Source organism: Stegostoma tigrinum, chromosome 41 (genome assembly GCF_030684315.1).
Source record: "Stegostoma tigrinum isolate sSteTig4 chromosome 41, sSteTig4.hap1, whole genome shotgun sequence".
Taxonomy (NCBI): domain Eukaryota; kingdom Metazoa; phylum Chordata; class Chondrichthyes; order Orectolobiformes; family Stegostomatidae; genus Stegostoma; species Stegostoma tigrinum.
In genome coordinates, this window is record NC_081394.1 from 10,279,693 (window position 1) to 10,350,983 (window position 71,291).

At 50.9% G+C, this 71,291-nt stretch overlaps 1 protein-coding gene across 1 annotated transcript; it reads right to left on the minus strand.

Annotated features, from left to right (window-relative positions):
- Window positions 1-23,707: 23,707 nt before the first annotated feature.
- Window positions 23,708-47,340, minus strand: LOC125448428 (guanylate-binding protein 1-like). The gene is made up of 12 exons (XM_059641416.1): window positions 47,164-47,340; window positions 46,472-46,703; window positions 44,106-44,233; window positions 43,451-43,560; window positions 39,544-39,731; window positions 35,014-35,256; window positions 33,701-33,981; window positions 29,921-30,133; window positions 28,065-28,247; window positions 27,912-28,017; window positions 27,644-27,856; window positions 23,708-24,282 (listed from the first exon to the last, which is right to left on the minus strand). Exons 2-12 carry the CDS (start codon window positions 46,647-46,649, stop codon window positions 23,876-23,878), a joined length of 2,250 nt encoding a protein of 749 aa, XP_059497399.1. The 5' UTR covers window positions 46,650-46,703; window positions 47,164-47,340; the 3' UTR covers window positions 23,708-23,875.
- Window positions 47,341-71,291: the final 23,951 nt, after the last annotated feature.

The window sequence follows — 71,291 nt, forward strand, 5'->3', positions numbered from 1 at the left end:
GAGTGGGTGGGATATTAAAGGGAGCGGGGAGTGAGGGGGATTAGAGTGGGTGGGATATGAAAGGGAGCGGGGAGTGAGGGGGTTAGATTGGGTGGGATATTAAAGGGAACGGGGAGTGAGGGGGATTAGAGTGGGTGTGATATTAAAGGGAACGGGCAGTGAGGGGGATTAGAGCGAGTGGGATATTTAATGGAACGGGGAGTGAGGGGGATTAGACTGGGTGGGATATTAAAGGGAACGGGGTGTGAGGGGTATTTGACTGGGTGTGATATTAAAGGGAGCGGGGAGTGAGGGGTGTGGGAGTGGGTGGGATATTAAAGGGAACGGGGTGTGACGGGGAATAGAGTGGGTGGGATATTAAAGGGAGCGGGGAGTGAGGGGGCTTGGAGTGGGTGGGATATTAAAGGGAACGGGGAGTGTGGGGGAATAGAGTGGGTGGGATATTAAAGGGAGCGGGGAGTGAGGGGGATTAGAGTGGGTGGGATATTAAAGGGAGCGGGGTGTGAGAGGGATTCGAGTGGGTGGGATATTAAAGGGAGCGGTGAGAGAGGAGGATTAGAGTGGGTGTGATATTAAAGGGAGCGGTGAGTGAGGAGGATTAGATTGAGTGTGATATTAAAGGGAACTGGGAGTGAGGGGGATTAGAGTGGGTGGGATATTAAAGGGAACGGGGAGTGAGGGGGATTAGAGTGGGTGAGATATTAAAGGGAGCGGTGAGTGAGGGGGATTAGAGTGGGAGGGATATTAAAGGGAACTGGGAGTGAGGGGGATTAGAGTGAGTGTGATATTAAAGGGAACGGGCAGTGAGGGGGATTAGAGCGAGTGGGATATTTAATGGAACGGGGAGTGAGGGGGATTAGACTGGGTGGGATATTAAAGGGAACGGGGTGTGAGGGGGATTTGACTGGGTGTGATATTAAAGGGAGCGGGGAATGAGGGGTGTGGGAGTGGGTGGGATATTAAAGGGAACGGGGAGTGACGGGGAATAGAGTGGGTGGGATATTAAAGGGAGCGGGGAGTGAGGGGGCTTGGATTGGGTGGGATATTAAAGGGAACGGGGAGTGTGGGGGAATAGAGTGGTTGGGATATTAAAGGGAGCGGGGAGTGAGGGGGATTAGAGTGGGAGGGATATTAAAGGGAGCGGGGTGTGAGGGGGATTAGAGTGGGTGGGATATTAAAGGGAACGGGGAGTGTGGGGGATTAGGCTGGGTGGGATATTAAAGGGAGCGGGCAGTGAGGGGGATTAGAGTGGGTGGGATATTAAAGGGAGCGGGGAGTGAGGGGGATTAGAGTGGGTGGGATATTAAAGGGAACGGGGAGTGAGGGGGATTAGAGTGGGTGCGATATTAATGGGAAAGGGGAGTGAGGGGGATTAGGTTGGGTGTGACAGTAAAGGGAGCGGGGAGTGAGGGGGATTAGAGTGGGTTGTATATTAAAGGGAACGGGGAGTGAGGGGAATTAGAGTGGGTGTGATATTAAAGGGAAGGGGAGCGAGAGGGATTAGAGCGGGTGTGATATTAAAGGGAGCGGGGAGTGAGAGGGATTCGAGTGGGTGGGATATTAAAGGGAGCGGTGAGAGAGGAGGATTAGAGTGGGTGTGATATTAAAGGGAACGGTGAGTGAGGAGGATTAGAGTGAGTGTGATATTAAAGGGAGCGGTGAGTGAGGAGGATTAGATTGAGTGTGATATTAAAGGGAACTGGGAGTGAGGGGGATTAGAGTGGGTGGGATATTAAAGGGAGCGGGGAGTGAGGGGGATTAGAGTGGGTGGGGTATTAAAGGGAGCGGTGAGTGAGGGGGATTAGAGTGGGTGGGATATTAAAGGGAGCGGTGAGTGAGGGGATTAGAGTGGGTGTGATATTAAAGGGAGCGGGGTGTGAGGGGGATTAGAGTGGGAGGGATATTAAAGGGACCGGGGTGTGAGGGGGATTAGAGTGGGTGGGATATTAAAGGGAACGGGGAGTGAGGGGGAATAGAATGGGTGGGATATTAAAGGGAGCGGGCAGTGAGGGGGCTTAGAGTGGGTGGGATATTAAAGGGAGCGGTGAGTCAGGGGATTAGAATGGGTGTGATATTAAAGGGAGCGGGGTGTGAGGGGGATTAGAGTGGGTGGGATATTAAAGGGAGCGGGGAGTGAGGGGGATTAGAGTGGGTGGGATATTAAAGGGAACGGGGAGTGAGGGGGATTAGAGTGGGTGCGATATTAATGGGAAGGGGGAGTGAGGGGGATTAGGTTGGGTGTGACAGTAAAGGGAGCGGGGAGTGAGGGGGATTAGAGTGGGTGGGATATTAAAGGGAACGGGGAGTGAGGGGGAATAGAATGGGTGGGATATTAAAGGGAGCGGGCAGTGAGGGGGCTTAGAGTGGGTGGGATATTAAAGGGTGCGGTGAGTGAGGGGATTAGAATGGGTGTGATATTAAAGGGAGCGGGGTGTGAGGGGGATTAGAGTGGGTGGGATATTAAAGGGAGCGGGGAGTGAGTGGAATTAGAGTGGGTGTGATATTAAAGGGAGCGGGGAGTGAGCAGGATTAGAGTGGGTGGGATATTAAAGGGAACGGGGCGTGAGGGGGATCAGAGTGGGTGGGATATTAAAGGGAGCGGGGAGTGAGGGGGATTAGAGTGGGTGGGATATTAAAGGGAGCGGGGAGTGAGGGGGTTAGATTGGGTGGGATATTAAAGGGAACGGGGAGTGAGGGGGATTAGAGTGAGTGTGATATTAAAGGGAACGGGCAGTGAGGGGGATTAGAGCGAGTGGGATATTTAATGGAACGGGGAGTGAGGGGGATTAGACTGGGTGGGATATTAAAGGGAACGGGGTGTGAGGGGGATTTGACTGGGTGTGATATTAAAGGGAGCGGTGAGTGAGGGGATTAGAATGGGTGTGATATTAAAGGGAGCTGGGTGTGAGGGGGATTAGAGTGGGTAGGATATTAAAAGGAGCGGGGAGTGAGTGGAATTAGAGTGGGTGTGATATTAAAGGGAGCGGGGAGTGAGCAGGATTAGAGTGGGTGGGATATTAAAGGGAACGGGGCGTGAGGGGGATCAGAGTGGGTGGGATATTAAAGGGAGCGGGGAGTGAGGGGGATTAGAGTGGGAGGGATATTAAAGGGAGCGGGGTGTGAGGGGGTTAGATTGGGTGGGATATTAAAGGGAACGGGGAGTGAGGGGGATTAGAGTGAGTGTGATATTAAAGGGAACGGGCAGTGAGGGGGATTAGAGCGAGTGGGATATTTAATGGAACGGGGAGTGAGGGGGATTAGACTGCGTGGGATATTAAAGGGAACGGGGTGTGAGGGGTATTTGACTGGGTGTGATATTAAAGGGAGCGGGGAGTGAGGGGTGTGGGAGTGGGTGGGATATTAAAGGGAACGGGGAGTGACGGGGAATAGAGTGGGTGGGATATTAAAGGGAGCGGAGAGTGAGGGGGCTTGGAGTGGGTGGGATATTAAAGGGAACGGGGAGTGTGGGGGAATAGAGTGGTTGGGATATTAAAGGGAGCGGGGAGTGAGGGGGATTAGAGTGGGAGGGATATTAAAGGGAGCGGGGTGTGAGGGGGATTAGAGTGGGTGGGATATTAAAGGGAACGGGGAGTGTGGGGGATTAGGCTGGGTGGGATATTAAAGGGAGCGGGGAGTGAGGGGGATTAGAGTGGGTGGGGTATTAAAGGGAGCGGTGAGTGAGGGGGATTAGAGTGGGTGGGATATTAAAGGGAGCGGTGAGTGAGGGGATTAGAGTGGGTGTGATATTAAAGGGAGCGGGGTGTGAGGGGGATTAGAGTGGGAGGGATATTAAAGGGACCGGGGTGTGAGGGGGATTAGAGTGGGTGGGATATTAAAGGGAACGGGGAGTGAGGGGGAATAGAATGGGTGGGATATTAAAGGCAGCGGGCGTGAGGGGGCTTAGAGTGGGTGGGATATTAAAGGGAGCGGTGAGTGAGGGGATTAGAATGGGTGTGATATTAAAGGGAGCGGGGTGTGAGGGGGATTAGAGTGGGTGGGATATTAAAGGGAGCGGGGAGTGAGGGGGATTAGAGTGGGTGGGATATTAAAGGGAACGGGGAGTGAGGGGGATTAGAGTGGGTGCGATATTAATGGGAAGGGGGAGTGAGGGGGATTAGGTTGGGTGTGACAGTAAAGGGAGCGGGGAGTGAGGGGGATTAGAGTGGGTGGGATATTAAAGGGAACGGGGAGTGAGGGGGAATAGAATGGGTGGGATATTAAAGGGAGCGGGCAGTGAGGGGCCTTAGAGTGGGTGGGATATTAAAGGGAGCGGTGAGTGAGGGGATTAGAATGGGTGTGATATTAAAGGGAGCGGGGTGTGAGGGGGATTAGAGTGGGTGGGATATTAAAGGGAGCGGGGAGTGAGTGGAATTAGAGTGGGTGTGATATTAAAGGTAGCGGGGAGTGAGCAGGATTAGAGTGGGTGGGATATTAAAGGGAACGGGGCGTGAGGGGGATCAGAGTGGGTGGGATATTAAAGGGAGCGGGGAGTGAGGGGGATTAGAGTGGGTGGGATATTAAAGGGAGCGGGGAGTGAGGGGGTTAGATTGGGTGGGATATTAAAGGGAACGGGGAGTGAGGGGGATTAGAGTGAGTGTGATATTAAAGGGAACGGGCAGTGAGGGGGATTAGAGCGAGTGGGATATTTAATGGAACGGGGAGTGAGGGGGATTAGACTGGGTGGGATATTAAAGGGAACGGGGTGTGAGGGGGATTTGACTGGGTGTGATATTAAAGGGAGCGGTGAGTGAGGGGATTAGAATGGGTGTGATATTAAAGGGAGCTGGGTGTGAGGGGGATTAGAGTGGGTAGGATATTAAAAGGAGCGGGGAGTGAGTGGAATTAGAGTGGGTGTGATATTAAAGGGAGCGGGGAGTGAGCAGGATTAGAGTGGGTGGGATATTAAAGGGAACGGGGCGTGAGGGGGATCAGAGTGGGTGGGATATTAAAGGGAGCGGGGAGTGAGGGGGATTAGAGTGGGAGGGATATTAAAGGGAGCGGGGTGTGAGGGGGTTAGATTGGGTGGGATATTAAAGGGAACGGGGAGTGAGGGGGATTAGAGTGAGTGTGATATTAAAGGGAACGGGCAGTGAGGGGGATTAGAGCGAGTGGGATATTTAATGGAACGGGGAGTGAGGGGGATTAGACTGGGTGGGATATTAAAGGGAACGGGGTGTGAGGGGGATTTGACTGGGTGGGATATTAAAGGGAGCGGGGAGTGAGGGGTGTGGGAGTGGGTGGGATATTAAAGGGAACGGGGAGTGACGGGGAATAGAGTGGGTGGGATATTAAAGGGAGCGGAGAGTGAGGGGGCTTGGAGTGGGTGGGATATTAAAGGGAACGGGGAGTGTGGGGGAATAGAGTGGTTGGGATATTAAAGGGAGCGGGGAGTGAGGGGGATTAGAGTGGGAGGGATATTAAAGGGAGCGGGGTGTGAGGGGGATTAGAGTGGGTGGGATATTAAAGGGAACGGGGAGTGTGGGGGATTAGGCTGGGTGGGATATTAAAGGGAGCGGGCAGTGAGGGGGATTAGAGTGGGTGGGATATTAAAGGGAGCGGGGAGTGAGGGGGATTAGAGTGGGTGGGATATTAAAGGGAACGGGGAGTGAGGGGGATTAGAGTGGGTGCGATATTAATGGGAAGGGGGAGTGAGGGGGATTAGGTTGGGTGTGACAGTAAAGTGAGCGGGGAGTGAGGGGGATTAGAGTGGGTTGTATATTAAAGGGAACGGGGAGTGAGGGGAATTAGAGTGGGTGTGATATTAAAGGGAAGGGGAGCGAGAGGGATTAGAGCGGGTGTGATATTAAAGGGAGCGGGGAGTGAGAGGGATTCGAGTGGGTGGGATATTAAAGGGAGCGGTGAGAGAGGAGGATTAGAGTGGGTGTGATATTAAAGGGAGCGGTGAGTGAGGAGGATTAGAGTGAGTGTGATATTAAAGGGAGCGGTGAGTGAGGAGGATTAGATTGAGTGTGATATTAAAGGGAACTGGGAGTGATGGGGATTAGAGTGGGTGGGATATTAAAGGGAGCGGGGAGTGAGGGGGATTAGAGTGGGTGGGATATTAAAGGGAGCGGTGAGTGAGGGGATTAGAGTGGGTGTGATATTAAAGGGAGCGGGGTGTGAGGGGGATTAGAGTGGGAGGGATATTAAAGGGACCGGGGTGTGAGGGGGATTAGAGTGGGTGGCATATTAAAGGGAACGGGGAGTGAGGGGGAATAGAATGGGTGGGATATTAAAGGGAGCGGGCAGTGAGGGGGCTTAGAGTGGGTGGGATATTAAAGGGAGCGGTGAGTGAGGGGATTAGAATGGGTGTGATATTAAAGGGAGCGGGGTGTGAGGGGGATTAGAGTGGGTGGGATATTAAAGGGAGCGCGGAGTGAGTGGAATTAGAGTGGGTGTGATATTAAAGGGAGCGGGGAGTGAGCAGGATTAGAGTGGGTGGGATATTAAAGGGAACGGGGCGTGAGGGGGATCAGAGTGGGTGGGATATTAAAGGGAGCGGGGAGTGAGGGGGATTAGAGTGGGTGGGATATTAAAGGGAGCGGGGAGTGAGGGGGTTAGATTGGGTGGGATATTAAAGGGAACGGGGAGTGAGGGGGATTAGAGTGGGTGTGATATTAAAGGGAACGGGCAGTGAGGGGGATTAGAGCGGGTGGGATATTTAATGGAACGGGGAGTGAGGGGGATTAGACTGGGTGGGATATTAAAGGGAACGGGGTGTGAGGGGGATTTGACTGGGTGTGATATTAAAGGGAGCGGGGAGTGAGGGGTGTGGGAGTGGGTGGGATATTAAAGGGAACGGGGAGTGACGGGGAATAGAGTGGGTGGGATATTAAAGGGAGCGGGGAGTGAGGGGGCTTGGAGTGGGTGGGATATTAAAGGGAACGGGGAGTGTGGGGGAATAGAGTGGGTGGGATATTAAAGGGAGCGGGGAGTGAGGGGGATTAGAGTGGGAGGGATATTAAAGGGACCGGGGTGTGAGGGGGATTAGAGTGGGTGGGATATTAAAGGGAACGGGGAGTGACGGGGAATAGAATGGGTGGGATATTAAAGGGAGCGGGCAGTGAGGGGGCTTAGAGTGGGTGGGATATTAAAGGGAGCGGTGAGTGAGGGGATTAGAATGGGTGTGATATTAAAGGGAGCGGGGTGTGAGGGGGATTAGAGTGGGTGGGATATTAAAGGGAGCGGGGAGTGAGTGGAATTAGAGTGGGTGTGATATTAAAGGGAGCGGGGAGTGAGCAGGATTAGAGTGGGTGGGATATTAAAGGGAGCGGTGAGTGAGGGGATTAGAATGGGTGTGATATTAAAGGGAGCGGGATGTGAGGGGGATTAGAGTGGGTGGGATATTAAAGGGAGCGGGGAGTGAGGGGGATTAGAGTGGGTGGGATAATAAAGGGCGCGGGGAGTGAGGGGGTTAGATTGGGTGGGATATTAAAGGGAACGGGGAGTGAGGGGGATTAGAGTGGGTGTGATATTAAAGGGAACGGGCTGTGAGGGGGATTAGAGCGGGTGGGATATTAAAGGGAACGGGCAGTGAGGGGGATTAGAGCGGGTGGGATATTTAATGGAACGGGGAGTGAGGGGGATTAGACTGGGTGGGATATTAAAGGGAACGGGGTGTGAGGGGGATTTGACTGGGTGTGATATTAAAGGGAGCGGGGAGTGAGGGGTGTGGGAGTGGGTGGGATATTAAAGGGAACGGGGAGTGACTGGGATTAGAGTGGGTGGGATATTTAAGGGTGCGGGGAGTGAGGGGGCTTGGAGTGGGTCGGATATTAAAGGGAACGGGGAGTGTGGGGGATTAGAGTGGGTGGGATATTAAAGGGAGCGGGGAGTGAGGGGGATTAGAGTGGGTGTGATAGTAAAGGGAGCGGGGAGTGAGGGGGATTAGAGTGGGTGGGATATTAAAGGGAGCGGGGAGTGAGGGGGATTAGAGCGTGTGGGATAGTAAGGGGCGCGGGGAGTGAGGGGGATTAGTGTGTGTGGGATATTGAAGGGAGCGGGGAGTGAGCTGGAATAGAGTGGGTGGGATATTAAAGGGAGCGGGGAGTGAGCTGGAATAGAGTGGGTGGGATATTAAAGGGAACGGAGAGTGAGAGGGATTAGAGTGGTGGGACATTAAAGGGAGCAGGGAGTGAGGGGGATTAGACTGTGTGGGATATTAAAGGGATCGGCGAGTGAGGGGGATTAGAGTGGGTGGGATATTAAAGGGAGCGGGGAGTGAGGTGGATTAGAGTGGGTGGGATATTAAAGGGAACAGGAAGTGAGGGGGATTAGAGTGGGTGGGATATTGAAGCGAGCCGGGAGTGAGGGGGATTAGAGTGGGTGGGATATTAAAGGGAAGGGGGTGTGAGGGGGATTAGAGTGGGTAGGACATTAAAGGGAGCGGGGAGTGAGGGCGATTAGAGTGGGTGTGATATTAATGGGAGCGGGGAGTGAGGGGGATTAGAGTGGGTGGGATATTAAAGGCAGCGGGGAGTGAGGGGGATTAGATTGGGTGGGATATCAAAGTGAGCGGGTAGTCAGGGGGATTAGTGTGGGAGGGATATTAAAGGGAGCGGGGAGTGAGGGGGTTTAGAGTGGGTGGGATATTAAAGTGAACGGGCCGTGAGGGGGATTAGTGTGGGTGGGATATTAAAGGGAGCGGGGAGTGAGGGGGTTAGATTGGGTGGGATATTAAAGGGAACGGGGAGTGAGGGGGATTCGAGTGGGTGGGATATTAAAGGGAGTGGGGAGTGAGGGGGATTAGAGTGGGTGGGATATTAAAGGGAACAAGGAGTGAGGGGGATTAGAGTGGGTGGGATATTAAAGGGAGCGGGGAGTGAGGGGGAGTAGAGTGGGTGTGATATTAATGGAGCGGGGAGTGAGGTGGATTAGAGTGGGTTTGATATTAAAGGGAACGGGGAGTGTGGGGGATTAGAGTGGGTGGGATATTAAAGGGAACGGGGAGTGAGGGGGATTAGAGTGGGTGGGATATGAAAGTGAACGGGGAGTGAGGGGGATTAGAGTGGGTGGGATATTAAAGTGAACGGGGAAGGGGGGATTAGAGTGGGTGGGATAGTAAAGGGAGCCGTGAGTGAGGGGGATTAGAGTGGGTGGGATATTAAAGGGAACGGGGAAGTGGGGATTAGAGTGTGTGGGATATTAAAGGGAGCGGGGAGTGAGGGGGATTAGAGTGGGTGTGATATTAAAGGGAGCGGGGAGTGAGGGGGATTAGAGTGGGTGTGATATTAAAGGGAGCGGGGAGTGAGGGGGATTAGAGTGTGTGTGATATTAAAGGGAGCGGGGAGTGAGGGGGATAAAAGTGGGTGGAATATTAAAGTGATTGGGGAGTGACGGGGTTTAGTGTGGGTGGGATATTAAAGGGAACGGGGAGTGAGGGGGATTAGAGTGCGTGGGATATTAAAGGGAACGGGGAGTGTGGGGGATTAGACTGGGTGGGATATTAAAGGGAGCGGGGAGTGACGGGGATTAGAGTGGGTGGGATATTAAAGGGAGCGGTGAGTGAGGGGATTAGAGTGGGTGTGATATTAAAGGGAGCGGAGTGTGAGGGGGATTAGAGTGGGAGGGATATTAAATGGAGCCGGGTGTGAGGGGGATTAGAGTGGGTGGGATATTAAAGGGAACGGGGAGTGAGGGGGAATAGAATGGGTGGGATATTAAAGGGAGCGGGCAGTGAGGGGGCTTAGAGTGGGAGGGATATTAAAGGGAGCGGTGAGTGAGGGGATTAGAATGGGTGTGATATTAAAGGGAGCGGGGTGTGAGGGGGATTAGAGTGGGTGGGATATTAAAGGGAGCGGGGAGTGAGTGGAATTAGAGTGGGTGTGATATTAAAGGGAGCGGGGAGTGAGCAGGATTAGAGTGGGTGGGATATTAAAGGGAATGGGGCGTGAGGGGGATCAGAGTGGGTGGGATATTAAAGGGAGCGGGGAGTGAGGGGGATTAGAGTGGGTGGGATATGAAAGGGAGCGGGGAGTGAGGGGGTTAGATTGGGTGGGATATTAAAGGGAACGGGGAGTGAGGGGGATTAGAGTGGGTGTGATATTAAAGGGAACGGGCAGTGAGGGGGATTAGAGCGAGTGGGATATTTAATGGAACGGGGAGTGAGGGGGATTAGACTGGGTGGGATATTAAAGGGAACGGGGTGTGAGGGGGATTTGACTGGGTGGGATATTAAAGGGAGCGGGGAGTGAGGGGTGTGGGAGTGGGTGGGATATTAAAGGGAACGGGGAGTGACGGGGAATAGAGTGGGTGGGATATTAAAGGGAGCGGGGAGTGAGGGGGCTTGGAGTGGGTGGGATATTAAAGGGAACGGGGAGTGTGGGGGAATAGAGTGGGTGGGATATTAAAGGGAGCGGGGAGTGAGGGGGATTAGAGTGGGTGGGATATTAAAGGGAGCGGGGAGTGAGGGGGATTAGAGTGGGTGGGATATTAAAGGGAACGGGGAGTGAGGGGGATTAGAGTGGGTGGGATATGAAAGGGAACGGGGAGTGAGGGGGATTAGAGTGGGTGGGATATTAAAGTGAACGGGGAAGGGGGGATTACAGTGGGTGGGATAGTAAAGGGAGCCGTGAGTGAGGGGGATTAGAGTGGGTGGGATATTAAAGGGAACGGGGAAGTGGGGATTAGAGTGGGTGGGATATTAAAGGGAACGGGGAAGTGGGGATTAGAGTGAGTGGGATATTAAAGGGAACGGGGAAGTGGGGATTAGAGTGTGTGGGATATTAAAGGGAGCGGGGAGTGAGGGGGATTTGAGTGGTTGTGATATTAAAGGGAGCGGGGAGTGAGGGGGATCAGAGTGGGTGGGATATTAAATTTGCAGATATTGGTCGGAACAGTGATGAGACTGAGTGAGAAGTTAGGAAACTGGGATCGGAAAGCTCTTATCATGTTCCACAGAGTGGGATAACTTTGTGATTAAATCCAACTTAATTGTTTGAAGGCAGCCTGCAGACTTTCCCTGCTCTGGGCTGTACATAACTATCACTCAGGAAGGAAGACCTTCTTGAAGGGACCCAGATTTTGGGTCATCGATGATAGCATCTGAAACCCACAGGTCATAAGGGATAGAAACAGTTCATTCCTTACCTCCTGCGATACAAGTACAGGCGAGTACGATGGTGAAGAACAACTTCATGTTTTACCCTGCTGAGACCGAGCGTCTGGATTGATGGTGATCTGCTGTCTCCGCTCACAATCCACCTTTCTGTTTCTAAATCAGGAAACAGCACCAGAGGCATCAACAGCAAACCCGCCCACTGCAGCCACATGATACAGGCTACTCCCCTGCACTGTGTTTTGTCGGGTCAGGGACAGATGTGTGTGAGACATGTTTCAAGTATTGTGTGAACATTCCTGCCCGACCACAACACAAAGGACATGAGGCTCAATGTTTCTGTGTGGTCATTCTCCGCCTTTCCCTGAAACTGGGTGGCTGTGGCTTTCAAACACCTCAGAGGGGGCAGCACACAAAGGGCTTGGAATTCACCCACTCATACAGTACCAGGGACATGTTTGGCCACAGAAGGAGTCCATTCAGCCTGCTATGCCCGCTCTAGCTCGTGAACCGAGCATCATTACCCCGTGCCAATCTCCTGCTTTCTCCCAACGGCCTTGGCCATTAGTTTATTTTTAATCCTGAGTGCCATCCAATGCCCCTCTTCAATCGAACCTGCTTCCATCACATTTCCATATGGGACTTTCCCAGATCCTCCAGGGAAAAGCCCCCAGCCTATCTAGCTTCTCTCTTTCTAACCCTCCGGTCCTGGCAACATCCTGGTAAATCTTTTCTGACCCCTTTCAAGGTTAACAGCATCTTTCCTCTCGCAGGGAGACCAGGATGGCGTACAGTGTGCCTGCCAAAAGTGGCCTCACCAATGCCCAGTACAGCGGCAACATGGCCCTCCCGACTCCTGCACTCAACGCACCGACTGATAAAGGCAAGAATACCAAACACCTCCTTCGCCGCCCTGTCTCCCTGTGACTGCACTTTCAGGGAGTTCAGAGCCTGCACTCCCAGGGCTCTTCGTTTGGCAACACTCCCCAGGCCCTGAGCATTAAGTGTATCAGTCCTGCAGTGATTTGCCTTCCCAGATGCGGACTTTTCGTTTATGTAAAATAAACTCACACCAGCCACACCTTGATAGTGCAGCCTCCTTCCTTCTCAGCTGTATCCTCTTTGTTCCTTGTTACATTTACATGTCTGTTTGCTTTTCTGCCATTAACCCCTTACATTTGCCAGCAGGGCAATCCTTATCTTTTATGGCCGTAAATCAAGCGGTTCATCAAACAGGTGTCAAAGCAGTTCGGACAATGTAGTCTCAAAATCCCTCCTTTCCAAGACCAGCCTTGTTTCTTTCTGTGTCAATATGTCTCTGTTCTTTCACAAGTTATTCTAGGCAAAGTCATTGTTTCTGCTTGCTGTGTGCTCATTGCTCCATTCCAGGAACAGTTATTAAAATTCTTGAGGTTATAATCTCACATACGACACCTAATCTTTGCTTCCTACTTTATATCTATCACCTCACGTTATTAATTGTTATACAGTCATCGAGATACAGACTGAAACAGCATGTAAACAGGCCCTTTGGCCCAACTTATCTGTACTGACCAGTTGTCTGAAACTAATCTAGTCCCATTTGCCAGCTTTTGGCCCATATTCCTCTAAACGCTTCCTACTCAAATGACCATCCAGATGCTTTTTAAATGTTGTCATTGTACCGGCCTCCACCATCTCCTGTGGCAGCTCATTCCGTACACACACCACCCTCTGTGTGAAAAAGTTGCCCCTCACTTCCTTTTTAAACCCTTCCCCTCTCACTTTCAACCTATGCCCCTCTGGTTTTGGGCTCCCCCCACTGCCCAGGGATAAGACCTTGTCCATTCACCCAACCCATGCCCTTCATGGCTTTATAAATCTGTATAAGGTCACCCCTCAGCCTCCGACACTCCAGGGGAACATGCCCCAGCTTATTCTGCCCCTCCCTACAGCTCAAACCCTCCAGTCCCAACGACATCCTGGTAAACATTTTCTGCACCCCCTCAAGATCAACGGCATCGTCCCTGTAGCAGTTATCGCCAATATCTGTCTGGGCAATGGTGGAGGGGTCAGAAATGCTGGCAGTGCCTGTATCCTATGAATGAATGAGTTAAAGCCTTCTTTAGCAAAGGAGAAAAGTTCCAAGTTCATCAATCTGTCCTCATCCCGGAGGTTCTCATTCCTGGAACCTTCCTTCTAACCTGCTTCTGCCCTGTCTCCAACGTGTTCACATCTTTCCTGCAATGTGGCATTCTCAAAGGTACATAGTGTTCCAGCTGATGGCTGACGGGTGCCTTTTACAAGTTCAGCCTCACCTCCTCGCTCTGGTACGCTCTGCCCCTGTTGGGAAATCTGAGGAGACTCTCTGTGCATGCTGCCATTCTCAATGACGCACACTCATTTTAAAAAATCCTCTTGTGAGATTTGGGTGTCGCTGGCTGTGCCCAGCATTTATTGCCCTGTCCCTAGTTGCCCCCTGAGAAGGTGGGGGAGCTGAGGCTCCTTCCTGATCCGCTGCAGCCCACTTGCTGTAGGGTGACCTACAATGTCCCTTTGGGACGGAATTCCAGGATTTTGACCCAGTGGCACTGAAGGAGCGGGGATATATTTCCAAGTCAGGATGGCAAGTGGCTTGGAGGGGACCTCGCAATGGGGCTTGGTGTTCCCATGTATCCCTTGTCCTTCTGGTGGGTTCGAATGTCTCAGCGAGCAAACTGACATCCAGAACCTCAACCTGAGCTACAAATCTTCTCAAAACTCGCTAGTTTCTGTGTCTGTTTGTTGAGGAGTGTGGGTCTCTCTTGTGTAGTGTGGGTGTGTGAATACCGCTGTTTAGCTGTGGGGATGTTGTGTGGATGACTGAATGCTAAGCTGTCCCATACAGGGGATAATTACTGAATACAACTCCATTTGTGTGTTGTATATGTACAGGAGCTGACACTCAGTCAGTTCATCACCAAAGTGAAACCAAGAAATGGAATATCATTGGCGTTGAATTGAAAACCTCAGATAATTATAAACGCCCAAGAGATGGATTAGGATAGAAACAGCAAAGGTGGCGATAGACATACGTGAAGCACAAATGAGAAACAGAGGTGGGGCATTGGGGGTGGAGTTAGGGTTCGTGTCAAGGTGGGAATTAGTGCGAGGGTTGGGGTTCGGCATAGAGCTAGGGTTAGATTCAGTGTTAGGGTTAGGGCTGAGATTAGGCATAGCAGTCGGGTAAATATTGGGGTTAGGATGAGGGTGCGTTTTAGGGTTAGGGCTCTGGGTCAGTTTAAGCTTTAGGTTAGTGTTAGGGATGAGCATAGGTTTAAGGTTAAGGTTAGAATTCATGTTAGTGTTAGGGTTAGGGCTATGATTGGTTTTAGATTTATTTATTTGTTTGTCCAAGTATAGGAATACATAACTACAGTGAAAATGCAGAAAGTCACCATTCACTGGTGCCCACTTGGTTACAAAATACAGAACTAAAAGATTTTAACAGAGCCAAAAATTAGTCAAGAAAAAAATCATTCCAGATCTTAGATTCTCAAGTCCCATCTCCACAATGGTGCCTTCGCTCGAGGAGCTTCCTAAGGTAGGGGTTGGTTTGGGCTAGTGTTAGGATTGGGGTTAGGTTTGGGTTATGGTAGATGCTAGGGCCAGGGTTCGGCTTAGGGTTGGGTTGGAGTTAGCTCGAGTAGTTAGGGTAAAGACAGGGTTCGTTAGGCTTAATGTTATGGTTTGGGTTAGGTTTAGGGCTATGATTGAGGTTAGAGCCAGAGTTGGGGTTAGGGTTAGCAGTTGGACTCTGGTTAGGTTTAGGGTTTGGGTTAGGCTAGAGTTAGCATTTGGGTTAAGGTTAGGGTAAGGGTTGGAGTTAGGGTTAGGGGTTGCGTTAGGGGTTGGATTATGTTTTGGTTTGGGGTTTGGGCTAGGTCAGAGTTCGCACACGGGTTAGGGTTAGGGTTAGGGTTTGGATTAGGGTTCGGGTTTCGGTTAGGGTTAGGGTTGGGATTTGGGTTGGGGTTTGTATTAGGGTGACGGTTAGGGTTGAGGTTTGGGTTGGGGTTTGGATTAGGGTTAGGGTTTGGATTGGGGTTAGGGTTTGGATTAGGGTTAGGGTTTTGGTTAGGGTTAGGGTTAGTGTTAGGGTTTGGGTTAGGGTTTGGGTTAGGGTTAGGGTTAGGGTTAGGGTTTGGATTAGGGTTTGGGTTTCGGCTAGGGTTAGGGTTGGGATTTGGGTTGGGGTTTGGGTTAGGGTTAGGTTTAGAGTTAGGGTTAGGGTTAGGGTTAGGGTTAGGGTTAGGGTTAGGGTTACGGTTTGGGTTAGGGGTAGGGTTTTGGTTAGGGTTAGGGTTGGGGTTTGAATTAGGGTTAGTGTTTGGATTAGGGTTAGGTTTCTGGTTAGGGTTTCAGTTTGCGATAGGGTTAGGGTTAGGGTTAGGGTTTGGGTTAGGGTTAGGGTTGGGGTTTGGGTTGGTGTTTGGATGAGGGTTAGGGTTAGGGTTAGTGTTAAAGTTGGGTTTGATGCTACTCAAGGAATAGATTATTTAGTTTGGAGTGTTTATGTTCAACTGAGCACAGTGATCATGGGGAACCTATTCCCCACATCTTCCTGTGTTTTCCTAATGGATAAGTGCTTTTCCTACGCCTTCATCCTTTTCACTTTCAGAGGCTCCCACTTCTATAAGTCCATGTGATACAGGAGCAGTATTAAGCCATTCAGTCCTTAGAGTCTGCTCCATTATTCAAACATGGCTGGTATGTTTCTCAGCCCCATTCTCCTGCCTTCACCCTGTAATCCTCATCCCATTGCCAAGTGAGAAACTATCTCTCTCTGTTTTAAATACACTCAATGACTTGCCCTCCAGCCCTCTGTGGGAATGAGTTGCACAGACACACCCTGCTCTTCAACTCTTCCTCTCTCTGCTAAAGAGTAATCCCTTTACTCTGAGAATGTGCCCCCTGGTCCTCGTCTGTCAGACTAGTGAAAATGCCTTCTGCACGTCCACTGTTTCCAGGCCTCTCAGTATTTTGTAAGTTTCAATCAGATCCCCCTCATCCTTCTAAACTATATTGAGTAGAGGCCTGGAGTCCTCAAATGACAAGCCCTTCATCCCCAGGAACATTGTTGTAAACCTCTTCTGGACCCCTCCTCGGCTAACACATCCTTCCTTACATACAGAGCCTGAAACTGCTCACAATAATCCAAATGCTGCCTACCAGACCCTTATACACTCTCAGCAGGACATCTCTGCTCTTCATCAACAAACACTCTATCATGGAATTGCAAATGATACCTTCCTCCGAAGAAACCGCTTTCATGAATTTCCATTTTAGCCAAATGGCTGTGGTCCACTAAGGCTGTTAGAAATAGGAGCAGGCCTTTCGCCCCTTCAAGCCTGCTCCACCATTCAATAATATTATGGCTGATCTGACATTCCTCGCTCCCGATATCCTGCCTTTTCCCCGTCACCTTTGACTCCCCGACTGATCACGAATCTCTCTAATTATGCACAGGGGCTCTGACCCACAGTGCTCTCTGTGGCAAGAAGATCCAAACATTCACAATATTCTGAGAGACATAATTCTTCCTCATCTCAGTCTTAAATTGGTATCCACTGTTCCCTGTGGCCCTACACTTGTCCATCAGGCGAAACAGCCTCTTAGCATCTACTCAGTCAAGCCGCTTAAAAATCCCATATGTTTCAATGAGATCACCCCTCAATCATCTAAACTCCAGTGAGAAGAGTCCCACCCTGTTTAACCTTCGCTCATAAGGCAATCCCTGCACTCTGGGGAATATCCCAGTGAACCTTCCCTGAACTGCCTCTGACGAAACATTTCCTTAAATAAGGGGGAACCAAAACTGCTCACAATACTCCAGATGCGATCTGCCCATCACCTTGATTTGTTACCATAAGACTTTCCTCCTCTTATACTCCAATACCCTTGAAATAAGGGCTAACGTTCCATTCGCCTTCCTGATTCCCTGCTGCCCCTGTGTATTGGCTTTCTGATGAAGGGCCTAGGCCTGAAACGTCAGGGCTTGGCCTGCTGTGTTCATCCAGCTTCACACTTGTTACCTTGTTCGCTTTCTGGGTCTCATTCTCCTTATGTCAATTGAGTTCCAGTTTCCTGCGGTTTTTCTACATTTAAATAATAATCTGCTCTTTTGTTCTCCCTTCCGAAGTAAACAGCCTCACGTTTTCACACATTGCACTCCATTGGTCAACATTTTGCCCACTGACTCAACCTCTCAATATCTCTCTGTAAACTGTTTGTATCCCTCACAAGTTGCTTTTCCATCTATTTCTGCATTATCTGTCAACTTGGCTACAGTGCATTCACTTCCTTCCCACCCAAATCATTAAAATATTCTGAACAGTTGTGCTCCCTGCACTGATGTCTGTGGAACCCACTGGTCATTGGGTCACCATCCTGAGAAAGGACGCCTTATCTCCACTTACTGCTTCCTGCCCATCAGCTAATCCTCTATCCATGCCACTATGCTATCTCCAATACCGTGGGCCGTCATCTTAAGATTTAACCAGTTTTCCTGGGGCCTAGGCACAGCCCTGTCCCTAGTTGCCCCTTGAGAAGGTGGTGTTGAGCTGCTTCTTTGAGCTGTTACAGTTGACGGATACGGCGTGCTCGGCCATTTCAGACAGCTTATGAGAGTCAACCACATTGCCATGGGTCTGGAGTCACGTGGATGGCCGACATGACTGAGACAGGCCAGTTTCTCCTCCCCAAGAATTAGCAATTGTCATTAAATTCTTAACCCCACATTTTCATCAAATTCAAATTCTACTGCCTACCGTGGCTGGAATCGAACCCATGTACCCAGAACATTAACATGAATTTCTGGCTTTACAGTCGAGCAAATAAGATCACGGTGGTGGCCAGCTCTTCCTTTTGTGAGGGGAACACCTTTCTGCAGGAAGTTCCATGATGCATGTTTTTGAGTTGCCATGGCGGACAGTTCCCCATCCTAGGCCCTGAGGCTTGCTCAGTTGACTCCTGTGGAATTAAACCCTGAAAATAAGGCGATGTTTTAATCGTGCAGCTTTTGAACCAGTTACTCCTGAAAACACCGGCAACATTTGAAGCTCCAGAACAGGAGCAGGAAAGGCCTGGCGAAGGTCCGACAGGCCTGAAACTCTCGGTGCGAAGCAGAAAGGCCTGTTGGGGTGGAGGGGGGCTGTTTTAAAGCAGCGAAATGCAACCAGCAACCTGTACCTGCACAAAGTCACATCACCACTCACCAAAATGGTCAAGTTACGGCTAAAATACACCCCCACCACACCCCACAAGCCTTTCTTGTGGGATTTTCGAAGCAAGGGAACTGATAAATTACTCAGGCCTCTCAATCCAGCCCAACCCACGGGAGGAATCCCAGTCTCAGCACACACAAACTTTGGACTTTTGATTCCTTTGCCTTTCACTGTCACAGATCAGGGAAGAAGCGAAGCACAGTTGTTTACTGGGCCTGTGCTGACAACAGGGACAAAGGGTTACCTTAGAGCTCACATTCTGTGATGCTGTCATTCACTCTCTGAACACGGGCTTCCACGGATTTGTTTTAGGGTGAGGGGGCAGGAAGAAAATTCCAGATGCCTATTTAGAACAATTGTATCTGGAACAACATGTCTAGAACAGTTATCTGTCTGGAACAACTACAGGTGGCTCAGTGATTAGCGCTGCTGCCTGTGACTGTCTGTGTGGAGTTTGCACATTCTCCCCGCGTCTGCGTGGGCTCCCTCTGGGTGCCTCCGGTTTCCTCCCACAGCCCAAAGATGTGCAGGTTTTGTGGATTGGCCAGGCTGAATTGCCCGTAGTGTCTGAAGATGCGTGTGATTGGTGGCTGGCCATGGGAAATGCAGGGTGACAGTGATTGGGTGGGATGCTCTTCAGTGGCTTCATGTGGACTTAATAAGCCACACGGCCTGGTTAGCACGCTGCAGGGATTCTGAGAACGTGTTGTGGATCCAGCCCAGGGACCAGGCAATTGCGGATCTGGTGCTGTGCAGTGGGGCAGGTTTATCAGATGACATCAGAGTAAAGGAGCCTCTCGGATATCGCTTTCATAATGTGGCAGTGAGGGAGGGCATGGGAGCTTAGAGGGGTAACAGCCTAATGGCATTGTCCTGGTAACCCAGAGACCCAGGTAATATTCTGGCAACACAACAGATGTTGGAGCAATAATTATCTGGAATTGAGAGTCTGATGATGACCATGAATCCATTGTTGGTTGTCAGAAAAACCAGCCTGGTTCACTAATGTTCCTTTGGGAGGGAAGCTACCATCCTTAACTGATCTTGCCTACATGTGACTCCAGACCAATGAATAAATAAATATGCATAAAACGAAGGCAGAGCTGTCTTGAGTGGACTGGGAGGAGCGTTCAGCAGCAAAGACAGTTAAACAGTTGAAGAACTTTAAGAAAATAGGTCTCAATAAGAACATATTCCAGTGAGGACAGAGGATTGCAGGAAGGGATTAAGCCAGAGAGTTTAGGAATAACATCAGATCAGAAGAAAATAGATATACAATGTGGTAATGGATTGGGAAAGTTTTAGCTATCAACAAAAATTGACCCAAAAAATAATAATAAGGGTGAAAATAATCTCTGAGGATCAACTTTTTAAGTAATATCAAGACAGACTGCAAGAGCTTCTGTAAATATATGGAAAAGAAGAGAGAAGCAAAAGTGAATGTAGGCCCCTCAAGCAACAAGGCTGGGGTGAAAATACTGGGAAGCAGGAAATGATAGAGCAGTTCAATAAATATTTTACAAGACTCTTCCGAGAGGAGAACAGTGTAGCCCCAAATTACTAAATATTCAGGGGTGAGTCAATGAGAAGAATTAAATACGATAATCATTGCTCGTGAAGAAGTGCCAGGGAAACAAACAGGAGGGTAAAAACAGATAAGGCCCCTGGGCCTGATTGAGTTGAAGGAAGTAGCCACAGAAATAGTTGGAGTAATTGTCCAGGAATCATTAAATTCTGAAAAAGTCCCAGAGGATTGGAAAATTGCTTATGGAGCACTTTTCTTGATAAATGGAAGGAAAGTGAAAATAAAGGTAATGCCAGGCCAATTAGCTTAATGTCTGTTATTGGAAAAATATTCAAGTCGATTGTGAAGGATGTGAGAGGAGAGCAGTTAGAAACACAGAATATGATCAGGCAGAGGGGAAATCATGCTTGACAAAAATGTATTCGAATTCCTTGAGGAGGTAACAAACAGGATAGATAAAGGGGAGGCACTGGATGTAATATATATTTGGATTTTCAGAAAGTGCTTGCTAAGGTCCCTCACATTCTGCAACTTAAGAGCTCACAGTGTTAGAGTAGTTTATTAGCATTGATAGAGAATTGGCGAACTGATGGAAGATGGAGAGGTGGGATCAGGGGAGTTATTTTCAGGATGGCAACCTGTATTTGGTGGAGTGCCACAGGGATCAGTGCTGGGACCACAGTTACTTACAATCTGTATCAATGATTTAGATGAGGAAAGTGAACGTACTATCGCCAGGTTTGTGGATGGTACAGAAACAGGTGGGAAGACAAGGGGTGAGGATGGCACAAAGAGATGGCAAAGGGATATACCTAGAGATATAGTGACTCAGCAAGTGGGTGAAAACTTGGTAGATGGAATATAATGTGGGGAAATGTGAGGTTAGGTAGTTTGGCGGGAAGAATAGACGAGCTGGATATTATTAAAATGGAGAAAGACTGCAGAAAGCTACGGAACAGGGGTATTTGGTAATCCTTCCTGAATCACAGAATCTGGCATAAAGTTCAGCAAGTTGTGGCGAAGGCAAATGGAATGTTGGATTTTATTTCAAAGGGAATGTGATATAAATGGAGGGAGGTTTTACTAAAACTGTATAAAACACAAGTCAGAACACAAATGGAAAGCCATGAATGGTTTTGGGCCCTTGGTTTTATATATTACGATGTTTGTCGGAGTAGGTGATTGATCTCAGCATCCTGCAATGGTCTCCAGCATTACAGCTACCAGTCTTCAGTTAGTTCCATCCACTCCACTTCATATCAAGAAACAGTTGGAAATGCTGCAAAGCCTCTGGGCCCTAACGATATTACGGCACGAGACAATGTAACCATCTCTCCTTCACAATCAACCACAGCTGCACAGCCAAATACCGAATCTCGGCATGTAATGGTTAAATGACTGAGAGCGACATTTGGGGTCAAATTCATGCAGTTATTTTTTACGCTGGAGATGTTTCTGGGGATTGATGTGTCTCTCAGTGTCTACCAAGTGCACACGAACTTCGAAAGAATTGAATTAATACTTCATTAATCCTGAAATCCTCTCACAATATCCATAAACACTCCATTATCCTTCCTGCTGGTTTATTCAGAATGTTTATATATTGCCCTACTCCTTTAATCATCTCCAACCTCATGATGAAGTGGAACCTCCACTGCTCTAGACACGAGGGATGAAAAGCCCACTCTGTGCACCCTGCTCCGATCATATTTACCTTCTCAATACAAATGTGTCCAGCTCCGTGTCTGCAGAATTCCCAATGCAAGCTGAGAAGAGGCGGTTCCCCCCAAACCTCCTTCTGGGAATTTACCATCAGTGAAGACCAGGAACCCATCCCGCATGGATCAGTTCCCCCCAGCCCAGCAGTATTAATGGAATCGTAGACTTTATACAGTTTATCTGGAAGTAGCCCTTCAACCTGTAATGTTAGCGCTAGTGTGGAGCACCTATCTCGCTCCCATCCTACTTCCCAGCAATCGGCCCAAAGCCTAGTATCCTTCGGGTTGTATTTCATTCATTTGCTGGCTGGGCCCAGCATCTATTGCCCTGTCCCTAGTTGCCCCCGTGAGAAGGTCATGCTGAGCTGCCTACTTGAACCGCTGCAGACCACCTGCTGTATGGTGACCCGCAGTGCCTTTTGGGAGGGAATTCCAGGAATTTGCCCCAGAAAAGTGAAGGAATGGTGATCTATTTGCAAGTCAGGATGGTGAGAGGCTTGCAAGAGGTTGTGTTCTCATGTGGGTTTGGAAGGTGCGGCCTGAGGATCTTAAGTGAATTTCTGCATTGCATCTTGTAGGTGGTACACTCTGCTGTGACTGAGCGTCAGTGCGGGAGGGAGTGGATGTTTGTGGATGTGGTGCTAATGAAGTGGGGGCTGCTTTGTACTGGATGGTGTCAAGTTTCTTGAATGTTGTTGGGGCTGCCCCCATCCAGGGCAAGTGGGGAGTGTTCCATCCTCCTCCTGACTTGTGCCTTGGAGGTGGTTGACAGGCTTTGGTGGGTCAGGAGGTGAGTTACTTTCTGCTGGATTCCCAGCCTCTGACTTGTTCTTGTAGCCGTTGTGTTTTTGTGCTGAGTTCAGTTGAGTTTCTGGTCAATGATAATTCCCTGAATGTTGATGGCAGGGGATTCATTGATGGGAATATCACTGACTTACAAGGGAGTGATGGTCAGATTGTCTCCTGTTGGCGATGGTCATAGCCTGGTATTTGCATGGCATGAGAGTTTCTTTTCAGCCCAAGCCCAGATATTGTCCAGATCTTGTTGCTTTTGAACATGGGACAATATGTAATGAGTCATAAATTTGCTTGAATATCAGTGACCATCCCCACTTCTGACCTTCTGCTGGAGGGAAGGTCAGTTGTGAAGCAGATGAAGACAGTCGGGCCGAGGACACTACCCTGAGATGTCCTGGAGCCGATGTAACTCACCTTCAACAACCAGAACCATCTTCCTATGTGCCAGGTATGACTCCAACCAGGAGAGAGATTTCCTGTTGATCCAGGATTTGTTCAGTCTCCTCAATGCCGCACTCAGTCGAATGAGGCCTTGATGTCAAGGGCTGTCAATCTCACCTCACTGAAATCCCTCTTCAATGTTGTGCTAGTTCCCACCTCTACCACCCTTTCAGGCAGTGAGCTTCAGATTCCTCCCACCCTCTGGGTCAAAAGATTTCCCCTTAATTCCCCTCCCAAACCTCTGTCTCTTCCCTAAAACCCCACCTCCCCAAATGAAATTGAGCCCTCTCTTAGGGAGAAAAAGTTGCCCCAGCAACCCTGTCGATGTCCCTCATCACTTGGCAGACCTCAATGAAATCTCTTCGGTTCCAATGGAAACCCACACAACATCTGAAATCTCTCTTCACCCACACACGCCGAATTTCCACATTGGATTTCCACCCCCATTGAGCGCAGTGTGATAAACCCCACCCCTCTCTGGCATGATCATCCACTTTACAGAATCACTCAACAGCTGACCAGGATTCAAAAGCCAAGCATTGATCATCCTCCCATGAATACCACCTACAAAACCTCACAGAATGCCCTGACTGTATTAGGGTCACGAAGTAATGGGCTCCCAGAAACCATCAAAACTTGATCTCATTATGTTTTAGTTGAATTGAATAGTTTTTGAGTTTCTTTTGGTTGAGGGGAGGCAACGAGGCTGTGAAATCTGTTAGGACTGAGTTTTGTTTGCTGTCTTGTTTATATCCAGGTATCGAATCATTGAAAATTCTGAAGAAAGAGCCAGTGTCTGTAAAACCTCTGTCAACATCTTCCAGAGGTCTGTGGAAGCTGTTTACATTGCCGAGTGGCTTTGGAATTTAAGTGACATGGACAGTCAGACGTGGCTATGAACAACTCATTATCCAAGGATTGCATGTCTGTGTCATTTGTACATTTTATTTAGCTTTCCCACTGAACAACTGGTGTGAACAACTCAGTACCTTGTGAGGAGGCAAGACTTTCAATTATTATGGTCATTTTACTCTTTATTTCCACTCATCAGAGGAATAAGTAGGGGGTTCGGAAGGATAAAGGTGCAAGACACTCAGAAGAACTTATTCCACAGAAATTTCCCTACTTTGGCAGTGATTGGGATAGCTTTGTAAAAGCCAGGTGCTGTTAGAATTGCTGTGTCAATAGCCATATCCACAAAGGAAGGGGATGCTGCCTTATCCTTCTCCTTTTTCAGAGAGTCGATCTCTTGCTGCAGTTCATCCGCACGGCCCTGGAATCCATCCTTGATCAGCTTCTCCTGCTCCTGGAGCCTCTGGTTCAGGACTTTCTCATGTTCCTCGAGCAGTTGGGCCTGCTCTTGCTTTGCTTTCTCTTTCAGCTGAGCGAGATTCTCCTCCATCGCCCGCCTCTCGTCGAACAGACGCTGCTCAGTGGCACGTCTCTCCTCTTCGGCTACTTTCTGCTCCTGCTCTGCCATTTCCGCCTTCTCCTGTGCAGCTGCTCAGAGATAACCAGAGGGAATGAACAGCAAACTTAGGGGGGAATCAGGCAGTTCGGCCCCTCTTAGCCTGTGCTGGGCTCTGAGCTCCGCGCGCATTGAATCATACCCCCTCCCCACCCACCTTACCGTGTCATGGCCAGGTGCCACCTCCTGCTCTCTCCTTCAGAGAGGGACCCAGGAACAGGAGGAGGCCATTCAGCCCCTGAGGCCTGTCACACAGGAACAGGAGGAGGCCATTCAGCCCCTCAGGACCGTCACACAGGAACAGGAGGAGGCCATTCAGTGCCTTGAGCACGATCTCTGATTCAATCAGGCAACATTTGATCTGGACCTGAACTTTCAGCCGCGGGAGCCTTCACTGGACTGCCTCCAATGTCTCCTCTATCCTTCCTTCCATATTCCAAAGCCTCACCTTTGCCCACATGAAATCCCATCGGCCAAGATTTTATCGGCATATTTAACCAGTCTCTACCCCTCTGAGGGCTGTTTATGTCATTCCCACCACCTGCCTTCCCACCTATCTCTGTGCCACCCCTACCACCTGCCTTCCCACCTATCTCTGTGTAACCCCTACCACCTGCCTTGCCACCTATCTCTGTGCCACCCCTACCACCTGCCTTGCCACCTATCTCTGTGCCACCCCTACCACCTGCCTTCCCACCTATCTCTGTGTAACCCCTACCACCTGCCTTCCCACCTATCTCTGTGCCACCCCTACCACCTGCCTTGCCACCTATCTCTGTGTCACCCCTACCACCTGCCTTGCCACCTATCTCTGTGCCACCCCTACCACCTGCCTTCCCACCTATCTCTGTGCCACCCCTACCACCTGCCTTGCCACCTATCTCTGTGCCACCCCTACCACCTGCCTTCCCACCTATCTCTGTGCCACCCCTACCACCTGCCTTCCCACCTATCTCTATGTCACCACCACCACCTGCCTTCCCACCTATCTCTGTGCCACCCCTACCACCTGCCTTCCCACCTATCTCTGTGCCACCCCTACCACCTGCCTTCCCACCTATCTCTGTGTCACCCTTACCGCCTGCCTTCCCACCTATCTCTGTGCCACCCCTACCGCCTGCCTTCCCACCTATCTCTGTGCCACCCCTACCACCTGCCTTCCCACCTATCTCTGTGTCACCCTTACCGCCTGCCTTCCCACCTCTCTCTGTGCCACCCCTACCACCTGCCTTCCCACCTATCTCTGTGCCACACTACCACCTGCCTTCCCACCTATCTCTGTTCCACCCCTAGCCTTTGCCATCCCACCTATCTCTGTGTCACCCGTACCACCTGCCTTCCCACCTCTCTCTGTGCCACCCCTACCACCTGCCTTCCCACCTATCTCTGTTCCACCCCTAGCCTTTGCCATCCCACCTATCTCTGTGTCACCCCTACCACCTGCCTTCCCACCTATCTCTGTGCCACACTACCACCTGCCTTCCCACCTATCTCTGTCCCACCCCTACCACCTGCCTTCCCACCTATCTCTGTGCCACACTACCACCTGCCTTCCCACCTATCTCTGTGCCACCCCTACCGCCTGCCTTCCCACCTATCTCTGTGCCACCCCTACCAGCTGCCTTCCCACCTATCTCTGTGTGACCCCTACCACCTGCCTTCCCACCTATCTCTGTGCCACACCTACCCCCTGCCTTCCCAACTATCTCTCTGTCACCCCTACCACCTGCCTTCCCACCTATCTCTGTGCCACCCCTACCACCTGCCTTCCCACCTATCTCTGTGCCACCCCTACCACCTGCCTTCCTACCTACCTCTGTGCCACCCACAAACCTGGCGATAGTACGTTCACTTCCACCATCCAACTCATTGATACAGATTGTAAATAACTGTGGCCCCAGCACTGAACCCCACCCCGTCACACTGCACAATCTGAAAATGCCCCCTTTTTTACTCCTATGAGCTTTTAGTTCGCTAATCCCTGACCCTAATCTAATCTGCTAACCTATTAGTCCCAACACCAGAGGCTCCTATCGTGTGCGGCACCTTTAACCTGAGCAAATGCTTTGAAATATCCTGCAGCTTCAGGCTTCCCTTTCTCTATCCTGTTCATTAACTCCTCAGAGAATTCTAGTAAATTTCTCAGGCATTATTTCCCCTTCAGGGAGCCATTCTGTCTCTCCGTGACCACATCGTGCATTTCTAAATGCTCTGCTTTTGCAATTTTCATTCGAGACTTGAATCCCTTCTCTGTTAAACTAACCGGCCTGGAATTACCTGTGATTTTTTGTCTCCTTTTTTAAATTAATTGCGTGCGTTATATCAGGAATATTCCACTTCTCCAGAATCGAAGGATTCCTGGAAGATAGGCTGTCAGTGAGTCCATTATCTCTGTCGCTCCCTCCTTCAGAAATCCCAGAATGTATCCCAAAAGGTCAAACGGGCCCATCAGTCTGTTGCTCCGTTAGCTTTCCACTTTTTTCTCCAGTGATGGTTATTGTATTTATTTCCTCTCCTTTTTCCAGTCAAAAATACTTACTAATTTGGGAATGGTATGAGAGACCTTCAGTGTTAACTCTCCCCTTCTTTTCATATTTTGAATGAAGCTCCTACTCTCCCTTGTTATGTTGCTTGTCCGTTTACCCTCAAAGTTTATTCTCCCTCCTGTGTTTTTATTTCATTTTGTTGGTTTTTGAACCTTCCCAATCCTCTGGCTAACCGCTAATCTTTGCCACATTGTACAATTTTTCCATTCTATGATTTCCCTTGTTAATCGCGCTGTGTTTATCCATTTACTCAAATCCTTCCCCCTCAGTTACGGTGTGTCTTCGCTGTGAGTTGCCCACTTTGCAGCTATTCCCCTTTTCCCGGTCCTATCCATCCAGCTGGACCCCCGTCCTGATGGAATTATCCTTATGTAAAGTTTACATTCTGTTTCGCCATGAAGCCGGAGAGTGTCAGTATCTGTAGTCCCACAGGGGGTCAGATTGAGGGCTGTAGATGGAGGGCTGAAGGGTAAGGGGGTGGATAGCAAGAACTGTGCAGGAGCTGGTGCAGATATGGTGGGCTGAATGGCCTCAATCCAGAATCTAAAACTCTTTCAATATTACAGTCCTGGGATAGAGTCACACATCAAGGAAACAGGCCCTTCATTTCAAATTATCCATGCCGAACACATTGTCCTCACGAACCTATTCCCACTTTGTCGTATCCAATTCGTCCATATCCTTCTGAACCCTTCCTCCTCATGTACTGGTCTTTAAACATTATAACTGTTCCGACATCTCCCACCTCCGCTTGGCAACTCATTCCATGCACACACCCGCTTCCGTCTGAAAATCTTGGCCCTCGGGACCCTTTTAAATCTTTCGACTCTCACCTTAAACAATTGACCTCCACCAACATCGGCAACAGGTAGACCATTGTTACTCCCCTTATCTCTGGCCTGCGTGATTTTATACACCTCTATGAGGTCGCGCCTCACCCTCCCATTCTCCAGCGGCAAAAACGTCCCAGCATACCGATCATCTCCTTCCAACTCGAACTCTCCAGTCCCGGTGACATCCTGGCAAATCTTATCTAAACCCTCTGCAAATTTATACTGTCCTTCCAATGGCAAGGAGACCAGAACTGAACGCAGTTTTTTGAAAAGTAGCCTCACCAACACCCTGCATCGTCCCGACACGCCGTGCCAACTCAATGGTCTGGGCAATGATGCCGAGCGTTCTAAATGCCCTCATCACCACACTGCCTACCTGTGATGCCACCTTCAAAAAACAATGTAAATAAGTGTGGAATGGTAATTAGTGTTGGCCCCATGGTGCCCTTTGACCCCTGGGTGAGCAGTTGACCGACCTGTGGCAGCAAAGGCCCGTGGCCAAAGGGTGACTGTACCTGCAATTTCCTTCTCCCATTCTGTCATGGTCTGGTCGACTTGTCGAAGGGAATCCGAGAATTGCTGCATGTTTCTCAGAAAGTCTTCGAGGACTTGCTCGGCCTGTGGATGGAACAGCTTCAGACACCTTTCGAGCTATCGTTTTCGAGCAATGAGAGGGGGAACAGTCGAAGAGCAGGGAGCAAATGGCACAGGAACTGGAGCCCGCGCTGTACGGGGAGGTAGCTGCGAGCCAGCAAACCCAATGCTTTGGCCCCCGTGCTGATGCTTCTCACTCACTGGGTCGGCATTTATTACCCATACCCTTGTTACCCAGAGTGGGGATACCAGCCAACCACACCGCAGTGGGCCTGGAGTCATGTGGATTCCCGGACCAGGAGAGAATGGCATCCTCCTGCCCTCAAAGGCATGAGTCGAGGTATTTCTGAGAGCCCACTACACACCCAGTGGTGAAATGGCCCCAATCCCAGAATACTTGTTTTATTCCATTCACATTTCACCCTCTGGTGTGGGGAGAATCGAACCAGGGTCCCCAGAACATAGCGGGGGCTCCTCAGATCGATATTCCAGCAATAACATCTGAAGGCCACAACACCTCCCCGCACAGTGATTCTGTTAATGACTGTCAATGGAGCAGAGCTGGAGGAGGGCAACTGGAGGGGGTGACAGAGATAGGGAGGGGATGTAGGGGCTGGAGGAGGTTACAGAGATAGGGAGGGGGTGTAGGGGCTGGAGGGGGTTACAGAGATAGGGAGGGGGTGTAGGGGCTGGAGGAGGTTACCGACATAGGGAGGGGTGTAGGGGCTGGAGGGGGTTACAGAGATAGGGAGGAAGTGTAGGGCTGGGGGAGGTTACAGAGATAGGTAGGGGGGTGTAGGGAATGGAGGGGGTTACAGAGATAGGGAGGGGGTGTAGGGGCATGAGGAGGTTACAGAGATAGGGAGGGGGTGTAGGGACTGGAGAAGGTTACAGAGATAAGGAGGGGGTTAGGGGATGGAGGAGGTTACAGCGATAGGGAGGGGGTGTAGGGACGGGAGGAGGTTACAGAGATAGGGAGGGGGTGTAGGGGCTGGAGGAGGTTACCGACATAGGGAGGGGTGTAGGGGCTGGAGGGGGTTACAGAGATAGGGAGGAAGTGTAGGGCTGGGGGAGGTTACAGAGATAGGTAGGGGGGTGTAGGGAATGGAGGGGGTTACAGAGATAGGGAGGGGGTGTAGGGGCATGAGGAGGTTACAGAGATAGGGAGGGGGTGTAGGGACTGGAGAAGGTTACAGAGATAAGGAGGGGGTTAGGGGATGGAGGAGGTTACAGAGATAGGGAGGGGGTGTAGGGACGGGAGGAGGTTACAGAGATAGGGAAGGAGTGTGGGACTGGAGTAGGTTACAGAGATAGGGAGGGAGTGTGGGACTGGAGGGGTCTACAGAGATAGGGAGGGGTGTAGGGACTATAAGAGGTTACAGAGATAAGGCGATGTGTAGAGGATGGAGGAGGGTATAGATATTGGGAGTGGGTGTCATCTCTTGAGGAGATTTCAGAGATAGCGAGCTGTTATCCGGACATTTCAGTGATAGGGAGCGTCGGGGGATCACAGTGGGATCTGGTCTGAAGGAGGAGAATGACAAAGCAAGGGTAGTTTGGGAGAAGGACCCAACTGACGGGGACTGACGGACACTTGTGGTGCGGTGAGAGCGAGCGTGTACAAGCAGGCGATCTCTGACAGGACTCCTGCTGGGGTCAACTTCAAACAGTTTGGGAATGTGGGTTGCAAACTTTACCTGGACCCCTTTCCTCGGTTTTGCTCGGTACTGCTTCACAAGTTTCGCCATGTCTTTCTGATACTTGGAGTATCCTCCTGCATTAGTGTAATATCCTTGTTTGATGTTCTTCTGGACCGCAGCTGCCAGGTCCGAGATGGCTCTGCTCGAGATATCCACAGACATTTCTCTGTTCTTCTCACAAATGGCTGCGTACATTTTTGCCACTTCTTTCTGTGAGAAACGTGGACACAAGTGTCAAGGAGTTACATTGAGTTTGGGTCTCCTCAAAATTGTTCGCATGGGTTAGCCAGGCTGAAGTGCCTGGTGACGCTCCTATCTCCCTGGAGGACCAAAGACTGAAGCAGACAAGACATCCCCAGTCAATGACCTGCCCCAGAGATCAGCTCCCACAAGGGTAATAAAGTGTGAAGCTGGATGAACACAGCAGCCAAGCAGCATCTCAGGAGCACAAAAGCTGACGTTTTGGGCCTCGACCCTTCATCAGAGAGGGGGATGGGGTGAGGGTTCTGGAATAAATTGGGAGAGAGGGAGAGGCGGACCGAAGATGGAGAGAAAAGAAGATAGGTGGAGAGGAGAGTAAAGGTGGGGAGGTAGGGAGGGGATAGGTCAGTCTAGGGAAGATGGACAAGTCAAGGAGGTGGGATGAGGTTAGTGGGTAAGAAATAGAGGTACGGCTTGGGGTGGGAGGAAGGGATGGGTGAGAGGAAGAACGGGTTAGGGAGGCGGAGACAGGCTGGGGCGGTTTTGGGATGCAGTGGGGGGAGGGGAAGAGCTGGGCTGGTTGTGTGGTGCTGTGGGGTGAGGGGACGAACTGGGTTGGTTTTGGCATGCAGTGGGGGAAGGGGAGATTTTGAAGCTGGTGAAGTCCACATTGATACCATTGGGCTGCAGGGTTCCCAGGCGGAATATGAGTTGCTGTTCCTGCAACCTTCGGGTGGCATCATTGTGGCACTGCAGGAGGCCCATGATGGACATGTCATCAAGAGAATGGGAGGGGGAGTGGAAATGGTTTGCGACTGGGAGCTGCAGTTGTTTGTTGCGAACTGAGCGGAGGTGTTCTGCAAAGCGGTCCCCAAGCCACCGCTTGCATTCCCCAATATAGAGGAAGCCACACCGGGTACAATGGATGCAGTATACCACATTGGCAGATGTGCAGGTAAATCTCGGCTTAATATGGAAAGTCATCTTGGGGCCTGGGATGGGGGTGAGGGAGGAGGTGTGGGGGCACGTGTAGCATTTCCTGCGGTTGCAGGGGAAGGTGCCGTGTGTGGTGGGGTTGGAGGGCAGTGTGGAGCGAACAAGGGAGTCACGGAGAGAGTGGTCTCTCCGGAAAGCAGACAAGGGTGGGGATGGAAAAATGTCTTGGGTGGTGTGGTCAGATTGTTGATGGCGGAAGTGTCGGAGGATGATGCGTTGTATCCAGAGGTTGGTGGGGTTGTGTGTGAGAACGAGGGGGATCCTCTTTGGGCGGTTGTGGCGGGGGCGGGGTGTGAGGGATGTGTTGCGGGAAATGCGGGAGACGCGGTCAAGGGCGTTCTCGATCACTGTGGGGGGAAAGTTGCGGTCCTTGAAGAACTTGGACATCTGGGATGTGCGGGAGTGGAATGCCTCATCGTGGGAGCAGATGCGGCAGAGGCCAATGTGGTATACTATATCCATTGTACCCGGTGTGGCTTCCTCTACATTGGGGATACCAAGCGGAGGCTTGGGGACAGCTTTGCAGAACACCTCCGCTCGGTTCGCAATAAACAACTGCACCTCCCAGTTGCAAACCATTTCAACTCCCCCTCCCATTCTTTAGATGACATGTCCATCATGGGCCTCCTGCAGTGCCACAATGATGCCACCCGAAGGTTGCAGGAACAGCAACTCATATTCCGCCTGGGAACCCTGCAGCCCAATGGTATCAATGTGGACTTCACCAGCTTCAATATCTCCCCTTCCCCCACCGCATCCCAAAACCAACCCACTTCGGCCCCTCCCCCCACTGAACCACACAACCAGCTCAGCTCTTCCACTCCCCCCACTGCATCCCAAAACCGGCCCAGCCTGTCTCTGCCTCCCTAACCCGTTCTTCCTCTCCCCCATCCCTTCCTCCCACCTCAAGCCGCACCTCCATTTCCTACCTACTAACCTCATCCCGCCTCCTTGAATTGTCCGTCTTCCCTGGGCAGAACTATCCCCTCCCTACCTCCCCACCTATACTCTCCTCTCCACCTATCTTCTTTTCTCTCCATCTTCGGTCCGCCTTCCCCTCTCTCCCTATTTATTCCAGAACCCTCACCCCATCCCCCTCTCTGATGAAGGGTCTAGGCCCGAAATGTCAGCTTTTGTGCTCCTGAGATGTTGCTGGGCCTGCTGTGTTCATCCAGCCTCTCAATTTATTATCTTGGATTCTCCAGCATCTGCCGTTCGCATTATCACAGCTCCAATAAGGAGATGCTTTTCAGTCATGGGGTATACTGCACCACCTAGTGGATAGGAGCCATCACTGACACCGTGACAGTTGACATAGCAAATGTGAGTGGGAAATATTTAAGTTGTCACAAAGTGATAGCATTTTACAGGCGAGGTGCACTCTGTTCGAATAATCATGTCTGTCTTGGCTATAAAAAGAATGACCCAACCAGTCCCATTCTCCGTGACCATCTCAGTTTATCACTTTCAAATTTATATCTGACCCGGCTGGGATTTCCGATACAATCCATCTCCACCTCTCTCCCAGGGAACCAATGACACTCAGTAAAGAGGTTTCGCCTCATCATCTCACTCCTGGCTTTCTGCTGATGATCACTTTGCAGCACTTCTACGTTCTGCTCACAAAACAGGCCCTGAACTACCCATGGCCTGCCACTTCGAAGCACCACCCTGCTCCCTGGCCAACATCTCTGTCTCTGGCTGGCTGCAATGTTCCAGTGAAGCCCAGTGCAAGCTGGAGGAGCGACACCTCATTTTCCGCTTGGGGACCCTGCAGCCTTCCGGACTTAATATTGAGTTCAATTATTTTAGGGCCTAAACTCCCCCATGTCCCAGCCCCACACCCCATACCCCAGGCCTTGTTCCCACACAGCCTGTCACCACACAGCCCCAGTTTGTTAGTCACTAACAGTCCCCATTAACAACTATTGTAATTGTCAACTCAACAGTCCTTCCGCCTCCCTGTAAGCCTTCAGTCCCTGACTGATTTAAACCAATCCCAGCCTTGGACACATTTAATGACCCAGTCTCAACAGTGCTGTCGTAAACGATTGCACAGATTAAACACACATATCATTCATGTGTTTGTTTTTAAACAGATCATAGACTCCTGACCGTGTGGAATCAGGCCATTCAGCCCACACCAGCATTCCACCCAGGCACACCCCTGTATTTCCCAATGTCTAACCCACACGGCCCGGGACACTGCAGGAAATTGAGCGCCAGTAGCTGCTCCAATTTGTTTCCAGTGGGATGCCTGACAATCTGTACTATCCGAAAGGATTCCTAAGTTGGCTTTTGGCTTATGACAATGCCAACTGTGCAGGGGAAATCCAATCTGGAGCATCCAGCTCAGAGGCAGGGACATTACCCCCTGCACCACAAGATCATTGACTGGATAGACATGGGGAGGGGGCCGGGGCCTGAGGGGCATGGGGAGGAAGCAAAGGGATGGAGGGGGACCAATTGGAGAGAGCTTCCAAGCAGCCAGCAGGTAGAGACGGGGCCAAATGGCCTGCTGCTGTGGTGGCCACTGGATGCTCCATTGGAGATAGCAGCTCACTCTGCTCCAATACTCACCGTAAACTGCTCCTGGTACCTCTGGCCTTTGTCATTGAAGCAGCGCCTCATGAACAGCTTCAGGGCCTCAGGGAGAACTTGGTTGTGGACCTTTGATAGCTCCTCCACCGTCTCTGTGGGGAGACTGACCCGTTTTTCCATCCATTCCTGGTAGGCCTGAGCTGCCTCCTGTACAGCGGCCGTGTTCTCAATGTCTGCCAGTGTGTGCACCGCGCTCTCAAGGCATGGGATCTGCCCGCTACGGATAGCATCCACATAGGTGACAGCGAGGGCTCCCAGCACTGAGGGAGAGAGGGGGCAGAGGGGGTTAGACAGGGGCAGCTCACTGTCAGCCGTGTAAACACTCACACACACACACACACACACACACACACGCACACACAGATACACATACACACAGACACGCACACACACAGACACGCGCACACACACAGACACACACACACACACAGACACGCACACACACACAGACACACACACACACACACACAGACACGCACACACACAGATACACAGATACACACACACACAGACACGCACACACATACAGACATGCGCACACACACAGACACACACACACACACACACACACACACACACAGACACACACACACAGGCAGACAGTGGCACCCACGGTCAGACACAGGCAGACTGCTGACTGCAGGAATTAAATATGAACACAATGCTCTCAAATTCCAGTTTCAGAAGTTTCTCTCTCTATTTTAGAAGCTGCTATCCATCTCTCTCTCTCTCTCTGTTAGAGAAGCTGCTGTCCATCTCTCTCTCTCTGTTAGCGAAGCTGCTATCTATCTCTCTCTCTGTCAGAGAAGCTGTTGTCCATCCCTCTCTCTCTCTCTCTGTTAGAGAAGCTGCTGTCCATCTCTCTCTCTCTCTGTTAGCGAAGCTGCTATCTATCTCTCTCTCTCTGTGAAGCTGCTGTCCATCTCTCTCTCTCTTTGTTAGCGAAGCTGCTATCTATCTCTCTCTCTCTGTCAGAGAAGCTGTGGTCCATCCCTCTCTCTCTCTCTCTCTCTCTGTTAGAGAAGCTGCTGTCCATCTCTCTCTCTCTCTCTCTCTGTTAGAGAAGCTGCTGTCCATCTCTCTCTCTCTCTCTCTGTTAGAGAAGCTACTGTCCACCTCTCTCTCTCTCTCTCTCAGTTTTGTGTGCACTCTATTTAAATTGTTACTCCTTACTGTGGTGTTACTCCTTCTGCTCTGGACAGTGGCACAGAACCCTCAACCGACAGAACTGACTCCTTGCTATCCATCACATGCTGGGGGGTGGGGGGTGGGTCTGGTATATGGTCACTTACTCCGGCCAGTCACTGGGTGCCCTCCTTTCAATGTCTTGGTCCGGGCCGTGCTGTACACATACTGGACAAATGTCTGGGTCTGTTTCACAAACTCAGGATCCAGCTGGGAATCTGCGACCTGCTCCAGGCTCCACATTGTCTCCTTATCGGCCGGTCTGTCAAACACAAAACACTTGCGACTGGGGAAGTAATTCCTGATGCACTCCCTCGGCAGGTTGTACTGCTGGATACTTTTACTGGTGCCTGCGAGGAAAAGAAACGACTCTGTAAATAAGTCTTCATTTCTGTGACAGTGACAGCTTGCTGTGCTGAGGTTGTGCACCTCAAATTTTTAAAGGAGCTTTGTCAGGGGTTGAGGGGGGATTGTTAGATAAATGCGTTACTTGTGGATTTCACTGTTGTTCACAGTTATCTGTTACTTCCTGTATTTTACAACTGGTGAAACTCGCAACTGTCGGGATTTGACATTGAGTGCTCTTGGTAAAAGTAACAGGCATTCCCTTCAGTGTGGAAGCAGGCCGTTTGGCCCATCGAGCACTTCAAAGGTCATCCTGCCGCCCCATCCCCGGCCATTGCCTGCACAGCCCTAGGCATTATGGGGCAATTTACCTCGGCCCACCCACCAAACTTGCACATTTAGACTGTGAGGAGGGAATCCCAGAGCACACAGAGAGAATGTGCAAACTCCACGCAGACATTTAGCTAAGGGTAGAATTGAACCCAGGCCCCTGGGACAGTGGACCACTGAGCCACCATCAACACTAATACCCTGCTTGCTCATGCTCGTAAAACGAATTTGTCAAAATTGAGAGAGTGTGACATCTTCTCATAACCTTGGTGCACTCAAAGATTTTGTGCACCCAATGTACATCCATGAATGTGAATACTTTCCATATTTGTTCATGGGTCGTGGGTGAAGCTGAGCTTGGCAATCCACAAGGGACGAGTCAGAAGAGGGATGGAACACGCCCCACTTGCCCCCGGATGGGTGCAGCCCCCAACAACACTCAAGAAACTCAACACCATGCAGCACAAAGCAGCCCCCGCTTCATTGGCACCAAATCCACAAGTACCGACTCCCTCCACCACCGACGGTCAGTCGCAGCGGTGTGTACCATCTACAAGATGCGCTGCACAGTCGCCAAAGGTCCTCACACAGCACCTTCCAAACCAACGGCCACCTCCACCCAGAAGGACAACGGGCAGCAGATACACAGGAACACCACCCTCTCCAGGTTCCATTCCAAGCCACTCACCGTCCTGACTTGGAAATACATCGCCATTCCTTCACGTCGCTGGGTTAAAATCCTGGAATTCCCTCCAAGAGTCATTGAGGGTCAACCCGCAGCCCATGGACTGCAGCAGTTCAAGAAGGCAGCTCCCCACCAGGGTCTCAAGGGGCATGTAGGGACGGGGGGGCGGGGGGGCGTGCAGTTGGTATGTGAGAGGCTCGGATGCTAGAATGGCATCAGAGGTCGGAATGCCATGTGCATAGATCGGGCAGGAGGTCAGGAAATCGGGGCAAATGGTACACAGGGAGTCAAGTGGGTAAGGATGAGTAGTGTGCCACATGGATAGAGGTGATACAATGCCAGGAAATTAGGGCACCAGCTGGGGACTGTGTCAATTGGCCAGGGTGGGGTCTTGGGAGGGGGAGAGGGCTGGTTTGGGAGGGTAAACTGATTAAGGTGCCAGATAACTGGCACAGGTTGGGTGCACTGTCAGGTAGATAGGCAGGATGATGCCAGCTGGTAAGGTGCCAAGCAAATGGGGTGTCGGAGCCCAAAATGATAACGGTGCCCGGTAAGTGCGCTCTAAGGGTGAGATTCAGGCTCTGGGAGAGGAGGGGAGCGAAGTGGCTGTAGTGGAGGGGGGAGAGTTTGGATATCGAGCAGTATTGGGTGAATCTCCCTCTGCACACCCCCACCTGCCTCCCAGTGCGATCACATCCCTCCTACAATGTGGATTCCACAACTGCACACAGTGCTCTAGCTGTGGCCCCACCAGCATTTCATATAGCTCCGGCAACACCCCTCCCTGCTCCTAAACTCTGCACCTCGGCTCATATAGGCAAACATCCCATGTCCCTCCTGAACCACTTTATCTACACGTCCCTCTACTCCAAGGGACTGGTGAATGTGCACATCAAGGATCCTCTGACCCTCGGTGTTTCCCAGGGTCCTACTGCTCAGCGTGGACTCCCTTGTCTTGTTGGTGCCGCCCAAGTACATCAGCTCACACTTACTCAGCTCGAAGCCCATTTGCCAACGATCAGCCCATCTGAACAGCCCGTCTATATCCTCCTGTCATCTAAGGTTATCATCCCCACTATTTCCCATCCCAGCAATTTTTGTGTTGCCTGTGTTTTATTAATACAGTATGCTATCCAGGGTTCACTGGTCTCACCTTCTGTTTTAAAAGGAACATGTTGGCCCTGTATTCTTTAGATTTCGTTCTGAAACAGAATTTACCTGAAAATATCTGTTCCCAGTCCTCTCTGGACCAAATGGTTAATGATTTATTAAAGTCAGCCTTGCCCCCCTCTCCCCAAATTGAGAACTACGATTTCTGGCCCATCCTCGTTCTTTTCCATAACAATCTGGAATCGAACAGATCATCCGACATCACTTCCACCACCTCGAGCAAGATCCCACCACCAGACACATATTCCCCTCCCCTCCCTGGTCCTCCTTCCACAGGGACCGTTCCCTCCGGCACACCCTTGCCCACATTTCCTTCAGCACCAACACCTCCCTACGGCCCTATAGCACCTTCTCCTGTAACCGGTGAAGGGGCAACACCTGCCCATTTACCCCCTCCCTCCCCAGTATCCAAGGGTCCAAACATGCCTTCCAGGTGAAGCAACACTTCACCTGATCGTCCCACAATCTAGTCTACTGCATTCGCTGCTCACAATGTGGTCTCCTCTACATTGGGGAAACGAAGCGTAGACTTGGTGATCGCTTCACAGAACATCCACGTTCTACTCACAAAAAAGACCCTGAACTACCTGTTGCCTGCCACTTCAATGCACCACCCTGCTCTCCTGGCCGACATCTCTGTCTCCGGCTTGCTACAGTGTTCCAGTGAAGCCCAGCGCAAGCTGGAGGAACAAGACCTCATTTTCTGCTTGGACACATGCCCAGTTTTGTTCCCAAAAGTTAAGTCCTGCACACTTCTATTACCCCGAAGTAATTATGTAAGGTATGATTTGTCTGGTGAGCACACAGAACAGTACTTTTCACTGTACCTTGGTACGTGCCAACAATAAAGCAAATACTAATTGTGCTAATTATGTTTTCCTTCCCTTGTAGTCACTCATTATTCCTGACCCTCACTTCCACTTATGGCTGTTGTTTCTCCATTAATCCCATCTTGCAAAAATCAAGTGCTTGCATTAAAGAACATGGGTCAATGAATGTTCCTGCGGTGTCTCTGTTTTGATTTGTTTTCACGATTAGCATGGCCCTGAAATTGATAAAAAGGGCTCCCTTCCCTCTGATGAATATAGCCTTTCGAAGTATATACCCTGACAATAAAAGGACTGTGCAAACTATGAACAAAAGCGAAAAAGTTAAAAATATGTCTATTCCTCTGCATTCCCGCACATTCACCCTCGCTCTGCATGGGTCTTCTCCCTGCTGTGTGTGTGCTATGTACTTTTAACAGCTCCTTTCTTCAAGCATAGAATCCCGACAGTGTCCCATCTCGTCCACGCTGACCCTCCGCACCCAGCCAGACCCAAATCCCAAACCCCACCCTCGCCCTGTATCCCTGCATCTTCCATGGCTAACCCACCCAGCCTGCACACCCCTGCACACTGTTGGGGTGAATTTAACACGGCCACTCCACCCGAACCTGCACATCTTTGGACTGTGGGAGGAAACCGGAGCAAACTCTCGCAGAGATAACGGAAACTGCAGATGCTGGAGAATCCAAGATAATAAAATGTGAGGCTGGCTGAACACAGCAGGCCAAGCAGCATCTCAGGAGCACAAAAGCTGACGTTTCGGGCCTAGACCCCTCTCTGATGAAGGGTCTAGGCCCGAAACGTCAGCTTTTGTGCTCCTGAGATGCTGCTTGGCCTGCTGTGTTCATCCAGCCTCACATTTTATTATCAAACTCTCGCAGAGCCGGGGAGAATGTGCAAGCTCTGCACAGACAGTCGCCCGAGGGTGGGCTTTGGGTGGCGGCTGTGCTGAGCCACCGGGCTGTCCTTGCAACTTCTTTCCCAGGGTGGAAACATCAAATAATTTGGGGGGGGGGGTTCTGGGGGGCATAGGTTTAAAGTCAGAGAGGAAGGTTTAAAGGAGATGTGTCAGGCTTTCGACACAGAGGATACGAGGTGCATGGAACGTACTGCCAGGGGAGGTGGTAGGAGCAGATACAGTAGCGATGGAGAGACGTTTGGGGTGGGGAGGGACGGGAGAAAGAGTTCCGGTGGTGGGGCGGGGGGGGGGCGGAAATGAACGGTTGGGATGAGTCTGGAGGCTCCTCCGGCCCCTCAGCCGCTGCCTGTTATCCCCTTACCGTGCTTCAGCTTGAGAGCGCTCTCCAGGTACCCGTCCTCCGTCACCTTCTTGCCATCCAACTTCAACTCCAGGGAGAAATCCCGCACGCTCCAGACAAAAGCCGGGAAGAAGCGAGTGAACTCTGGGGACTCGTCCTCCCCTCCCCCCGATTTCACTTTGATGAGGTCGGTCAGCTCTGTAACGTAACTGAGCAGCAGCTAAGGGCCAAACGTCTCTCCATCGCTACTGAGAGAGAGCGCAGCACCGCAGGGTGCTGCCTGTCAGCCTGAGCCAAGACATAATGTCAAGCAGCATCGTCATCCGCCATGCACATTATAAAGGGATATCAATAGACTCAGCGACTGGGCAAAACTGTGGCAGATGGAGCACCAGGTGATCCATTCTGAATGGAAAAAGCAGAGATCAGGGTAATTTGTACATGGTATGAGGCTAATTCCAGTGGATTTCCAAACAGACTTGGAGGCCCAGGTGAGCAGATCTTTAAAATATCATGTGCATGTGCTGAAATAATCCAGAGAACTAATGTTGTGATGGCCTTCACATTGAGAGGTCTGAAGGACAAGGGAGCAGTACACATAGCCCTGGTTAAACCCCACTGTGAGCAGACCTGGGGATCACTGCAATAGGAAGGATAGAACGACCTTTGAGACAGTACACTGTAGGTTTACAAAAACGATACCTGGACTTCGGGGGTTAAATTACGTGGTGAGATTCGGCAAATTAGATTGTCTTCTCGAGAATTTAGAAGGTTAAGGGTATATTAATGGGGAAAGTCAGTGTAGACAAAGATAAACTATTTCAATGGGTTGGAGATTGTAGAACTGGGCGACAGAGTCTGGGGGCTCGGGTCAGAGCATCCCAGAGAGATGGCAGGATGGGAGATGTTTGGAACTCTCTTCCACAAATGGCAGAGGATGCTGGGTCAGTCACCAATGTTAAAGAAGTTTCTTTAATATACTTTTGTTAACAAAGTTACAAAGGGATATGGACCAATAAAATGAAGTCAGGTCAGAAGCAGCCATGATATCATTGAATGGTTGAGTAGGCTTGAGGGGCTGAATGGTCTACAAATGTTCCTCTGATTCTAGGTGGAGGGTTTGAATTTATATGTGCTTTATTCTCATTTCATATGGGTCTTTGCATAACTGAAGTTTTTGATAATTGTAAGTATTTCTGTAGCCATGGTGATTTCTGTTATAAAACAATTTGACAGAGAGGTAGTGTTCAGAATGAATGCGTTTTTGTGTACTTTAGGAGAGTTTACAACTGAGCAAGGTAAGCAATTGCAAATCAGAGTTTCTGTTCAAAATTTCTGAACTTGATTTCCTTTAAGGTTGAGAGGAAAGACCCATAACTTGAAATAAATATTTTTCATTTTAGTTTTGGGCAGTTCTGCAGAATAACTTGGACGAAGGTGAATGCTTACAGCAGTGCTCCTGAGAAAGGAAGTACAGGCCAAAAGTAGAGGATGGGGGGGGGGGGGGTGTGAGGTAATTCCAGATCAGAAGTGTTTGGATAAAGCGCTGTGAAGATCAATTAAAGCTCAGAATGCTTTATCTCAGGTGGATGAAAGCCACAGGAATTTCTGACTTTCAGATTTTCTGCAGGTCACAGTTCAGAACATTAGAACTAGGAGCAGGAGTAGGCTGTTCCGCCCTTCGAGCCCATTCTGCCATTCAATAAGATCATGGCTGATCTTTTTGTGGACTCAGATCCACTTAACCACGTTCTCACCATATCCCTTAATTCCTTTATTGTTCAAAAAAAATCTACCTTAGCTTTAAAAACATTTACTGAAGTAGCGTCAATTAATTAAATTAAAGGGTGTTTGAAAGAAAGATATTTTTCTCTCCTGGAGAGGGGGTGATTATGAGAACCACGCAGAGTGATGTTTGGCATCTGTACAGGACTGTCTCGGGGATTGATGGGATTCTGTTTCTTGTTGAAACATACAAATTAGTTAAATGACAGAACAGATTTAAAAATAAGGAGATGCCACTGATGTTTGAGATGGGGAGAGTTAAATTGCATTGAATGGAAAGACAGGTTCAATGGGATGAATGCTGTCCTTCTATTTTTCTGTTTCTAGCAGACCAACCCCCACATCACCCAACACCTCCCCCTCGCCCTGGGAACCTGACACCCACATGCCCAGTGCCTGCCTGGATAGCTGACTCCCCCACCCCAATCCTCCCCCAGACTAGCCCCACACTATCACTGGACCTGGGGCCAAACCTGGTTTCTCTCCCAAGCTCGCTCCCTGTTGGACCCATGCCAACTCTCACCCAACCTCACCCCTTGCACCCAGCTGGATCCAGCCATCAATTCCCCCTCCCCCTACCAGATGGGCTGCATGGTCTCCTACCCTGGTGGAATAGCTCAAGAAGGGGCTGAATGGCTTTCTAGCCCAGGGTAAGGGGCTGAATACTGTTTTCAGGTGGTGTAAAATATTGCTGCCTCACCTCCACTGTTCCTGCTAAACCTCCACCCCTAGCTCCCACTGTCAGGTACAAACCCCCTCAGCCTGCCACCTAACTCCTTCTCCAACACCCCTCCTCAACCACCCCACACCTCACATCGATGAGCTGGACCCAATTTCTCCAGTTCACTCTGACCTACTTTGGGCACTTACCTGTCCCTCATCACTTTGCCACCGTGCACTCTATCCCACCCATGCAGCACACCATTCAGACACCCCTCTCCCTCCAGGTGGCATCCCAGTTGGCATCCTGCCTGCCTTGTACCTTACTTACATGGTGTCCTGTACTACACCCTCCCATCCATCGAGCATCCTGGCACCTGCCAAGCTCCTCCACTTCCCAGCTGGATCCCAATGTAGTGAACACCCTGGCACCTTACCTACCATACACCTTATGCCCATACCCACCTGGCATCCTGCAATCTGATAAGTGAGCCCTGCAGCCATCCCCTCCAAGCCAGCACCGGACCCACTTGATATCCCTGCATTACCCGGCCCCTGACCTCCACATCGAACCTGCACAGTACCCTCCAGGAATCCTAACATCACACCCACTTTGTGCCCTGAGCCCTGCACAGTGTCTGTGACCAGTAGCTCACTGGATCTTGATATTCCTGAATGCAGGTGCTGAAAAGGGGTCAGTTGCTCCTCTATGGCCACATACAAATTACAGGAGGATGGTTGAGGCTGCCAACACCTACCCCACCACCCCACACACACCCTCAACCCCCTCACCCAAAATTCTGGACCCACATGATCTATCAAGCCAGATTTCAGCCAGGGGTCAGATTTTTCCTGTGTTAACATCAACTGGAGTCACAACATCGGGCTCTGTGGGGAGAAGGTGGAGGGCATGACTGGCTGAGGGACGGTCACATGAACGTAGCACAGCTTCTATAGGCTGAATGGCCTCCCTCTGCCTTGTGAGGCAACCGGTGCAAATAAATTGTCACCTCAAGTGATAGCGACAGTGAGAGGGAGAAAGAGACTGAAAGACATGGAGCCAGGCGCAAGAGATAGTGAAAGGGAATGAGAGAGAGGGGGAGAGAGAAGAGAGATAGAGAGAGAGAGAGAGTGAGGGAGAGCGAGCGAGCGAGAGAGAGACAGAGCACGAGAGAGAGAGTGCAAGAGAGCGAGAGAGAGAGATTGTGAGGGAGGGAATTACGATTAGGTGATGGCAGTTATCAACTGATATCAAAGCTTAAACCCTGGTGTTTTATCCAAGTGTGGACACTTCAGTCATGATTCATCTACACAAACTCCCCAGAGTGACGATCAGGTGACTATTGAACCATGAGAGGCAACACATAAACTCAGGTGGAGAATGGTGCTATCTGAATGCAGGTTCCCTCTCTTTCCTCGCTGCTGCAGGCAGCCAGTCAGCACTAAGAGAGCGCTGTCTCACCACGCAGTCGGTAAAGGATACTGGAGCTTGTCGAGTGCGTACTGATCGATGGTGCCCATGCTGTTGTAGACCAGCATACTGCTCAGGAGCACAGAGAGCGCAAAGATCCAGGCGTCATTGTTTGTATTGCCCTGGGGAGAGATGGAAACATCGGTAAAGTGTCCAATCACATCACACCATTCCCTCTTCTTCCTAAACGCAAGCAACTCTGGGCTAATACTGTGTCACACAACGATCTGTAACACAACACTTCACGCGGTTTCTATATAACAGCACCGAAGGGCTGAATGACCTCCTCCTGCCTCTGTACAACAGCCTTGAGGGCTGAATAGCCTCCTTCTGTCCATGTGTAACAGACGCGAGGGGCTGAATGGCCTCATTCTGTCCCAGTTTAACAGGTCAGGGAAGAGCTGAATGTCCTTCGCGCCTGCTATAAGACGGCTCGATAAGGGGCTGAATGGCCTTCTAGTTAGCTGTAACAGGCTTGGGAAGGGGCTGAATGGCCTCCCCACTCTGCAAACTTCACCCCCCCAGTCACTGAGCAATCAGTTCACTGATCTCAAACCTCCCTCATTTCACTGCTCAGCTCGGATTGTCGTTGGGAAATTGGGAATCCTGTGTGGGGAGAGAATCTGTCCATGATCCCAGCGATGGGCTGAGGGATAGAACGACCCACCTTCTCCACATCTCCGAGGCCTTCAGTATCCAATAAGATGAGGCAATGATCGCGCTGGAGCGGGTGAGGCAAACACATCATCCAGATGCCTTTCGTTTGGGACTGGATGGTGGATCCCAGGGAGAAACCTGGTTGGTGTTTGGGAAGAGGAGGAACAGTCAGTGATCCACAGCTCTCTCACATTCAACACATCAGCAAAAGACTTGTGTGTGAGGGAGCTAGGGCATTTGAGAGCGCGAGAGAGGAGAGTGCGAGGGAGGGAGGAGTGAGAGAGGCAGGGAGGGAGAGAAGGGCATGAAGAGAGTGAGCAAAAGAGAGGAGTGGGAGAGTGAGGGCAGAGTGTGAAGAGAGACCGAGCATTTGAGCAAGAGAATGTGACAGGTGAGATGGAGGGCTATTTGACTGAGAGAATGTGAGCGGAGATGGGAGGAGTATTTGATGGAGGAGTGTGAAAGGAGACAGGGAGGAGTATTTGAGAGAGGGAGTGTGACATGAGAGACGGAGGAGTATTTGTGGGAGGGAGTGTGACAGTGAAGAGGGAGGAGTATCTGAAGGAGGGAGTGTGACAGTAGAGAGGGAGGAGTACTTGAGGGGGGTGTCAGAAGAGAGGGAGGAGTATTAGAGGGAGGGAGTGTGACAGTCAAGAGGGAGGAGTATTTGAAGGAGGGAGTGTGACAGTAGAGAGGGAGGAGTACTTGAGGCGGGTGTCAGAAGAGAGGGAGGAGTATTTGAGGGAGGGAGTGTGACAGTGGAGAGGGAGGACTATTTGAGGGAGGGAATGTGAGAGTGGAGAGGGAGGAGAAATGCTAAAGAGTGAATATGTGCTGACATGTAAGAAATTAGGTGCTAAGCTGTGCCATGGGCGCCTCTGTCTCACAGCGGAAATGTGGGAATCTCAATGTCCTCTGCTCTCTGTAAATGTGGAACTGAGGCTGCGAAGATACTGAACTGCCAAGTGCGGCGATTGAGAAGGGAGGGACTATCCAGTTGTACACATTGATTTTGGGCAGCTGACCTTCGCTTCGGACGTTCGGTGATTAAATCCTATCACCGTTGCTAGGCAGATGACTATGGGGAAGTCAAAAGTTGTATCTTGCAGACATGACTGACTGTGCTGTCAAATTCTATATCAAGGGAGGACATTCCTTTATCGGGTCGGGGGAGCGGGCGTCACTGTGCAATACACCACGTACAGTGTGGCATTCGGAGAGTGATCCTTCGCATTTGTAAGCACTTACTTAATTAAATGTGACTGTAAGTTATCTGTCTGTTGTTGCTGCACATTTGTTTAAAGTGCATATGTCAGGTGAAAAGAAGTCAACAGGACAGAGGGAGTGATAAAGGAGAGAGGGAGGAGTAGTTGAGGGAGGGAGTTTGAGAGGAGAGAGGGAGAAGTCCTTAGGGAGGGAGTGTGTGAGCCGGGGGTGGTGGAATATTTGAGGGAGAAGTGTGAGAGGAGAGAGGGAGGAGTATTTGAGGGAGGGAGTGTGACAGGAGAGAGGGAGGAGTATTTGAGGGAGGGAGTGTGACAGTGGAGAGGGAGGAGTATTTGAGGGAGGGAGTGTGACAGGAGAGAGGGAGGAGTATTTGAGAGAGGGAGTGTGACAGTGGAGAGGGAGGAGTATTTGAGGGAGGGAGTGTGAGAAGAGAGAGGGAGGAGTATTTGAGGGAGGGAGTGTGAGAGGAGAGAGGGAGGAGTATTTGACGGAGGAAGTGTGAGAGGAGAGAGGGAGAAGTCCTTAGGGAGGGAGTGTGTGAGCCGGGGGTGGTGGAATATTTGAGGGAGGAGTGTGAGAGGAGAGAGGGAGGAGTATTTGAGGGAGGGAGTGTGACAGGAGAGAGGGAGGAGTATTTGAGAGAGGGAGTGTGAGAGGAGAGAGGGAGGAGTATTTGAAGGAGGAAGTGTGAGAGGAGAGAGGGAGGACTTCTTGAGGGAGGGAGTGTGTGAGCCGGGGGGGGGCGTAATATTTGAGGGGACACTGTTGAAGGAGAGAGGGAGGAGTATTTGAGAGAGGGAGTGTGACACGAGAGAGGGAGGAGTATTTGAGGGAGGGAGTGTGAGAGGAGAGAGGGAGGAGTATTTGAAGGAGGAAGTGTGAGAGGAGAGAGGGAGGACTTCTTGAGGGAGGGAGTGTGTGAGCCGGGGGGACGTAATATTTGAGGGGAGACTGTTGGAGGAGAGAGGGAGGAGTGTTTGTGAGAGACTATGGGTTCAGGAGGACAGAGAGAGGCAGAGAGGGGTGGTTGGAAAGAGACAAATTGTTAGGGAGGAGAGAGATGACCTGGACCCTGTGAGAGGGATCAGGTCGTTCAGAAATGAATCTGTAGAAAGGCAGTTTGAGTGAGAGGCTGTCAGGGATTTGTACCTTTCCGCCTGTCAGCGAGTTTGTTCATGAGGTAGGATTTGCCGGTACGGTACAGACCAGCGATCGCTACCACCACAACGGGCTGCTTGATCTTCGACAGGATATCGTCCACAGCCTTCTGGTTGATGAGCAGTTCACCAGACTCACTGTTCTCGATCAAACACACGGGATTCTCCATGTTCCGTGGGGCTCTGTCTTCACTTGGCTTTGCGAGAGGAACTATCCTTTCTGTCTAACAAACAGAAATTTCCAAAAGCATCACTGTCCAGCTCCCAGGGCACAGGCAGGTCGAGGAGGCGGGAGTGTGAGAGTAGATCCAGGCAGTAAAGGGGTGGGGAGATATTAACTCAACCTTACAGCTCGCCTGAAATTTGTGTTTAAAGCTTAATCCAAACAAACATAACATATAACCTTAGATTCAGCAGAAATCGCTGCAGAAACTCCAGCAGTATCTGTGGCAATCAGAAATCAGATTTAATTTGAGACGATGCCTGTCTCCTGTTCAAGAGAGGAACAGTTCCAGTTTGAAGAACTTTGCTTGGACCTTTGAACGGGAAGTGGAGGGAAATGATGGACAGACACACAATTGGAGAGAGACAGAGAGACAGAGCCCCTTGGAAAGTGAGCAAGACGTAGCTGCAGATAAGTGGAGGGTTTCAATTTAAATTCAGACTCAGAGTGAAGCGACCCACCTCTGAAACAAGTCGAACTTTCTCGCTGCTCAGGACAGAATCAAGGGTGGAATCTGTTGTTCCTGCAGCCTCTGAAGTCGGAGAGAGAGGAGATTTCAGTGTGTGCGCTGTATTTAAGAGGGAAGACTGCTCGCTGTTTCAGTCACAGCCCGTCTAGATTTCCGAGAACTGGTCTAGTTTCTGGGAAACTACAGAAAGTGAAACTTAAGGGCGGGGTGAGGCAGAGATAAACTCAGTGGTTTAGAGTTCAAATATCTCAGCTGCCATCTCCCAACAAAACTCAACCGCTGTTCTCGATCAATTGTTTTGCACGAAATTTCTCTGCACAGGTTTTATTTTCAGTTATCGTTCTTTTTTAATACGTCCGCGTTCCTAACCCAGCCTTTACAAGGGCACAGAGAAACAAACAAAGTCAAAGATAGTAAACAGATTGAATAAAAACCAAAAGAACTGCGGATGCTGTAAATCAGGAACAAAAGCAGAAGTTGCTGGAAAAGCTCAGCAGGTCTGGCAGCATCTGTGGAGGAGAAAACAGAGTTAACGTTACGGGTCCAGTGACCCTTCCTCAGAACTGATAGTGGCTGGGAAAACGTCAGTTTCTCTGCAGAAAATAGGGAGGTGGGTGGGGGAGGGAGTAAACGATAGGATAGAGCCCAAAGAGAGAGAAAGACAGTTGGAGAGACAAAGGAGTTGCCTATGATCAGGCTGGGAGGGTGAATAGTTGTTAATGGGGACTGTTAGTGACTAACAACAGGGGGTGTGTAGGGGCAGGCTGTGTGGTTACAAGGTCTGGGGGGCTGGGACATGGGGGAGTTTAGGTCCTAAAATTATTGAACTCCATATTGAGTCCTGAGGCCTGCAGGGTCCCCAAGCAGAAAATGAGGAGTTGTTCCTCCAGCTTGTGCTGGGCTTCACTGGAACACTGCAGCCAGCCAGAGACAGAGATGTTGGCCAGGGAGCAAGGTGGTGCATTGAAGTGGCAGGGAATGGGTAGTTCAGGGTCTTTTTGTGAGCAGAACATAGATGTCTGCGAAGAGATCGCCAAGTCGACGCTTCATTTCCCCAGCGTAGAGGAGACCACATTGTGAGCAGCGAATGCAGTAGACTAGATTGTGGGAAGATCAGGTGAAGTGTTGCTTCACCTGGAAGGCATGTTTGGGCCCTTGGATACTGGGGAGGGAGGGGGGTGAATGGGCAGGTGTTGCCCCTTCACCTGTTACAGGGGAAGGTGCCATAGGGCCGTGGGGAGGTGTTGGGGGTGAAGGAAGTGTGGACCAGGGTGTCCCAAAGGGAATGGTCCCTGTGGAAGGCAGACAAGGGAAGGGAGGGGAATATGTGTCTGCTGGTGGCATCTTGCAGGAGGTGGCAGAAATGGCATTTGACGGTGTTCTGGATGTGGATGCTGGTGGGATGGTCAGTGAGGATAAGGGGGACCCTATGGCTGTTGCTGGAGGAAAGAGAAGGGGTGAGGGCAGAAGTGTGGGAGATGGTGGAAGGCCCTGTCGACAACGGAGCTGGGGAGTCCTCGGTTGAGGAAGAAGGTGGACCTTTCGGAGGCTCCCTTGTCAAAGTTGGCTCATCTGAACATACGCAACGGAGACAGAGGAACTGAGAGAATGGGATGGATTCTTTACAGGAAGTGGGGTGTGAGGATGTCTAGCCCAGGTAGCTGTGGGAGTCGGTGGGTTTGTAATAGATATTTGTGGCCAGTCTATCCCCAGAAATGGAAACAGAAATGCTGAGGAAGGGAGAGAAGGAGTCAGAGATAGACCAGGTGAAAGTGAGGGCAGGGCGGAAATTGGAGGCGAAATTGACGATGATTTCCAAATCCAGATGAGAGATGGTAGCAGCATCATTGATATCATCCATATATCGGAGAAAGAGTTGTGGGTGGGGGCCGGAATAGGACTGGAACAGGGAATGCTCCACGTACCCCACGAAGAGACAGGCAGAACTAGGGCCCATGCGGGTACCCACAGCAATCCCTCTTACCTGAAGAAAATGAGAGGAGTTGAAAGGAAAGTTGTTGAGGGTGAGGACAAGCTCGGTCAAGCGGAGGAGGGTGGTGGTGGTGGGTGGGGATGGTTCAGACGTTTGCTCCAGGAAGAAGCGGAGAGCCCTAAGACCCTCCTGGTGGGGAATGGATGTGTAAAGGGATTGCATGTCCATGGTAAGGAGGAGGTGGCTGGAGCTCGTAAACTGGAAGCTCTGAAACCAGCATAAGGCGTCAGATGAATCATAGATGTATGTGGGCAGGGATTGGACCGGGTTGGGAGAAGACTGCGAGAAGGTAAGGAGGGATGAGTTCTGTGGGGCAGGAGCAGGCTGAAACAATGGGTCTGCCTGGACAGTCCTGTTTGTGGATTTTTGGCAGGAGGTAGAAACGAGCGGTGCGGGGTTGGGGTATTAGCTTGGAAGCAGATGGGGGAAGATCACCGGATGAAATGAGATCCATAACCATAGTGGATACAATGGCGTGATGTGCCATGGTGGGGTCATGGTCCAGGGTAAGGAAGGAGGAGGTATCTGAGAGCTGACTCTCAGCCTCTGCGAGGTAGAGGTCAGTACGCCAGACTACCACAGCACCACCCTTACTGGCAGGCTTGGTGACAAAACCAGGCTTAGATCTGAGTGCACGGAGTTCAGAGGGAGACAGGTTGGACTTGTTGAGAGGGGCAGTGAAATGGAGGTGACTGATGTCAAGTCGACAGTTCTCAATGAAAAGATCGAGCACAGGTAAAAGGCCGGAGTGAGGGGTCCAGGTGGGGGGAGAGCGTTGGAACTGGGTGAAGGGGTCTGTGGGTGGGGAGAGGAGTCTTGTGCGAAGAAATGAGCACAGAGGCGAAGAAGGTGGAAGAACAGTTCAACGTCATGTCGTGTGCGAAGTTTGTTAAGGTGGGAACGCAGAGGGATAAAGCTGAGGCCTTAGCTGAGTACAGAGCGTTCAGCATCGGAGTGTGGAAGGTCAGGAGGGATGGTGAATATCCAACAGGAGGTGGGGGGTTTGGGGGAGGGGATAGAGTCAGAGGGAAGGGAAGGAGAGGTAGGTTCCAGAGGGTTGTGGGTATTTTTGAGTTGGTGCATCTTGTGGGCCTTGATGCCCGAAAGGAAAGTAAGAAGTTTCTTGTCAGCATGATGACTGAGCCGGAGGATGAGGTGGAACTGCGGAGTGGGACAGCCCTGAGCCAGTGTGTTACGATGCTGTTGGGTAGAGAGGGTGAGAGTGTGCATGTGACACAGCACGGCACTGAGGGTGGATCTCAGGATGTGGCGAGAGCAGCTGTCCGTGGAACATTGAACATCACGAGATATCTGTGATCCTGGGAGGATTAAAAACATGAGGGATGAAACTTCAGTTGGAATCCACGTGGGGTGAACCTGAGCCAGAGGCAGTCACTGAGGAATGTGATATGACCGTGGAAATGAGTTTTAGCAAATACCTGGTCAAACACCAGGAGTGAGAGTGAAATGAACGTCCGTGGGTAAGGAGAGAGATTGGAACGGAAATCCCCTCTGAGAGAGGAACAGAACTTCTTCAAGGTGGGCAAGCCTGGGAGAGATGTGGCAGTGAGTTAAATGCTAAATAAAAACCAAAAGAACTGTGGATGCTGTAAATCAGGAACAAAAACAGAAGTTGCTGGAAAATCTCAGCAGGTCTGAAAGCAGTTGTGGAGAAGAAAACAGAGGTAACGTTTCGGACCGGTGAAACTTCCTCAGAACTGATGGTGGCTGGGAAAACGTCAGTTTCTCTGCAGAAAATAGGGAGGTGTGTGGGGGAGGGAGTAAACGATAGGATAGAGCCCAAAGAAAGAGAAAGACAGTTGGAGAGACAAAGGAGTTGCCTATGATCAGGCTGGGAGGGTGGATAGTTGTTAATGGGGACTGTTAGTGACTAACAACAGGGGGTGTGTAGTGGCAGGCTGTGTGGTAACAAGGCCTGGTGTGTGGGGTGGGGGCCTGGGACAAGGGGGAGTTTAGGCCCTAGAATTATTGAACATAAAAGTGAGTCGAGAGGGCTGTAGCGTCTCCAAGCAGAAAATGAGGTGTTGTTCCTCCAGCTTGCATTGGGCTTCACTGGAACACTGCAGCCAGCCAGAGACAGAGATGTTGGCCTGGGAGCAGGGTGGTGCATTGAAGTGGCAGGGAACGGGTAGTTCAGGGTATTTTTTGCGAGCAGAATGTGGATGTTCTGCAAAACGGTCGCCAAGTCTAAACTTTGTTTCCCCAATGTAGAGGAGACCACACTGTGTTGCTTCACCTGGAAGGTATGTCTGGGTCCTTGGATACTGGGGAGGGAGGGGGTAAACAGGCAGGTGTTGCCCCTTCGCTAGTTTCAATCGAAGGTGCCGTAGGGCTGCATGGAGGTGTTGGTGGTGAAGGAAATGTGGGCCAGGGTGTCCGGGAGGGAACAGTCCCTGTGGAAGGCAGACAAGGTGGGGGGGTGGGGGGGTAGGGAGGGGAATATGTGTCCGGTGGTAGCATCTTACTGGAGGTGGTGGAAATGGCGTCTGATGATCAATTTTGCTTTTCTTGCCGGGAAACATTGCAGAATTATGTATGGTATTAGAAAACACTAGCACCGTGCTTCCCAGAAACTTCAATAACCAGGAGGCGCAGAGACACAGTGGTTAATACTGCAGTCCCACAGAGACACAGTGGTTAATGCTGCTGTCCCACAGGGACACAGTGGTTAATGCTGCAGTCCCACAGGGACACAGTGGTTAATGCTGCTGTCCCACAGGGACACAGTGGTTAATGCTGCTGTCCCACAGGGACACAGTGGTTAATGCTGCTGTCCCACAGGGACACAGTGCTTAATGCTGCTGTCCCACAGAGACACAGTGGGTAATGCTGCTGTCCCACAGGGACACAGTGCTTAATGCTGCTGTCCCACAGAGACACAGTGGTTAATGCTGCTGTCCCACAGGGACACAGTGGTTAATGCTGCTGTCCCACAGGGACACAGTGCTTAATGCTGCTGTCCCACAGAGACACAGTGGTTAATGCTGCTGTCCCACAGTGACACAGTGGTTAATACTGCTGTCCCACAGGGACACAGTGGTTAATGCTGCTGTCCCACAGAGACACAGTGGGTAATGCTGCTGTCCCACAGGGACGCAGTGGTTAATGCTGCTGTCCCACAGGGACACTGTGGTTAATGCTGCTGTCCCACAGAGACACAGTGGGTAATGCTGCTGTCCCACAGGGACACAGTGGGTAATGCTGCTGTCCCACAGGGACACAGTGGTTAATGCTGCTGTCCCTCATGGACACAGTGGTTAATGCTGCTGTCCCTCATGGACACAGTGGTTAATGCTGCTGTCCCACAGGGACACAGTGGTTAATGCTGCTGTCCCTCATGGACACAGTGGTTAATGCTGCTGTCCCACAGTGACACAGTGGGTAATGCTGCTGTCCCACAGGGACACAGTGGTTAATGCTGCTCTCCCACAGGGACACAGTGGTTAATGCTGCTGTCCCTCATGGACACAGTGGTTAATGCTGCTGTCCCGCAGTGACACAGTGGGTAATGCTGCTGTCCCACAGGGACACAGTGGTTAATGCTGCTGTCCCACAGGGACACAGTGGGTAATGCTGCTGTCCCACAGGGACACAGTGGTTAATGCTGCTGTCCCACAGGGACACAGTGGTTAATGCTGCTGTCCCACAGGGAGACAGTGGGTAATGCTGCTGTCCCACAGGGACACAGTGGGTAATGCTGCTGTCCCACAGGGACACAGTGGTTAATGCTGCTGTCCCACAGGGACACAGTGGTTAATGCTGCTGTCCCACAGGGACACAGTGGTTAATGCTGCTGTCCCACAGGGACGCAGTGGTTAATGCTGCTGTCCCACAGGGACGCAGTGGTTAATGCTGCTGTCCCACAGGGACGCAGTGGGTAATGCTGCAGTCCCACAGGGACACAGTGGGTAATGCTGCTGTCTCACAGTGACACAGTGGTTAATGCTGCTGTCCCACAGGGACACTGTGGTTAATGCTGCTGTCCCTCATGGACACAGTGGTTAATGCTGCTGTCCCACAGGGACGCAGTGGTTAATGCTGCTGTCCCTCATGGACACAGTGGTTAATGCTGCTGTCCCACAGGGACACAGTGGGTAATGCTGCTGTCCCACAGGGACACAGTGGTTAATGCTGCTGTCCCACAGGGACACAGTGGTTAATGCTGCTGTCCCACAGGGACGCAGTGGTTAATGCTGCTGTCCCTCATGGACACAGTGGGTAATGCTGCTGTCCCACAGGGACACAGTGGTTAATGCTGCTGTCCCACAGTGACACAGTGGTTAATGCTGCTGTCCCACAGGGACACAGTGGTTAATGCTGCTGTCCCTCATGGACACAGTGGTTAATGCTGCTGTCCCACAGTGACACAGTGGTTAATGCTGCTGTCCCACAGAGACACAGTGGTTAATGCTGCTGTCCCACAGGGACACAGTGGTTAATGCTGCTGTCCCACAGGGACACAGTGGTTAATGCTGCTGTCCCACAGTGACACTGTGGTTAATGCTGCTGTCCCACAGAGACACAGTGGTTAATGCTGCTGTCCCACAGGGACACAGTGGTTAATGCTGCTGTCCCACAGGGACACAGTGGTTAATGCTGCTGTCCCACAGGGACACAGTGGTTAATGCTGCTGTCCCACAGGGACACAGTGGTTAATGCTGCTGTCCCACAGTGACACAGTGGTTAATGCTGCTGTCCCTCATGGACACAGTGGTTAATGCTGCTGTCCCACAGGGAGACAGTGGTTAATGCTGCTGTCCCACAGTGACACAGTGGTTAATGCTGCTCTCCCACAGGGACACAGTGGTTAATGCTGCTGTCCCACAGGGACACAGTGGTTAATGCTGCTGTCCCACAGGGACACAGTGGTTAATGCTGCTGTCCCACAGGGACACAGTGGTTAATGCTGCTGTCCCTCATGGACACAGTGGTTAATGCTGCTGTCCCACAGGGACACAGTGGTTAATGCTGCTGTCCCACAGGGACACAGTGGTTAATGCTGCTATCCCACAGGGACACTGTGGTTAATGCTGCTGTCCCACAGTGACACAGTGGGTAATGCTGCTGTCCCACAGGGACACTGTGGTTAATGCTGCTGTCCCTCATGGACACAGTGGTTAATGCTGCTGTCCCACAGGGACACAGTGGTTAATGCTGTTGTCCCACAGGGACACTGTGGTTAATGCTGCTCTCCCACAGGGACACAGTGGTTAATGCTGCTGTCCCACAGGGACACAGTGGTTAATGCTGCTATCCCACAGGGACACTGTGGTTAATGCTGCTGTCCCACAGTGACACAGTGGGTAATGCTGCTGTCCCACAGGGACACTGTGGTTAATGCTGCTGTCCCACAGGGACACAGTGGTTAATGCTGCTGTCCCTCATGGACACAGTGGTTAATGCTGCTGTCCCACAGGGACACAGTGGTTAATGCTGCTGTCCCTCATGGACACAGTGGTTAATGCTGCTGTCCCACAGGGACACAGTGGTTAATGCTGCTGTCCCACAGGGACACAGTGGTTAATGCTGCTGTCCCTCATGGACACAGTGGTTAATGCTGCTCTCCCACAGGGACACAGTGGTTAATGCTGCTGTCCCTCATGGACACAGTGGTTAATGCTGCTGTCCCACAGGGACACAGTGGTTAATGCTGCTGTCCCTCATGGACACAGTGGTTAATGCTGCTGTCCCACAGGGACACTGTGGTTAATGCTGCTGTCCCACAGGGAGACAGTGGTTCATGCTGCTGCCTGACAGTGCCAGGCGCCCAATTTTGATTGCACCTTTGGCTCACAGTGTGAGTGTGGAGTTTTCCCCTTCGCTGCGTGTCTGCGTGCATGTCTGCTGCTGTGTGTGGTGTTCCCATGCAGCCTGGGTGGACTGGCCATGCTGAGATGCCCATGGTGGTCAGTGGGCTGTGTTGATGAGGTGTGTTACAGGGAGATGGTTCTGTGTGTGTCTGTTCAGTCAGTCAGTGTGGGTTTGCTGGCCTGAAGTCACCGTTTCCACACAGTATGGATTGTCCTGTTTTGAAGTGAAGCTTGCTTTATGTGCCCAGTGATGAGTACACTCCTGATATCTGCCTTCTCAAACAACCTACCTGTCCATGGTTTGGAGACACCATGGATGCAGATGCTGGAAGCCAGCCCATCAATGTGTGGCTGGAAAAGCACGGCAGGTCATACAGTCTCCGAGAAGCAGGGAAGTCAACTTTTTTCTCGAAAATCTTTCATCAGGATGAGGATGGAGAAGGAGAGGTGTGATGGTGACAGATGGATGCAGTTTGGGGAGTTATTGTGATTGGTCCATAGGAATGGTGGAGCGGATAAGTGAGTAGGAAGATGGTCAGGGAGGTGAGGAGGAGGTGGATGGGGAGGGCTGGACATCGGATAAGGCTGGGGTTAGAGGGATTTTGAAGCTGGTGAAGTCCAAGTTAAGCTCCCAAGGCGAAATATCAGGTGTCATTCCTCCAGTTGACATTTGGCCTCGCTCTGACAGGAGAAGAGGCCCAGGATGGACATGTCACCAGGGGAATGGGAGGGAGAGTTGAAGTGGATGGCAACCAGAGGATCAGGCGCGTTGGTGCTTGCAGAGCAGAGATTCCCTGCAAACCGGTCCCCGAGTCTGCATTTGGTCTCCCCAATAGGGAGGAGAGCACAAAAGATCCAGCAGATCAGGTTGGATGAAGCGCATGTGAATCTGTGCCTGGTCTGGAAGGATTGTTTGGGGCGTTGGATGGAGGTGAGAAAGGGCGGTGTGGGGGCAGGCATTATATCTCTTGCGGTTGTAGGGAAAGGTATCGGGTGTGGTGGAGGGGTCGGTGGGGAGTGTAGAGCTGACGAGGGGCTCGTGAAAGGAAGACCCCCTGTAGAAATCAGCCAGGGTTGCGGAGGGAAATATCTTTTTGGTGATGGGGTCTGACTACAGTTGTAATCTTGTAAATTCCCCCTCTATATGTGAAAGGTTCCTATGTTCACAGTCTGTATTCCATGTGGTTATTCTCTTACCTTTGTTTCTAACATTAAAGGCTGTACCATAAGAATTGTCACTCTGGTCATCAAACACTTCTCTGAGAACGCATCGCTGGTTTTCTTGCTAAATATGATCCACATCTGTTTTTCCTTGTTGCTCAGGAAGTGTGAACAAATATCTCCCTCCCTGTTTATTCATGTCATTATCCCACAGCGTACAATACCATCCTTTTAGACAGAAAGCCATCTCTAATTCCAGGTCCTCCACAAACGCGCGCGCGCGCACGCACACACACACACACACACACACACACACACACACACACACACACACACACACACACACACAGGCACACATACAGACGCACACATACACACACACACACACACACACACACACACAGACACATGCACGCACAGACACGCACACACACACTCACGCATACACATGCGCGCACACACACACTCACACACAAACACATACACAGACGCACACACTTACAGACACACACACATGCACATGCGCTCACACACACACAGACACACACACACATGCACACACACACACACACAGACATGTGCATACACACACACACACACACACACACGCACACGCATACACACACCCAATAGGGGGAAATCCATTCAAGACTGAAATGAGGAAGGATTTCTTCATTCAGAGATGTGAAACTACGGAATTCTCTCCCACAAGAAGCAATTGGGGTCAGTTTCTTAGATACATTCAAAAGGGAGCTGCACGTGGCCCGTGTGACTAAAGGGATCAAGGGATATAGGGAGAGGGTGGGAATGAGGTACTGAGATTGTATGGTCAGCCATGATCATATTGAATGGTGCCGCTGAAATGGAGGATCCTGCAAGTATTTTCCAAGTTTCTATGAAACAATTTCCAAAGCTGACCCTTTTCCATTCACAGATGTAAGGAGTGTTAGAGGCCAGGTTATGTAAGAAATTTCCGGAATAACTCACCAATCCAAGGAAAGCCCAAGCTCCGGGACACATGCGGGAGCGGGGGACCCTTTGATTGCCCTCACTTTATCTGTAACCAAGTCTTGTCAAGTCTGTAGCCCAAGTAGGACACTTCATGGGGGCTGCCCGGAACACACATGTTTTCCCTTTGAGGCTGTATGCCCTCCTTGGTGAAACATCTAAGGACTATGTTCGAGTTCTCTAAGCGCTCCTTATGGGCCTTCCCAGTCATTAATACAGACAGATGGCGACCTGGGCTAGACCTTAGAAAGTGTTCACCATCGCTCTCTGAGAAGTGGTACAGACTGACGATACCCCAAATGCCGATCTTGTGTATTGGTACAAACCCTTATGGGTATTAATAGTGGAAAACCTCCAGGACTCCTCATCTAATGGCAGTTGTGATTACACATGGCTCATTAGGGGAGGTGATGGCCTTATGGTATTATCGGTGGATTGTTAACCCAAAGACCCAGAAAACGCCCTGGGGATCTGGGATCAAATCCCGCCACGGCAGATGGTGGAATTTACATTCAATAAACATCTGGAATGATCGTGAATCCATTGTTGCTTATTGGAAAAACCCACCTGGTTCACTAATGTCCTTTGGGGACGGAAACTGCCATCCTTATCTGGCCTGGCCCATATGTGACTCCAGGCCCACAGCAATGTGGTTGAGTTGGGGCAATTAGGGATGGGGCAATAAATGCAGCCTGGCCAGTGATGCCCTCATTCTGTGAATGAATAAAGAACCGTGCCCAGCTTTGTGAAGGGCAGCCCCTGGTGCCGGAGGTGTACTGTATCAGAGGGATTTGGGTATTTATCCAGCTGTGAAAAACCGTGTGCGGTTTGTTTAAATTCCCCAAAAAGGCGAGCCGACCCACCGGGCTTCACAATCGGTGGTGGCCATTTGGCCGACTGTCCTGGGTTAGGGATCCCTGCGCCATGCCACCCTCCGGGTTTCAGCCTCTACTTCTCCCCATGACTCAAAAGGCACTGGGACGACCTTTCAGAATCACGGGATTGCTTCCTGGTCAACACACAAGGGGGCCTCGGCCCCTTTGATGGTCCCTAGACCTTCCAGAAAAAAACACCCAGGAACTTAGTGAGGACTTCACTCAGGCAGTTGCTTTCTCATCGGGAAATAATCGAGCCAATCATTCCCAATCTTTCTCAAACAATGTTGCCACCGTCGGGCTTGGGCCTGAGATTTGCGCGACAATCTGTTGGAACTGAACTGGCAGCTCCTCACAGGAGGTCAGACCAAAGTAATAGTTTAATCTGTAAACGCTCCCCAGTGCAGGTCCCTAGCCGGCCGATTCATACACAAACTGAAGGGCTGGAGTCCAGAGTGAATTTTGTTAAAGACTGATTCTACCATCACTGATACAGGACTGGGCCACCATTTCACCCGAGGTTTATTTTCATCGCTTCTGATTTGGATGTTGCTGAGCAATTTAACTGTTCCAAGCCATTGGGCTTCCCAGGGTGTTCACTCTCCTAGTTACTCTGTTCAGGCCTAGTGCGGCTGTCTTACTGCTTTGAGGCTGGATACCAGCCACAATTCCATTGGATTGCTGGCCCAGATCTTGAATCAAATCGAATCACTTATTGTCACATGTATTTAGTGAAAATTGTGTACCTTCTCTCTGCCTGCATGGCACCATTCACATTAACTTAGAAAAGATGACTTAAAAGAGACCAACTTTCCTTTCTACTGCGGCAGTCTTGCTCCGGGCATTCCAGCCGCACCACATCTCCACCGGTGAACAAATTATGAACCATTTAGCCGAGGCTTGGCCATGTTTTGGAGTTTCGCTGTGGGCTGACCTGCAGTCCCTCTGCTCAGGAAAGGTCCACATGAGTGAGGAATGGAAAACACCTTCTCTCACAGGGTGTGCCCCAAGCTCAGTCGGCCTGGAGAAGGCATCCACTTTCATCAGAATACCTGGCACATGCTTCACTTGCCACATTTCTCATGTTAAAGCCCGTTGCAATGCCTGTTTTTAGCTCAGCCAGTACACAGTTGCATCATTGATCCCACACACCAGGCCGTTTCTGCATCTCATTGAGGGTTAAACCAATGCCCCTCCCTTTCACCTAAACCGCGCCAAAAATCCCAACACAGATTCTCCATGTTCTTGATCTGTCGAGTCAAATCAATAGCGCCTCAGAATTAGAGGAGGGTTGTGTCAAAATATTCCTTAACTAAACCCATCATTTCTTGCATGGTTTTAGTATCTGATACATCAGGAAATGTTGCGCTTCCTTTCATTTCAAAAGCTGCAGGCCTACAATCTTGCAGAATAATTACTTGCTGCTTTTCATCTGCCATACGTCGTTAGCCCAGAAAAAATATGTTCTTCCAACAAACTGGGTCCAACCTTTAATGACAGGGTCAAGCTTCCCAAATAACAGCATGATGCCAGAAATGTTTATCCCAATTCAAAGACGATTGTTGCGAGTGAAATTCTTCAGGAGCTCTTATTTTTGCTTGTCATGACTGAAATAACTCCACAGGGGCTGGTATCCTGTCACCAAGTCCAGTTTATTTACATGTGGGCACACCCTTGACGTTGACCCAGCTTCCTGTGAGACAGTTCTCAGAGTGAGCAGAGCCTCTGGCACTCCTGTTCCTATCTGTCAGCCAGGGCTCCCTAATTGGAGCAGGTTAATAGCCAGGGCTCCTTGAATGGACCAGGCTAACAGCCAGGACTCCCTGATTGGACCAAGGGTAACAACCAAGGTTCTGTGATTGGAGCACATTAATAGCCAGGGCTCCCTGTTTGGACCAGGTTAATAGCCAGGGCTCCCTGATTGGACCAGGCTAACAGCCAATGATCTCTGATTGGACTAGTATAACAGCTGGGGCACCCTGATTGGACCAGGCTAACAGCCAGGACTCCCTGACTGGAGCAGTCTAACAGCTGGGGCTCCATGATTTGGCCAGATTAATAGCCCCAATCAGGGAACTCCAATTCTTGCTTTTGTGACAATCACTACACCCAGCATTAAAGATACCAGTCTCCAGTTAGTTCCATCCACTCCACTTCATATCAAGAAACAGTTGGAAATGCTGCAAAGCCTCTGGGCCCTGACAATATTTGGGCACAAGACAATGTAACCATCTCTCCTTCACAATCAACCACAGCTGCACAGCCAAATACCGAATCTCGGCATGTAACGGTTAAATGACTGAGAGCGATGTTTGGGGTCAAATTCATGCAGTTATTTTTTACACTGGAGATGTTTCTGGGGATTGATGTGTCTCTCAGACTCACGGTGAATGGTCACACTGACATCTAGCGGCCAGCAAGATAAATAATTGAAAAGTTCACTGAAATGGTTTTGTATCTGATACAAAAAGGACTTCACAGCTGTTAAACAGTCTTTCCAAAACTGAAGCTCTGTCCAAATGCCACAGGATAAGTTGTGAAGGAACATTACACTGTCGGAGGGTCTGCACTGAGGGAGCAGGAACTGTCTGAGGGTCAGTGCTGAGGGAGCGGCGCACTGTCGGAGGGTCAGCGCTGAGGGAGCGCCGCACTGTCGGAGGGTCAGCGCTGAGGGAGCGCCGCACTGTGGGAGGGTCAGTGCTGAGGGAGTGGGCACTGTCGGAGGGTCAGTGCTGAGGGAGCGCTGCACTGTGGGAGGGTCAGTGCTGAGGGAGTGGGCACTGTCGGAGGGTCGGTGCTGAGGGAGTGGGCACTGTCGGAGGGTCAGCGCTGAAGGAGTGTCACAATGTCGGATGGATCAGTGCTGAGGGAGTGGGCACTGTCGGAGGGTCAGCGCTGAGGGAGCGCTGCACTGTGGGAGGGTCAGTGCTGAGGGAGTGGGCACTGTCGGAGGGTCAGTGCTGAGGGAGTGGGCACTGTCGGAGGGTCAGTGCTGAGGGAGTGGGCACCGTCGAAGGTTCGGTGCTGAGGAGGTGGGCAGTGTCGGACGGTGAGTGCTGAGGGACTGCCACACTGTCGAAGGGTCAGCGCTGAGGGACCGCCGCACTGTGGGAGTGTCAGTGCTGAGGGAGTGGGCACTGTCGGAGGTTCAGTGCTGAGGGAGTGCCACACTGTCAGCAGGTCAGTGCTGAGGGAGCGCTACACTGTGAGAGGGTCAGTGCTGAGGGCGTGGGCACTGTTGGAGGGTCAGTGCTGAGGGAGTGGGCACTGTCGGATGGTCAGTGCTGAGGGAGTGCCACACTGTCGGAGGGTCAGTGCTGAGGGAGCAGGCACTGTCAGAGGGTCAGTGCTGAGGGAGCGCTGCACTGTCGGGGTATCAGTGCTGAGGGAGCGCTGCACTGTCGGGGTATCAGTGCTGGGGGAGTGGGCAGTGTCGGAGGGTCAGCGCTGAGGGAGCGGGCACAGTCGGAGGGTCAGTGCTGAGGGAGCACCGCTCTGTCGGAGGGTAAGTGCTGAGGGAGCGCCGCACTGTCGGAGGGTCAGTGCTAAGGGAGCGCCGCATTGTCGGAGGGTCAGTGCTGAGGGAGCGCCGCACTGTCGGAGGGTCTGCACTGAGGGAGCAGGCACTGTCTGAGGGTCAGTGGTGAGGGAGCGGGCGCTGTCTGAGGGTCAGTGCTGAGGGAGCATCGCACTGTCGGAGGGTCAGCGCTGAGGGAGTGGGCACTGTTGGAGGGTCAGTGCTGAGGGAGCATGTGAGGATGCGTGTGTGCGTGTGTGTGTGTGTGCGCGCGCGCGTGTCTGTGTGTCTGTGTGTGTGTGTGTGTGTGTGTGTGTGTGTGTGTGTGTGTGCGCGCGCGCGCCTGTGGGTGTGTGTGTGTGTGTGTGTGTGTGTGCGCGCGCGTATCTGTGTCACCATCTGTGTGTGTGTGTGCGCGTGCATCTGTGCGTGTGCGTGTGCGTGTGTCTGTGTGTGTATCTGTGTGTGTGTGTGTGTGTTTACACGGCTGACAGTGAGCTGCCCCTGTCTAACCCCCTCTGCCCCCTCTCTCCCTCAGTGCTGGGAGCCCTCGCTGTCACCTATGTGGATGCTATCCGTAGCGGGCAGATCCCATGCCTTGAGAGCGCGGTGCACACACTGGCAGACATTGAGAACACGGCCGCTGTACAGGAGGCAGCTCAGGCCTACCAGGAATGGATGGAAAAACGGGTCAGTCTCCCCACAGAGACGGTGGAGGAGCTATCAAAGGTCCACAACCAAGTTCTCCCTGAGGCCCTGAAGCTGTTCATGAGGCGCTGCTTCAATGACAAAGGCCAGAGGTACCAGGAGCAGTTTACGGTGAGTATTGGAGCAGAGCGAGCTGCTGTCTCCAATGGAGCATCCAGTGGCTACCACAGCAGCAGGCCATTCGGCCCCGTCTCTACCTGCTGGCTGCTTGGAAGCTCTCTCCAATTGGTCCCCCTCCATCCCTTTGCTTCCTCCCCGTGCCCCTCAGGCCCCAGCCCCCTCCCCATGTCTATCCAGTCAATGATCTTGTGGTGCAGGGGGTAATGTCCCTGCCTCTGAGCTGGATGCTCCAGATTGGATTTCCCCTGCACAGTTGGCATTGTAATAAGCCAAAAGCCAACTTAGGAATCCTTTCGGATAGTACAGATTGCCAGGCATCCCACTGGAAACAAATTGGAGCAGCTACTGGCTCTCAATTTCCCGCAGTGTCCCGGGCCGTGTGGGTTAGACATTGGGAAATACAGGGGTGTGCCTGGGTGGAATGCTGGTGTGGGCTGAATGGCCTGATTCCACACGGTCAGGAGTCTATGATCTGTTTAAAAACAAACACATGAATGATATGTGTGTTTAATCTGTGCAATCGTTTACCACAGCACTGTTGAGACTGGGTCATTAAATGTGTCCAAGGCTGGGATTGGTTTAAATCAGTCAGGGACTGAAGGCTTACAGGGAGGCGGAAGGACTGTTGAGTTGACAATTACAATAGTTGTTAATGGGGACTGTTAGTGACTAACAAACTGGGGCTGTGTGGTGACAGGCTGTGTGGGAACAAGGCCTGGGGTATGGGGTGTGGGGCTGGGACATGGGGGAGTTTAGGCCCTAAAATAATTGAACTCAATATTAAGTCCGGAGGGCTGCAGGGTCCCCAAGCGGAAAATGAGGTGTCGCTCCTCCAGCTTGTGCTGGGCTTCACTGGAACATTGCAGCCAGCCAGAGACAGAGATGTTGGCCAGGGAGCAGGGTGGTGCTTCGAAGTGGCAGGCCATGGGTAGTTCAGGGCCTGTTTTGTGAGCAGAACGTAGAAGTGCTGCAAAGTGACCATCAGCAGAAAGCCAGGAGTGAGATGATGAGGCGAAACCTCTTTACTGAGTGTCATTGGTTCCCTGGGAGAGAGGTGGAGATGGATTGTATCGGAAATCCCAGCCGGGTCAGATATAAATTTGAAAGTGATAAACTGAGATGGTCACGGAGAATGGGACTGGTTGGGTCATTCTTTTTATAGCCAAGACAGACATGATTATTCGAACAGAGTGCACCTCGCCTGTAAAATGCTATCACTTTGTGACAACTTAAATATTTCCCACTCACATTTGCTATGCCAACTGTCACGGTGCCTGTCCACTAGGTGGTGCAGTATACCCCGTGACTGAAAAGCATCTCCTTACTGGAGCTTCCAAGATAACAAAGTGTGGAGCTGGATGAACACAGCTGGCCAAGCTGATCTCTGGGGCAGGTCATTGACTGGGGATGTCTTGTCTGCTTCAGTCTTTGGTCCTCCAGGGAGATAGGAGTGTCACCAGGCACTTCAGCCTGGCTAACCCATGCGAACAATTTTGAGGAGACCCAAACTCAATGTAACTCCCTGACACTTGTGTCCACGTTTCTTACAGAAAGAAGTGGCAAAAATGTACGCAGCCATTTGTGAGAAGAACAGAGAAATGTCTGCGGATATCTCGAGCAGAGCCATCTCAGACCTGGCAGCTGCGGTCCAGAAGAACATCAAACGAGGATATTACACTAATGCAGGGGGATACTCCAAGTATCAGAAAGACATGGCGAAATTTGTGAAGCAGTACCGAGCAAAACCGAGGAAAGGGGTCCAGGTAAAGTTTGCAACCCACATTCCCAAACTGTTTGAAGTTGACCCCAGCAGGAGTCCTGTCAGAGATCGCCTGCTTGTACACGCTCGCTCTCACCGCATCACAAGTGTCCGTCAGTCCCCGTCAGTTGGGTCCTTCTCCCAAACTACCCTAGCTTTTTCATTCTCCTCCTTCAGACCAGATCCCACTGTGATCCCCCGACGCTCCCTATCACTGAAATGTCCGGATAACAGCTCGCTATCTCTGAAATCTCCTCAAGAGATGACACCCACTCCCAATATCTATACCCTCCTCCATCCTCTACACATCGCCTTATCTCTGTAACCTCCTCTAGTCCCTACACCCCCTCCCTATCTCTGTAACCTCCTCCAGTCCCTACACCCCCTCCCTATCTCTGTAACCTCCCCCAGCCCCACACTTCCTCCCTATCTCTGTAACCCCCTCCAGCCCCTACACCCCCTCCCTATCTCTGTCACCTCCTCCAGCCCCACACTCCCTCCCTATCTCTGTCACCTCCTCCAGCCCCACACTCCCTCCCTATCTCTGTAACCTCCTCTAGCCCCTACACCCCCTCCCTATCTCTGTAACCTCCTCCAGTCGCTACACTCCTCCCTATCTCTGTAACCCCCTCCAGCCCCTATATCCCCTCTCTATCTCTGTAACCTCCGCCAGCCTCTACAAACCCTCCCTATCTCCGTAATCTCCTCCAGTCCCTACACCCCCTCCCTATCTCTGCCACCCCCTCCAGTTGCCCTCCTCCAGCTCTGCTCCATTGACAGTCATTAACAGAATCACTGTGCGGGGAGGTGTTGTGACCTTCAGATGTTATTGCTGGAATATCGATCTGAGGAGCCCCCGCTATGTTCTGGGGACCCTGGTTCGATTCTCCCCACACCAGAGGGTGAAATGTGAATGGAATAAAACAAGTATTCTGGGATTGGGGCCATGTCACCACTGGGTGTGTAGTGGGCTCTCAGAAATACCTCGACTCATGCCTTTGAGGGCAGGAGGATGCCATTCTCTCCTGGTCCGGGAATCCACATGACTCCAGGCCCACTGCGGTGTGGTTGGCTGGTATCCCCACTCTGGGTAACAAGGGTATGGGTAATAAATGCCGACCCAGTGAGTGAGAAGCATCAGCACGGGGGCCAAAGCATTGGTTTTGCTGGCTCGCAGCTACCACCCCGTACAGCGCGGGCTCCAGTTCCTGTGCCATTTGCTCCCTGCTCTTCGACTGTTCCCCCTCTCATTGCTCGAAAACGATAGCTCGAAAGGTGTCTGAAGCTATTCCATCCACAGGCCGAGCAAGTCCTCGAAGACTTTCTGAGAAACATGCAGCAATTCTCGGATTCCCTTCGACAAGTCGACCAGACCATGACAGAATGGGAGAAGGAAATTGCAGGTACAGTCACCCTTTGGCCACGGGCCTTTGCTGCCACAGGTCGGTCAACTGCTCACCCAGGGGTCAAAGGGCACCATGGGGCCAACACTAATTACCATTCCACACTTATTTACATTGTTTTTTGAAGGTGGCATCACAGGTAAGCAGTGTGGTGATGAGGGCATTTAGAATGCTCGGCATCATTGCCCAGACCATTGAGTTGGCACGGCGTGTCGGGACGATGCAGGGTGTTGGTGAGGCTACTTTTCAAAAAACTGCGTTCAGTTCTGGTCTCCTTGCCATTGGAAGGACAGTATTAATTTGCAGAGGGTTTAGATAAGATTTGCCAGGATGTCACCGGGACTGGAGAGTTCGAGTTGGAAGGAGATGATCGGTATGCTGGGACGTTTTTGCCGCTGGAGAATGGGAGGGTGAGGCGCGACCTCATAGAGGTGTATAAAATCACGCAGGCCAGAGATAAGGGGAGTAACAATGGTCTACCTGTTGCCGATGTTGGTGGAGGTCAATTGTTTAAGGTGAGAGTCGAAAGATTTAAAAGGGTCCCGAGGGCCAAGATTTTCAGACGGAAGCGGGTGTGTGCATGGAATGAGTTGCCAAGCGGAGGTGGGAGATGTCGGAACAGTTATAATGTTTAAAGACCAGTACATGAGGAGGAAGGGTTCAGAAGGATATGGACGAATTGGATACGACAAAGTGGGAATAGGTTCGTGAGGACAATGTGTTCGGCATGGATAATTTGAAATGAAGGGCCTGTTTCCTTGATGTGTGACTCTATCCCAGGACTGTAATATTGAAAGAGTTTTAGATTCTGGATTGAGGCCATTCAGCCCACCATATCTGCACCAGCTCCTGCACAGTTCTTGCTATCCACCCCCTTACCCTTCAGCCCTCCATCTACAGCCCTCAATCTGACCCCCTGTGGGACTACAGATACTGACACTCTCCGGCTTCATGGCGAAACAGAATGTAAACTTTACATAAGGATAATTCCATCAGGACGGGGGTCCAGCTGGATGGATAGGACCGGGAAAGGGGGAATAGCTGCAAAGTGGGCACTCACAGCGAAGACACACCGTAACTGAGGGGGAAGGATTTGAGTAAATGGATAAACACAGCGCGATTAACAAGGGAAATCATAGAATGGAAAAATTGTACAATGTGGCAAAGATTAGCGGTTAGCCAGAGGATTGGGAAGGTTCAAAAACCAACAAAATGAAATAAAAACACAGGAGGGAGAATAAACTTTGAGGGTAAACGGACAAGCAACATAACAAGGGAGAGTAGGAGCTTCATTCAAAATATGAAAAGAAGGGGAGAGTTAACACTGAATGTCTCTCATACCATTCCCAAATTAGTAAGTATTTTTGACTGGAAAAAGGAGAGGAAATAAATACAATAACCATCACTGGAGAAAAAAGTGGAAAGCTAACGGAGCAACAGACTGATGGGCCCGTTTGACCTTTTGGGATACATTCTGGGATTTCTGAAGGAGGGAGCGACAGAGATAATGGACTCACTGACAGCCTATCTTCCAGGAATCCTTCGATTCTGGAGAAGTGGAAAATTCCTGATATAACGCACGCAATTAATTTAAAAAAGGAGACAAAAAATCACAGGTAATTCCAGGCCGGTTAGTTTAACAGAGAAGGGATTCAAGTCTCGAATGAAAATTGCAAAAGCAGAGCATTTAGAAATGCACGATGTGGTCACGGAGAGACAGAATGGCTCCCTGAAGGGGAAATAATGTCTGAGAAATTTACTACAATTCTCTGAGGAGTTAATGAACAGGATAGAGAAAGGGAAGCCTGAAGCTGCAGGATATTTCAAAGCATTTGCTCAGGTTAAAGGTGCCGCACACGATAGGAGCCTCTGGTGTTGGGACTAATAGGTTAGCATATTAGATTAGGGTCAGGGATTAGCGAACTAAAAGCTCATAGGAGTAAAAAAGGGGGCATTTTCAGATTGTGCAGTGTGACGGGGTGGGGTTCAGTGCTGGGGTCACAGTTATTTACAATCTGTATCAATGAGTTGGATGGGGGAAGTGAACGTACTATCGCCAGGTTTGTGGGTGGCACAGAGGTAGGTAGGAAGGCAGGTGGTAGGGGTGGCACAGAGATAGGTGGGAAGGCAGATGGTAGGGGTGACAGAGAGATAGTTGGGAAGGCAGGGGGTAGGTGTGGCACAGAGATAGGTGGGAAGGCAGGTGGTAGGGGTCACACAGAGATAGGTGGGAAGGCAGCTGGTAGGGGTGGCACAGAGATAGGTGGGAAGGCAGGTGGTAGGGGTGGCACAGAGATAGGTGGGAAGGCAGGTGGTAGGGGTGGCACAGAGATAGGTGGGAAGGCAGGTGGTAGGGGTGACAGAGAGATAGTTGGGAAGGCAGGGGGTAGGTGTGGCACAGAGATAGGTGGGAAGGCAGGTGGTAGGGGTCACACAGAGATAGGTGGGAAGGCAGCTGGTAGGGGTGGCACAGAGATAGGTGGGAAGGCAGGTGGTAGGGGTGGCACAGAGATAGGTGGGAAGGCAGGTGGTAGGGGTGACACAGAGATAGGTGTGAAGGCAGGTGGTAGGTTGGCACAGAGATGGGTGGGAAGGCAGGTGGTAGGGGTGGGACAGAGATAGGTGGGAAGGCAGGTGGTAGGGGTGACATAGAGATAGGTGGGAAGGCAGGTGGTAGGTTGGCACAGAGATGGGTGGCAAGGCAGGTGGTAGGGGTGGCACAGAGATAGGTGGGAAGGCAGGTGGTGCTGGTGGGACAGAGATAGGTGGGAAGGCAGGTGGTAGGGGTGACATAGAGATAGGTGGGAAGGCAGGTGGTAGGGGTGGCACAGAGATAGGTGGGAAGGCAGGTGGTAGTGTGGCACAGAGATAGGTGGGAAGGCAGGTGGTAGGGGTGACACAGAGATAGGTGGGATGGCAAAGGCTAGGGGTGGAACAGAGATAGGTGGGAAGGCAGGTGGTAGGGGTGGCACAGAGAGAGGTGGGAAGGCAGGTGGTACGGGTGACACAGAGATAGGTGGGAAGGCAGGCGGTAAGGGTGACACAGAGATAGGTGGGAAGGCAGGTGGTAGGGGTGGCACAGAGATAGGTGGGAATGCAGGTGGTAGGGGTGGGACAGAGATAGGTGGGAAGGCAGGTGGTAGGGGTGGCACAGAGAGAGGTGGCAAGGCAGGTGGTAGGGGTGGCACAGAGATAGGTGGGAAGGCAGGTGGTAGGGGTGACATAGAGATAAGTGGGAAGGCAGGTGGTGGGAATGACATAAACAGCCCTCAGAGGGGTCGAGACTGGTTAAATGTGCCGATAAAATCTTGGCCGATGGGATTTCATGTGGGCAAAGGTGAGGCTTTGGAATATGGAAGGAAGGATAGAGGAGACATTGGAGGCAGTCCAGTGAAGGCTCCCGCGGCTGAAAGTTCAGGTCCAGATCAAATGTTGCCTGATTGAATCAGAGATCGTGCTCAAGGCACTGAATGGCCTCCTCCTGTTCCTGTGTGACGGTCCTGAGGGGCTGAATGGCCTCCTCCTGTTCCTGTGTGACAGGCCTCAGGGGCTGAATGGCCTCCTCCTGTTCCTGGGTCCCTCTCTGAAGGAGAGAGCAGGAGGTGGCACCTGGCCATGACACGGTAAGGTGGGTGGGGAGGGGGTATGATTCAATGCGCGCGGAGCTCAGAGCCCAGCACAGGCTAAGAGGGGCCGAACTGCCTGATTCCCCCCTAAGCTTGCTGTTCATTCCCTCTGGTTATCTCTGAGCAGCTGCACAGGAGAAGGCGGAAATGGCAGAGCAGGAGCAGAAAGTAGCCGAAGAGGAGAGACGTGCCACTGAGCAGCGTCTGTTCGACGAGAGGCGGGCGATGGAGGAGAATCTCGCTCAGCTGAAAGAGAAAGCAAAGCAAGAGCAGGCCCAACTGCTCGAGGAACATGAGAAAGTCCTGAACCAGAGGCTCCAGGAGCAGGAGAAGCTGATCAAGGATGGATTCCAGGGCCGTGCGGATGAACTGCAGCAAGAGATCGACTCTCTGAAAAAGGAGAAGGATAAGGCAGCATCCCCTTCCTTTGTGGATATGGCTATCGACACAGCAATTCTAACAGCACCTGGCTTTTACAAAGCTATCCCAATCACTGCCAAAGTAGGGAAATTTCTGTGGAATAAGTTCTTCTGAGTGTCTTGCACCTTTATCCTTCCGAACCCCCTACTTATTCCTCTGATGAGTGGAAATAAAGAGTAAAATGACCATAATAATTGAAAGTCTTGCCTCCTCACAAGGTACTGAGTTGTTCACACCAGTTGTTCAGTGGGAAAGCTAAATAAAATGTACAAATGACACAGACATGCAATCCTTGGATAATGAGTTGTTCATAGCCACGTCTGACTGTCCATGTCACTTAAATTCCAAAGCCACTCGGCAATGTAAACAGCTTCCACAGACCTCTGGAAGATGTTGACAGAGGTTTTACAGACACTGGCTCTTTCCTCAGAATTTTCAATGATTCGATACCTGGATATAAACAAGACAGCAAACAAAACTCAGTCCTAACAGATTTCACAGCCTCGTTGCCTCCCCTCAACCAAAAGAAACTCAAAAACTATTCAATTCAACTAAAACATAATGAGATCAAGTTTTGATGGTTTCTGGGAGCCCATTACTTCGTGACCCTAATACAGTCAGGGCATTCTGTGAGGTTTTGTAGGTGGTATTCATGGGAGGATGATCAATGCTTGGCTTTTGAATCCTGGTCAGCTGTTGAGTGATTCTGTAAAGTGGATGATCATGCCAGAGAGGGGTGGGGTTTATCACACTGCGCTCAATGGGGGTGGAAATCCAATGTGGAAATTCGGCGTGTGTGGGTGAAGAGAGATTTCAGATGTTGTGTGGGTTTCCATTGGAACCGAAGAGATTTCATTGAGGTCTGCCAAGTGATGAGGGACATCGACAGGGTTGCTGGGGCAACTTTTTCTCCCTAAGAGAGGGCTCAATTTCATTTGGGGAGGTGGGGTTTTAGGGAAGAGACAGAGGTTTGGGAGGGGAATTAAGGGGAAATCTTTTGACCCAGAGGGTGGGAGGAATCTGAAGCTCACTGCCTGAAAGGGTGGTAGAGGTGGGAACTAGCACAACATTGAAGAGGGATTTCAGTGAGGTGAGATTGACAGCCCTTGACATCAAGGCCTCATTCGACTGAGTGCGGCATTGAGGAGACTGAACAAATCCTGGATCAACAGGAAATCTCTCTCCTGGTTGGAGTCATACCTGGCACATAGGAAGATGGTTCTGGTTGTTGAAGGTGAGTTACATCGGCTCCAGGACATCTCAGGGTAGTGTCCTCGGCCCGACTGTCTTCATCTGCTTCACAACTGACCTTCCCTCCAGCAGAAGGTCAGAAGTGGGGATGGTCACTGATATTCAAGCAAATTTATGACTCATTACATATTGTCCCATGTTCAAAAGCAACAAGATCTGGACAATATCTGGGCTTGGGCTGAAAAGAAACTCTCATGCCATGCAAATACCAGGCTATGACCATCGCCAACAGGAGACAATCTGACCATCACTCCCTTGTAAGTCAGTGATATTCCCATCAATGAATCCCCTGCCATCAACATTCAGGGAATTATCATTGACCAGAAACTCAACTGAACTCAGCACAAAAACACAACGGCTACAAGAACAAGTCAGAGGCTGGGAATCCAGCAGAAAGTAACTCACCTCCTGACCCACCAAAGCCTGTCAACCACCTCCAAGGCACAAG

Coding starts and splice junctions, on each gene's coding strand:
- LOC125448428 (XM_059641416.1), bottom strand. CDS start 46,649: ATGGAGAATCCCGTGTGTTTGATCGAGAACAGTGAGTCTGGTGAACTG. Junction 35,257..39,543: donor CGCTCTCAAGCTGAAGCACG/GTAAGGGGATAA, acceptor TTTTCCTCGCAG/GCACCAGTAAAAGTATCCAG. Junction 24,283..27,643: donor TGTTGCCGATGTTGGTGGAG/GTCAATTGTTTA, acceptor ATCTCTGAGCAG/CTGCACAGGAGAAGGCGGAA.